We start from the raw sequence: 72,089 nt of genomic DNA, 5'->3' as shown, positions 1-72,089 counted from the left end.
GTTATGCAATATTATCCCTCTTAGTGGATTAGAAGAGGTTAAATGAGCAGCAAAAGTGGTAGATTGGTTACCATCAGGCCTGCCATCCATACTCTCTGAAAATGTTGAAGCAAACCTAGTGAAGCTTGCTTTTGTAGGGCACAACAGAGGTGGGAAAACAACCTTTACACTAGCCAAAACTTTTCTGCATTAGTTGGTATTAACCCTGTTGCTGGGATTTATAAATGTTGTGAAATTAATCTCAAAATCCTAAACCATGTCCCTTGTTCTTTCAATTTATCAATCCTAGTCACCCTCATTAGTACCGGCTTAGGTCTTGAGGCCAAGAATTACATGATGTTGTCTTGTGCTCCTAAAAGGGTGAACAATGAAGAGTTTTTCAACGAGTATAAGCCTCCATCACTCATTTTGTTGCCATAAACTATAGTCACATGGATGTCTTAGATGATGCTCCATCGAGAATCATTGAGAAAGTTTTTGATTACATGTGCGTGAATGGTAAAGGTCGAATAGATCCCATGAGGAGATGCGTTAGTGGTATTGTTATTGCATCTCTGAATTATTATTTTGAAAGGGAGAAAGTGGATTTTATGACCATTGTGAATGAACCTTATGTTGCTCTTGTGAAGCTTGATCAAGTTAAGTTCAAGACTAAAGGCTAATGTTGAAGTTAGTGGCTGACTTATGTTGTAGCGTTAGTTTTTTAAGCTCGAGTCTCATTTCTTTCTGCAATGTTAGACCTTTTAGTTTAAGTCTATGCTTTTGCAGTAATTTAATGCATTTCTTTATGATATGTTATTTGAGATATTATGTATTTATCATTAATTAAGATACAAGTTAAGGTAGTTAATAACTTTTGAACTCTACCTTGTATATATATTTTTGTTTTGGTAACGAAATCTGTCAACAAGTGTTTTGGTTTTTCCTACTGAGCTTTCTTTTCTTTTAGTTTTCTTTACATTTTTTTATTCTATTTCCAGTGATAGTGCAATTGCCTCTTCTTTTTCATCACACTTTCTCTACCTTTTAGTGTAGTGTGTTGAGCTAATGTGTCTTTATTACATTACTATCATAGGAATCATTTTAGTGCTTTGGAACTTAGCTTGGTGTGAGCACAGGGTAAGCTAGTTTTGTGCTCCCAAGTGTTTGTTCATTTTCTTTAATGGGATAGTGGTGTTATATTCTTTTTCTTAGTTTATGATTAATTTTGGATGACAATTTGTATTACAATAAGGTAGCTTACAAGGTTTGTGTAATTTGCTTTTGGCAAAATTTACAATTTAGCTCAACTTTTGTAGTATAGGTTAGCTTAACTTAGGCTAGTGATTCTTATATGTTTGACTTTTGTGACATGTGTTGGATATAAAATGATATCTCAAAAGGTTTTTATCCCACTTTATCTAAGTACAAAAAATGTTAGTACTTTATACAAGCAAACTAATTATCAACTAGTCGTAAGAAAGAAAAGAAAGTGGGTTCGTGTGCACATGAGATCAGGTCAAGTTTTGAGAAAATGCGGATTTTCCCTTTACGTACGAGTATACATGTGATTAAGCCTAAGTGATATTTTTTGTGCCCAAGTGATATTTTTTGTACCTAAGCCTTTTTATCAAGCTCTTTTACCAAAGTTTGATTTGGCCTTTAACTGCTTTTATTCTACCAATGTTGGAGTTGATTTGGTCCAAAGTTTATTACACAACATTTTATTTTGCCAACATAAAGATTTGGTCTTTGGTCCAAAGTTTGTTACACAACATTGATTTTTGATTCTTTAACATTATAAAATATTTTATTTTGATTTTTTTATTTCCTCAATTGCTCTTCCTTTATAAATATAAGCTTGCACTTCATTCTCAAAACACCAAGAAAAATTAAATCCACTTATCTGCTTTTTTCACTTCCTCTTCTTTGCTTTTGTTGGGTTTTTTCTTATTTATAATTTCCTGTTGTTCTTGTATCCTTTATAGTTTGTGCAAACTATTCAAAAAGAGTCTGTTGAATATTGCGGATAAACATTTTTGTCTTTTCGTATCGAGTTTCATACTCCAAAGAAGCAAAAATTATCATTAAGAACAGTGTAACACACTTTAAACTTGTTCTATTTGTTTTTTTGTTTCGATCTTTAGCCAACAATCTTAAAGATAATGGATTCTGACACTGATAATGTTGTTGCCTCTGTCATTACTTCCACCACTGTTGTCAATGGTTGTTCCCCAACAACAACTGTCACCGTTGTAAATACTATCAATCTAGTGCAAGACAAAATCTAGCATCATCAATAAAGGTACAATAACAACAACAACAACAACAACAACAACCCCATTTAGCATCATAGCTTAGTTGGTTGGTTGGTTGGAGTGTAGTTTGGTGAGTGGGTTGCATACAAACTATTTTAGTATAAAAAATGCATGAAATGTGATTTTTGAAAATGTGAAATTGTTGAGTGTTATATGCTGGTCCATATGTGAATATTTGTGTTATTTATGTGTGGATTGTGTATAGATTAAAAATATGTTTCAAAAGTTATGTCCTATTATATCTATATATTTATATACCATACTAGTTGTAATTGTATGGGAACAAGCTTCGGTATAAAAAGTTAGCCTTGTTTGGTGAGTCATTATGATTAAATGTGATACTAAATATATTGATATTTAGTTGGAAATATGATCATGAACATGCTTGAACTTGATAATTTGGTTATGTTGATAATGGTGACTAATATTTAGCAAAGTATGTCATGTAAGTGGAATTGGTTGGAAATTGTGTATTATTGAATTTGTATGATTAATTAGAATAAATATACCCCTGTAAACATGGATTATTAATTAATTTTAAGGTTGTGAGTATGTGTGAAGTCAAAGGAAAATAAGATGTGACCGTGCATGTCACCTAACGTTAGACGTAACATTATAATGGCAAAACTAGCTAGACAAGAATGATATGTGGATCTTGGATGATGGAATTATAGTTGTCATGACCGGGAACTCCCCTCAAGCCCGTGACAACCGTCGCGGTGCCCCGATGGGCAGTCATCTCTCGAAATGCCAACTGGAACTCCGCAAGGCTTAATATTAGTTTCTCATTTCTCCTAGTGAGTAATCGTTGCCAAATATTATGTTCCAAAAGATTTTGAGCTATTTTCAACTTAAAACAAATAAAATAAAAGTTTTCGTCTCATAGAGGCGTTTTGGTTATTTTTCACTGAAAATTTCGAAACCAGTTAAAAATGTAGTAAACAAGTACCAATCACATAATTTTCAATCAAAAATAAGTTTAAGCATCTAAACCTTTATTTAAAATGAAATTATAATTATTTGAATATAATGAGAAGATAAAACAAAATGTTCAATAAAATATTTTATTTTCTCATAAACAGTAATTTTAGAGTCATACGTATATACTTTTTGTAATGTAAAAGCAAAATAATTTCATTCATACTATGACACAGTAAACCAATGCATTTAAATTAATTTAATTTAATTTACAATATCAAGTAGGCCCACGAATGACTAGAAGTGAGAAAAACAGTGAACCTACAGTTCGGAGGACACAAGTCCAATGGAAGCCCTCGATGGAATCAGCTATCTACAACCTACTCTGAGCCTGAAATTGGTGAAAAGGAGGGTGGTGAGATTATAAAATCTCAATGAGTAAACAAACATCATTTAAATCAGCTAAAGTCGAGTAAAATGAGACAATTAAAATATCCCATCATTTTTAAGTATTTCACAATTTGAAAATTTATCCCAACCAATGCAAACGGTTGTATTTCATTCAATTTCTCATTAAGGCTTATGACTTCCATAAATATTTGGCTCATACCATCAAATAGTACTCAATAACACCTTGATCAGAGGCGTAAACTCGAGCCCGCCAAGGCTGTTAAAATTTCGTATGCACGTAAAACATATTTTTAGTTTGAAAAACACAGTCATTCCTTGATGTTAGCAGAGTTCATCATCACGAGGTAGTTCGGCGTGACGTGAACTCTGTCCATACCTCAGGAGATACCCTACGCGCCTCTCCGACCGAGGTACATATATATATCCGGATTCCGTGTCCCTCTAATAGGCTGGTCCACAGAATCCGCCTATTGCAGCAAGATAAACCCACCATACAATAAAATTCAATAACATGATATGACAATTATTGTAATTCACAGTCTTTCAAGGCTAAATATATATTTCATATATTTCAACACAAATATCAATTCAGTCATTCATGCAAATATTATCATAAGCCATTCGATTCAAATCATAAATTTTACAACATAATAAATGGTCTCCAATTACTCTATTTTTCAAAATCATTATTCAATTTCAAGATAATTTATAAAATCTGTTCATGTAAACACATTTTGTTCGTAAAACACAAAGATTTACCATTTAAACTCATTTTCATAAAATTTTAACAAAATCGATTAAAAACATACTTTAGATAATTAAAATGATGGTAAGGTTACTCACAGTACTAGGAGTTCGATATACCCCTATTCCCGATCTTCGGGAACAATCTCTTTACCCTTGTTATAGGGCTCACCACCTATACATCATACGTGACACGAATTTCAATAAATTGTATCAATTTATTATAAACTATTTTTGGCTCTCTAAATCTAAATGAATGCATGCGATGGGATGCAAAATATTTGATTGATCACTTAAATGTGATATTCGACCTAAGTCACACTATACTCACCTAATTGGCTAAAATCTCCAATTTAACTCCAAATTAATTCTTCTCACTTTCTACACTCCAATTGTACCTAAATTACCTCAGTGACTGTGAATGAGATTCAATTTATCAGTCCTGGGTTAATAATCACATATGTCTATACATTAGGTAAAAATTCGAATTTTCACACCAAAATTTCTTATTTAATTTCTAGCCTCACCAAACATCAAATATCACCTAAATATCATGAAATATCATCAATTTCAGCCATAATATCCTCCCTAGAAACTTCGGCCAATGATGGTGATAGGGGAAAATGAATTCTTTTCTTATTATTTTGTTTCTAAATATGCTAAACTAACTAAAAACACTAACATAACTTAAAATCAAATCAATCCAACATCTTTCTCTCTTCATACCCATTTTGACCAGCCATGAATTCATCATGAAAACATGTAATTTAAGCATGGAAAATAAGGAGAAATGCTTAAGGAAAATAGATTTCAAATTTAAATTGAAAAATCCTACTTTTTTCACTTATTTTTCTTGATTTTCCACACTTTTTCTCTTGAAATCCTCCACCAAGATTTTGTTCTTGTTTTTCCTTTCTTTCTTTTTGTCTTGGCCGAATATGGAGAAGAAGAATGGGATAAATATGGGCTGATTTTAATGAAAAATAATAAAATATTCTTGCTTGACACGTGGCGTGTTTCCATTGGTCTATTTTTAAAACTTTAAAAATTTTAAACTTTTTATCTCCACCACATGATTAGTCAAAGGTCAAAATGAGGATAAAGGAAGACCATAGGCTGGACAAGTATCTTGGTGGTGAAAAATTATTGTTTTGCCCCTGGGGTGGCAAAATTATCATTTTGCCCCTATGGTCCAAAAATACCGAAATTACAACTTTTTCACTTATTAACCTCAAATTATACTCCAATGAGTCAAATGTGATCAATCTTGATCAAAAACTTCTTCCAATATTTCAATTTTATCCTCAGGTGGCAAAATTACCATTTTACCATTAGATAGTGAAATTTTCGGTTTGACTCTAAATAGATCCTCGAATTCCAAGTCACCATATTAAACCATTCTGGAACTTTAATATTCTTAATTTCATCTTAAATTCTCTATTTGATCTAGTTCAAGGCTTAAATCGACTTTGTTGTATCTCTAGGTACAAAACCAACTTTTGTAAATTTTTTGGGACTCTCATAGCATGCATACATGCTATTTATCACATGTATGTCATGACAAGTATTTTATAGAGTCAGGATTGACATCTTCTTCCTTACTTGGATCAACCATATGATCCTTCTTCATGGCTGATTTTGACATCCGACTAAATATTAATATTTTAATATTATTTTTATTAATAAAATATTATTTTATTCTAAAATTTTATCTTGTCTCTTTGGTTTCCAAAGTTCCTTATTATGTCTCAATTCGCATCCAACCAACTTTATTTATCACCATATCAAAGTATGGGGCATTTCAATAGTGCTGGTCATGTAATCCATAAATTGAATATATGTTTATTATATATATTTTTAGATGTGATGTGATGATGGATAATGGTTATGTATGATACTGCTCAACGTTTGGTTTTGGTGAAAGTATGATGTTATTCAACCAATGATCTAGATAGAGGGATTATACCTCTCTACAAGATATGTCCTAGATGGAGGGGATTATACCTCTGTCCGCATGTTATATTTATTGTAATTATGATACTGGAAGTAGTGAACGTTATCTAAATGTATTAAATCTATGAGTTTGAAATTCTTGCTGTGCCTTTAAGCATAATGTCATGAGTTAATCATGATGTTGTACATAAATGGTGTTTGACAAATGACGATTGTAGATTTAAATACTTACATTAATGATTTGTGAATTGTTGTTAGTAAATACATTTTAGAAATAAATATGGATTTTAATTATATCATACATCTGTTTTAAGTTCTTAAGAACCATCACCCTTTTTAACATGATTTGAACTCTAATCTAATGATTTAATTGCCAATTGAGATTGCGTGAGTTGGTAGCTATAAGCATGATTTTACTATCACTAAATTTAAATGAGTTAATATGTTTTGAGCTTGGTTGATCGAGTTTGGTTTAAACTATAAAACTGTCATATGAGGAAGCATGGCTTTGATGATTTTATTTGCGGTTAAGTATGGTTGTTAAAACTAATTTAAACCATATTAAAAAAGATATCATTATATATATATATATATATATATAAATACTACTATATACAGTAATTTACAAAGTTGGGAAACAAGCCCTTTAAATTTTATCCTCAATATTTATTTCAAAACAGAATCCTTATTTCTAAGCCCATAAAATGGCCATCTTATGAGATTTCTACTCTGTTTTGGAAATATGCAAATGGTATATGAAATGTGCTTGCTAATTGTGCATAAATGGCATAAAATATTGAGCTTGACATTACTGTTTTGAATGCTTAGTAGCATCAATGTTTATAAATGTCATGGCATGCTTTGGAAATTCGTTTTGATTTGAAATACTTAGTTTTGAACCATATTAGAAACCCCTTAATTTAATGACAATATTTTTAAAACCATCTCGATTTTAGGTCCTATATTTATGGCAGTAAATGTGACCTTTGTGCATAAAAGTATCTTTTAGCAAGAAATGTGATGTTGATGTTGGGAGTCCCATGAGATTTAGACCTACACGAGACTTGGTATGCTTATTATTATATTGATGTTTTGAATATTAATGGGTACATGCATTGATGTGGTTAATAAAGCAAAATGATTTTTAACTTCTAAATTTGATATAAAAGATTTTGGAGAAGTCAATATTATATTTGGTATTAAACGATTTTGGAGTAATCAATATTATTTTTTGTATTAAAATCATAAGATGTGATAGTGGCATAATGCTAACACAAGAGTATTATGTTGAGAGGCTACTTAAGGAGGTTGGACATCCTAATGTCACATGTGAGTACTCCTTATTAGGCTAATGCCAAATTAAAGAAAAATAAATGTAATACTGTGACTCAGTCTGAGTATGCTCAGATTATTGAGAGTCTGATGCCTTTGATAAATTATACTAGATCTGATATAGCTTATGTTGTCTGTAAACTGAACAAATATATACAAAGTCTTAATCGAGATCATTGAACTACCTTGAGCAAAGTAATGAAATATTTAAGAGGTACTATAAACTATAGTTTTTTATATAATGGATTTTCCACTGTATTAGAAGGATACAATATTGCTAACTAGATCTCAAATTCAGATGAAACAAAATCCATAAATAAATATGTATTCACCCTTGGTATTGGTGATATAACTTGGAAATCAACCAAACAAACAATAATTGCTAAATCAGAATTTTTTATCTTTTAACAAAATAATTTTTTTAATTTTAATAAAGAGTATTTATTTCTCATCATAGTTTTTTTGTCTTTTAATTAAAAAATCTTTAAATTTTAATAAAGGGTATTTTTATCATTTACCCATTATTCCTTAACCATTCTTAAAATTATTCATGCCAACCAAATAATGGAATAAATAATAATAGCAATTTCTATCCTATTCTATTCCCATGAATCAATCTACATAATAGTTATTCTTTCTCTATTCTATTCCCTCGGAATGGCTATTCTATTCCCATCCTATTCTTTCCAGTGAACCAAGCATGCTATTAATGTATTTCATGTTCTTTTATGGATGGTGTATTAAATTATAGTATACACTTGATGGAATCACTTATATAAATGTGGAGTGGGGTCACCCTTATGAGAATTGTAGCAAATTCTAATAACCAAGCATACGCATGGCTTTTTCGCATAAAATCGTGATGAACATCAGTAATTGTAGGGGTATAATCTAATTGATGAAAATCATATTTTACATAAAGAATTTTTTGTGCATATAAGTTATAAACTTCACAAAAATTCTGTGATTTATATTTTATTCTTTCTAGGCCTGGTTCATAGCTTAAAAAGCATTAGTCTTGATGCATTACACTCAAGCGAGATTAGACCTAGTAAAAACTTCATATTATGAAACCTTATTATATATGTGGGGGATTGTTGGATACATAGTGATATCTTATAAGGTTTCTATCCCACATTGCCTAGGTACAAAAAATGTTAGTGCTCTATATAAGCAAACTCATTATGGGCTTGCTGTAAGTGAGAAAAGAAAGTGAGTTAGCGCGTATACAAGATCAGGCCAAGCTTTGAGAAAAGAGAGATTTCCCCCCTATGCTCAAGTATGCACGTGGGTTAGGCCCATGTGATATTTTGTGTACCTAAGCCTTCTTATCAAGCCCTTTTACCAAAGTTTGATTTTATCTTTAACTATTTTTATTCTGCCAACGTTAGAGTTGATTTGGTCTTTAACTATTTTATTCTACAAATGTTGAATTGATTTGATCCAAAGTTTGTTACACAACGTTTTATTCTGCCAACGTAAGATTTCGTCTTTGATTCTTTAACGTTACAGAATATTTTATTTTGCTTTTTTTGATTCTCTAAGTTGTTCCTCCCTGTAAATGCTAGCGTCCACTTCATTCTCAAAGCACCAAGAAAAATTAAATCCTCTTTTCTACTTTCTTCTCTTCGTCTTCTCTACTTTTGCTGGATTCTTTTTTATTCATAATTTCTTACTATTCCTGTATCCTTGATAGTTTGTGTACACTATTCAGGAAGAATATGTTGAATCTTGAGGGATAACCCCTTTTATCTTTTACACCGAATTTCATATTCCAAAGAGGTAAAAAATTATCCTTAAGGACAGTGTATCATGCCTTAGACTTGTTCGAGTTGTTTTTCTACTTCGATCTTTAGCCAATAACATGTACTTAAATATACTTTGTAATGATAGTTTAGACATCTTTAGTTGAGATAGTTTTAAATAAAATTAGAAGTAATCATGTATCAGGCTTAGTGAGAGCATGAAAATTGTTGCGAATTCCTTATTTGTTAAATAATTTTGGGTTAGTAAGTCAGGTCCATAGAATCAATCAGTGTAGTCTTTGAATGAAAAACAAGCAAAGACTACAAAACAAATCATAAGCTTAAAAGATGCACAATGATTTACAAACTTCAAATGAGATGGAAATTAGAAGTTTATAGAACACAAAGGCGGACTCAGAGATTTTTTTGAGTGGTGTCATAGCTAAAGTGAAATTTGTCTAGATGAGTTGTTTTGAGAAAGTGAAAAACACAACCAAGGATCAAGAAGAGAAACCATCGTGCGGGTTTCAAGAGTATGACTTGAATTTTTGAAAAGGGAGAGTGTTTGTTTTTTGACTTTTTTAATAAAATCTTAAATTATAGAAGAAAATTTTTTTGTTTTTCCATGTAGTATTTAAATATTAGTATATAAATTACTTTTTTGATTAATTTATTTTGACTTAGAGTCCTTGACCCCACTTCCTAAAAAATTATAAAAATATTAGTAAATTCATTAGTATCATTAACTACATAAAATTCTAGTATAAGTAAAATGACAAGAAGAAAATGGTCAAAAGACCTATCCAGTTCATATATTCTTCAATTTTGCTCAATTTAGTCATTTTACTCAAAATCAAAGCAATTTAGTCCCTTGATTTTGAGAATTGCGTCAATTTAGTACCTACCCCTAACGACGTCAAATTTTATCGTTAAAAGATGATGTCAGTACTGACATCATTGCTGATGTCAGTATTGACGTGTCATATTTTGATGGCGTGGTGTTGAGATGATGACGTGGCATGCCACGTTGCACCGACTGATGACATGGCAATGCCACATGTCACTATTTGATGACATGGTAATGCTGACGTGGCACTAACATGTTGACATGTTAATGCCACGAGTTAGATAAAAAAAAATTTTTAAAAAAATTCTGTTACGTTTTAGGGACTAAATTGAACAAAAATATATAGTACAAGGATTAAATTAAACAAAATTGAGATGTTAAGGGTCTAAATTAAAAAAAATATTTCAAAAATACAAATCTTTAAGTAAATTATTGATATGCTTATTAATAAGCCAAATATTTAAGTATAAAAGATTTATGGTGTTAAAAAATATATAAAAATATTTTCTTACTTGATTATTTGATTCTAGAATATGTAAATTAATTTATCTTTTTTACAAAAATTAAGTTTGAATTCTCCTTTTATAAAAAATTTTTGAAAAAGCTTCATACATGAAATCAAATTTAGATAAATAACTTGTATTACTTTAAAATAAAATAATATAAAATGACTAAATAAATTCTTTTTTCTTCTATTTATAATAGTATAAAAATTTGAAATTTATTTAACCTAGTTTTTAACTTGAGCTAAAGTCAAATTAGAAAAATATGTTGATTTAGTTTTTTCTTTTAAAAAAATAAAGAACTGAGATATGGAGTTAGCGATAATTATAAAAATAATTCCTCATTCTGACTCGCTTAATTTAGAAATGACAAACCTCTTATTATAACCATAGAATCTAAGGTCCACACATTTAATTTTTTATTTATTTTTTATGTTTTTATTTTGTTTAATATTTCAAGTTATATATTTTAAGTTGAAATTTTCTAGATTAAAAACTGCATTTATGGTTGATAAAGTTAAATATAACTATAAATATTTTTTCTATTTTATTTTATTAATAAATTTTTGTAAATCCAAATTAATAATTTAAATTTAAATTTAGCCGAATTTGATTGTGGTATTTGAATTTAAATAAAATTGTTTTATACGAAATTTTAAGTACATTTAAATAGCAAATTTAAATAAAAAGTAAATTAGATAAGAGTTGAATAATTTCAAAAGAATGTGTATTTGTAAATTGTGAAAGTTGCAACTAAATCAACATATTTAGTAATTTTATATTATTTTATTTTAACGTAATGCAAGTTATTTATCTAAATTTGACTTTAGGTATGAAATTTTTTGAAATTTTTTTTTATAGAAAGAGAATTCAAACTTAATTTTTGTAAAAAAGATAAATTAATTTACATATTCTAGAATTAAATAATCAAATAAGAAAATATTTGTATATATTTTTTAACACCATAAATCTTTTACAGTTAAATATTTGGCTTATTAATAAGCATATCAATAATTTACCTCAAGATTTGTATTTTTTAAATATTTTTTTCAATTTAGTCCCTCAACATCTCAATTTTGTTCAATTTAGTCGTTATACTATATATTTTTATTCAATTTAATTCTATGACATGGCAGAATTTTTTTTGAAAATTTTTTTAACTTGCCACGTGGCACTAACATGTTGTTAGTGCCACATTAGTACTGCAACGTCATCATATAGTGCCATGTGGAATTGCCATGTCATCGCTCATTGCCACGTGGCATGCCACGTCATCATCTCAACAACACTTAATCAAAATGTGACATGTCAATAGTGACATCATCCTTTAACGATAAAATTGGATGTCGTTTAGGGGAGGACTAAATTGACACAATTTTTAAAATCAAATGACTAAATTATTTCGATTTTTAGTACAAGTATTAAATTGAATAAAATTAAAGAATATAGAGACTAGATAAGTTTTTTGACCATAAGAAATTCTAGAATTTTAGCAAATGAGTGGTGTCATGTGACACCACTTCACTTCATATAGGCCCGCCCATGGTAGAACATCGATGCCATCTAATCATAGGATTGAGTGCTTTTGCATAAGTAGAGAGCTCATCTTCTTTGATGTCTAATGTACTGACTATCATGACTCTTTAATTTCATTTCTTTTGTTCTTATGGTATTAGTATGTAAGATCACCTTCTTAGCCGATTGAGAATATTTGGTCGATGGGGTATTCTATTTCTAAAGCTTATTTATCATATATATTAATCATATTCGATAATTTAACATATTTGATAAAAGAGCTTCGGAAATAGAATACTCCAACAGCCGAAGATTCTCAGCCGACTAAGGAGATGATCTTACATATTAATACAGTAAACATAAGGCGATGAAGTTGAAGGCTTTTGTCACTAGGTTAGGCGTCAATCCTCCACAAAATTTCAAGGCATATGAGGCATTTAAGGAAAATGTGCATCGGATGGAGAACTATTTAATGAACTACATGAAATGAGCATTATGAAGTGTCATTTAAACCAAAACAGTGGTTATTGAGCTCTTCAACGGCAGAAACTTTCTCTGCAATCTTTAGCTTTGCATTTGAGTGGTGTATGAGCTCCCATCAATCCAATAACGATGTCTAATAAAAGATCCTTACTTAAGGAATGTTAATTAAATAAAGAATTTGGAAAAAATGGTTAAAAATTTAAGAAAATTAACCTAGGGAGGCCAAGTAGGCATATAGAGAAGAGAAAGAATTGTATGGAAGGGAAAGTCAGGGAGGCCCACCGCCCATGGTCCTTGACTCCTTGCTGCCTGCCCCCCCTTAAAGCCCCCGTCGCTGCCTGCATGCTTTTGGTAAAATTTAAGGAATTATGCATTTGCTGAGCAGAATACGGCAAACGAATACAGGAAAAGAAGTTAATGTCTGACAAAGTATAACAGCGGGCCAAGGGAAGCATTCTACCCAACAGAAGTTTGATTATGCTTTACAGTTTATGCTTTCTTTACTTGTTACTATGCGTAATACCTTGCTTGTAAGTTGTAACTAGACGAGGCAGCTTCTTCCTCATTGATAATTTTGGGTTTAGGAGATCGAGGATGTTTAAAGCGTTAATTGATGTTGTACAATGACGGCTACCCTTGGCGGAACTTGAATATGTAGGCCTTGATTGCTGTTTCGTAATAATGGCGATATCACTTTAATAAAATCTGGCGAGGGGTTTAATAAATGTTTGAGTTTATTAATTTACTGTGAAATAATTGTTAATGTCATGGCAATTGCACAAAATATCAGTTTGTTCCCTGAACGCCGGACTGTTTGTTTCTTAATTGTCTCGTGTCTTCATGTGTATACATAGGGCATTAAGAATATATCACATAGTGGAGTTGGAGACTGATGCTTAAAAATTGCCATTCTGAAAAGCATGTGATTGCTGTCTTTTTTTTTTTTTTTTTTACCAATTTTGTTCTTCCTGAAGTCTCAGAATTATTCCTTTCTTGCAATTGGAAAAACCACGAGCATTCCTTTCTTTGGCTCTGGCATGTCCCCACTTTTCTTTTCCTTATTTTAACAAGCAATTGGTAGCAAAGTAACTTTCACAGATATTACCCAGAACATCAGTTCATAGTAGGTTATGAAAATGTTAAATATACGTTGTCAGTACTTCAGCTTCCACCGGGAAGAGGAAGAAAGAAATGGATTCCGGCATCAGTATAGAAAAACAATTGTTCAAATGTGCCATGAAGGGAGAGTGGGATGCTGCTCTAGAAATATACAAGAACAACCCAACGGTTCGTGTGGCCAGGATCATTAGATCAGGGGACACAGCATTGCACATTTCCGTCTCCAATGTCCAAGAAGGCGTTGTACAAACGCTGGTCGATTTGATTTCCGAGCAGAGTGAACCCAGGAAGGCTCTGGAAATTAGAAATGAGCAGGGGAATACCCCTCTGCATATTGCAGCTTCGCTAGGGAATGTGAAGATGTGCAAATGCATGGCTGAAGCAGACTCATGGTTATTGCAAGTTCGAAACAATGATGGAGAAACCCCTCTCTTCGTGGCCGCTCTTCATGGCAAAAAGGATGCCTTCCTATGCCTCAACTCTTGCCGTCAAGACAAAGAAGCAGGCTATTCTTATTGCAAAAGGAAGGATGGTGAAAATGTTCTACACTGTGCCATCTCCGGAGACTATTTCGGTGAGAATCTCCAACTCTTTTTTTGGAAACTTAACGTAGTTGTTTATGTGGTGTAGAATAGAATTTCAAACAGACTGGTTGTATAAATTAGTTTCTCTAGTTTCTGTCCTAATGATTGTTGTGCTCGGCAGATTTGGCATTTCAAATCGTTTACCTTTATGAAGATCTTGTCAACAACGTAAACGAGAATGGAATATCACCCCTGCATCTCCTGGCTACCAAGCCTGCTGCCTTCAGAAGTGGTAGCCATCTTGATCTTTGCAGTCGGCTCATATATCATTGTAAGTGCTATTGGTAACTATCAAGATATGAAAATAGTCCATCTTTTCCTGGTCAAAAAAGCATAATAAATTCATAGTTTCATTTGCATTTAATTGCTCTTATGTTCTCCCATTGCCTCTTTTTTTTTTTTTGTGTTCTTTTTTCCATTAATCTTCAAAAATTTCTTTCTAGCAACGAAATGAAGCTTAACTGGTACTGGATTTTATTTTGAAGGTATATTTGTGGATGAGCTTAAGGTGGATCCGTCGTTTTCACATTCTTCAAGGTATGATGAATCCAGGGGAGGGATGAAATCTAGTTATCCAGACAACTACGGCACATGCATGCACCTGTTTCACTTGCTAAAGCAGCTGGTTCAAGTCGGTACGTAAATAAATCATTTTTCTCTTTACTAGCAGACAAGTACAATCCATAGGTTGATTTTATCTTCCTATTACCTACTTATTTTGTCCTTTTGCCAAAATGTTTATTTAACACTTCGTCAAATTTATCACATTTTAGTCACAAAAAGTTCACAGAACAAAAGCCAACAAGGAGACGCAGTTGGAAACCTTGAAGCGCCTAAAGTTACCTCCGGAGCAGGATCAAAAGGTGAGTAAGCCTAATTATGCTCTTTTTCTGACGGACCTGTCTCTGATCAGTAAGTAAAGAAAGATAAGAAATACACAATGAATCCGATGCTAAAATAAAAGGGTAGAGGAAGGTGGATCATACGTTGCTTAGCTGCACTTACATATATAGCTATCCTGACTTTGAGACCTAATACTATGACGCAATTCGCTAAAACTTCAAATTATTTGTTTTGCCTGGCATGTTATCACTGGACATAATATTTCTACTTCAACTTTTTAGTGAAATATATAGAATTCAAATTAAGAAACCCGACAGCACTGAGCATCCTTAGAAATCATCTGCACATCTCAACACAAGCAAAAGTTCAGCATCATTTCGTGGTACTCTTGCCCAAAACATGTTTAACAGTACAATGACCATAAGCCTGCAACGAAAGATAAGGCATAATGTTTAGTTTCATAAGTTTATCCCTACTGACATTCTAACTCATTCTAACATGCTCTGCAGGCATCTCATGGAAGTAATCTTGTTTTGTAATTTGTACAGGAGACAAAGAACTCCATAGACATGAAGGACATCAATTCTTTCCTCCCAATTATGGCACCTTCATTGATTTTCTGAAGTTGCTATCCAAAGCAATGTTAGTTATACTAGGATTAGGTAAGTCTCTTGATTAGCTTGATCGGAGTTGGGTCTCTTTAATTGGCTCATAATAGCTATTTATATGCATAATATAGCTCCTTGATAGTATTTCAATGCTGGCTGTTTGCAAGGATCGGGAAGAATAAGGAAGCTAAGGGAGAAGAAAGAGAAGAATACTTGGGCTGTCCAGATCATGAATGAACTTCTCCAACATGCTTCTATGTACCAGTCTGAAGACAATGACACCAGACTCCAGCTATCGTTGTATGATCACGATGAGACAAAGCCTTATGAACTTACTGACTGTGGCGATATTAAGATGCTTACCCCAACCGATGGTTCAGATTTAGCTAAACAACAAGAGCAAAGCAAGGAGAAAACGTTTGAAGGTAATTCTCTCGCTTCCCTCCAACACATTTATACACACATTCTCAGAAACAATTAAGCTAATGTTTCTCCCAAATTCTAAAATATTAGTTACACATCAATGTTATAACTTACAAAGTAATTTTTACAGTCAAATATGACCCTTTTTTTTTTTTTTTGTTATTATTGCCTTTCATACCAAAATTTATAACATAATAAAATAGTACTAAAATTTAAAACTAAAGAAACCTCTCGTTGGTTTGGTTTTAATTTGTTGAGCACTGCAAAAAAAAACTTCACTTACTAGCAGGAGAGAAGGAGAAACACAAAGGCGTAACAAAAGGAGAGACACCAATATTAATCGCAGCAAAGAGCGGAATCACTGAGATGGTGGAGAAGATCCTAGAACTTTTTCCTGTGGCACTACATGACATGAACTCTGAAAAGAAAAATATAGTATTATTGGCAGTGGAGAACAGGCAACCGCACGTTTACGAGCTGTTGCTAAAGAAAAATATCATGAAAGATAGCGCCTTCCGAGCGGTGGATCAGAAAGGAAATAGTGCATTGCACCTAGCAGCAATGCTGGGAGACCATAAGCCTTGGCTCATTCCAGGGGCTGCTCTACAAATGCAATGGGAAATCAAGTGGTATGAGGTATGATCAGATAAATCAGCATTGGGTAATAAACTTTATATTTAGTTTATTGTATCATCAATTACTATGAGTTTGACACCGTGAGCATTCTTTGTTAAATGCAGTTTGTCAAGAAGTCCATGCCTGTCCACTTCTTCGCTCGTTACAACAAGGACAACAAGACCCCAAGGGACATCTTCACCGAGACACACAAAAACCTCCTCCAAAAAGGTGGTGATTGGCTAACCAACACTTCCGAATCATGCTCCGTCGTGGCTGCATTGATCGCAACTGTGGCCTTCGCCGCATCAACCACCGTGCCAGGCGGGGTCAAGTCAGAAAATGGTAAACCCATTTTCGAAAATCATCCAGCGTTCGAAGCCTTCGCGATCTCATCTCTCATTGCTCTCTGCTTCTCCGTCACAGCCGTGGTGATGTTCCTGTCAATACTAACGTCTCGGTACGAAGAGAAAGATTTTGGCAAAGATTTGCCCAGAAAGCTTTTGCTTGGGTTAACGTCGCTGTTTGTGTCGATAGCTTCGGTGTTGGTGTCTTTTTGTGCGGGGCATTTCTTTAATTTGAAAGATAAGTTGAAAGATGCTGCGTTTCCAGTGTATACGGTGACTTGCCTGCCCGTCACGCTTTTTGCTATGGCGCAGTTTCCACTTTACATTGATCTGGCTTGGGCTCTCTTCAAGAAGGTGCCACAGCGAAGCGACAGAGCTATTGCTCTTTGATGTCTTGCAATTTTCTTCCCTGTTCTTTGTTCTTTTATTCTGCTTCTTTTTTACTTTTTTTTATCATGTTGAACATGTTCCTACTGGCCCACTAGTTAATTTGGGGACAGGGACTGGAGTGACATATACATGTAGCATGTTTTCCTATTCATGATGATGCTGTTGGAAAAATTCTATGAGCTGTTTATTCATTTTTTGAGAAAAAAAAAACACGAATTTGATGTACTTGAATTAGAAATGTATAATCATTTTATGACATAACAAATAAAATATGGGATAAGCGATCTTGTGTACTTTCTATCATCATTTAAAAGTGATATCTTAAACTTTCCATGTAAATTAGTTTAGTTAATTTTTATTTTTTTAATAATTAAAAAAATAAACTTCACTTATATTTCTTGTTTTTCTTTTTTTACATAACACTATATAATTTTTTTTTCAAATAGCACCTTATGGATATCTTTTTTCCATTAACATTTTGTGAATAACTTTTGTTCTTAGATTATTAATTTTACTTAGTAAAATTATAAAAATATCCTTTAAGTGTGAACAAATAAACTAACTTTAAATTAGTATCAAAGTATTTGACTCATTAGTTAGTGCATGATTTTCTTACTTAAATAGTAGAGTTCGAATCTCTCTTCCTCAAATTTAAAAAAAAAAAATACTAACTTTGAAATTTTTTTTTTTGAATGGCAAGAGAATGATATTAAATCAAAGCTGTAGAAGGCAATTACAAGAAGGAACTGAGAGAGGCGGTCCCATGAAGAAAAGCTTACAAAAAACCCAAAAAAAATTTAACCCCGAAAAAAGGAAATAACATGCCATCACAATCAAACACAATAAATCCAACCATCAGAAATAAACCACAAAGTTAAAAAGAGCACTTAACATGGCCAAAGTGAAAAGGGATAACAAAAAACCATAATCACAGCAAGCTTAATTTTCAGCAGAGGAGTACACGCCACATCAACATAACAAAGTTGAGAAACAATTAAACTTGATAGTCCTAGCTGTGGCAAGTCCATCGGCTAAACTATGGCCTCTCTGTTGATGTGTTTAAAAGTGAACTCCCTGGTCGTTGCTTTACAAGCTTCGAAGCAGTTGGAAAGATTCTTTATACGCCAAGGGACAATGATGTGGTCAAATGCTTAGGAGATGGCGTTTTTAGAATCGTTTTCAACCAAAATGGTGTAGGAGACCCAAGGTGAAGAAAAAAAGAAGGAAAGACCTCAATTGATAGCAAAGAATTCAACAAAATTGGAGTCTTCAATTCCGATGGGAAAGGAGAAAACTCCTTTGATGAAGCTATCATGGTCTCTGATAACACCACCAATTCCAATAGGGCCAAGTTTACCAAAGGTAGATCCATCCACATTAAGCTTGAAAGAGCCAAGAGGTGGCCTTGTCCACTTATTGACAGGTTTAGCTTTGCATTTCTTATTCTTAAAAGTGATTTTGCTAGGTTTATATAGGAAATGAGAAGCAAGTATGTCATTGAAAGGTCACTTGCCTTTACATCAGTAAGCTAACCTAACTATTTAAGATGATGTCTTGGAGTTGACTCACGTCAAAATGTTTACCTTGAAAAAGAATTTCGTTCATACAAAGCCACATAGACCATAAAGTAGAGAAAAAAAGCATGTACCAAATCTTAGGAGACCTTGTTGCAAGCTTGCTTTTCTACCATGAGTCAAAGAAAAAGGTAGCTTCACACGAGTGGACCCAACGTAGTCCCCAAAGGCTACAATTATACATCCAAATATTCCAAGCGACCAAACATGTGGAGAAAAGGTGGGAAGAGGTCTCAAGTTCTTTGTTACACATTATACATAAAGCAACATTACCATTAATCATACCCTATTTAAGAAATTCATACTTCACTGCAATTTTCCCAAGAATCACCTACCAAGTGAAGACTTCAACTTTTGGGGGTGCAAAACCTTTCTAAAGTTATTTCCAATGATTTTGAGAAACACATCTGTCCGTTTGATAAAGGCTAATAAAAGATGAAGACGTGTAATCACCACTAGTGGACTTCTTCCATATGGCTTTATCAGGGTTAGAATGGTGAAGTTGGATTTGTGTGATGATGTCCACGAAATTGGACCATTGCCCAAGCTCCCAACTAAACAGATTACGCCTAAGGAGGTTGGGCAATTCCAAAGATTTCCTTCCCATGAACCATAGTCAGCAATCACTCCTGTTTCGTTGGAAGCAAAGGCAAAAATCCTTGGAAACATGAGTTGAAGAGATTGATCACCTAGTTGAGGGTCGATCCAAAATGAATGGATTGTCCATTACTTAGGAAATATCCAAGTTTAGCAGTCACCGACTCATGAAAAGCATCATCAATTGTAAGAGGGTAAGAAATATTTCTCCATAGAGTAAACGCCTTACTATATGGAGCAGTGGGGAAGAGAACCCTAAGGTCAAGTTCACATTTTGCAGAAATTAACATGTATGTTTGGTGATTTTATTAGATAAAATTACCATGTAATCTCCTATAAGAATAGAAATGACTCAAAAAATATTAATTAAGAAAACATACCTTCAGACTACTATTTTAGATAACAAAATTCATATGAAAAAAATTGACAAAGTATATCCTTCAAAAAAATTTGAACATGTGAAATTAGTTGACTACAAGAATATAATTTTTTTTATTTTCTTTGATCCATGCAAATAAGGGAGGTTTTATTTTATCCCATTTACATATTATTTTTCAATTCTTTTGATTAATTTTCCATCATAGTTTGCTTCAATTATTCTCATGAATCAAATTAACATGGCCTTAAAAGTCTATATATTAGCTTTAGTGGATAGGGAAGAGGGTAGTTGGGGACGGTTACCTAAGTTGATTTAGGTTCAAGATCTTAATGATGTGGTGGTGGCAATTGGGAAGTGATTCGACTCAACTTCTCAATGTGCTTACTACGAATGCCAAATGGAAAATGCTTTGCTTCTGCTAATGATTTGATTAAAGTAGTGGTACGTCACTTGACAAAACAATTTATAACTTTGTGTTTTGTCATTTACTACAAGCCTCCGTTACATTAGTTTGTTGGGTTGAAGGCGTTTGTCCATTCGTTGCGAGAATATATTGTTTGGCTTGATAAGGATTAAAGGTCTAAAGGAGGTTCTTGACTTTATTAGTTCTATTTAACTAACTTGAAATATATATATATATATATATATATATATATATATATATATATACTGTATATCAGTTTTTGTGTTATTATTGATATTGATGATTGTATTACTATAAATATCTAACAATTTGAAATCATACTAAAATGATTATGATTGTATGATCATAGATTCAATTAGTCCACAAACCGTACCATGCTTTATTTAGAGAAAATTAAACAAGACAAGCTCATATCTTATCTAAAAGAAAATAATTAAAAAAAAATCACATGAGTATTGTTTCGGTATTTATAATCAAATAATGGGAATAACAAGAACAGCTCGCAAACAGCATCACTCAGGAACCCCAAGCACAATTTAAAACTCAAATACAAAGTAATGCAAGGAGAGGGAAGAGAAAAAAAAAAAAAGAGAAAATCACCATGCAGAAACCATCCATAGCCTCCTAAGACTTGCAAGTCTATCAATTTTCATTGATCTATTGTTCTCGTTTTGTGTTTACATTGAAACTTGTACAAATTAAGTTGAGTTTTATTTTATCATGTTTGAAATGACTATCATAGATGCGAGGATGATATTGAAGGCTTGAAGTTCCAAAAATATGGCCAGAGCAGGATTAAATAAAAGATAAGCCATGGTCGTTACTATTTTAGGTCAAGACTTGCAAGGAAGAACAATATTGTCCCTTATGGTTAAAAGGGTGCAACTTTTGTCCATACCTAGATGCTGAAATCTTTAAATCTTTCTGTGCCTAGAGAAGTAGCTAGGAATAATATGTTGCATCTCCAGTGTCCGCAATAGCGTGCCTCCCACTGAACTTTATTGCTATGGTGCAGTTTCCAGTTTCTTAATGATTGCATTATTCATGAATCTGATCCCACTAGGTTTTAGGTTTTACTATATAGGACGAAAATATCAATTTCTCTTTTTTTTATTTGGTTAAAGAGTGTAAGATGTGTATCGAAGATAAGACGATCGGAAGGAGAAAAAGTGTCTCTTCCTAAAATTCCACCTCCTAATAGCATGCACTAACAAAGAGGTGGATTTCTTGTTTTTAAGACACAAGAATAAAAGTGTTGACAGCAAGTTGTGGGTGACAGTTTAAGAGGGCAAAAAACTCACATGCAGAGTGATCATAAACATATTGCCAAGGGCCTTTGAAAAAAATGGAGTGTTGTAGAAAAATAAGGTTGTTCCTAGCTAGCCACATACCCCAAAGCAGAAAGGGATAGTGGAAAGCCTAAGAGATGCGAGGTGCGCAAATGAACTTATTCACAAAACAGTTTTGGTCAAGGTAGAAGGATGGACTAGTCCACTATTTTTTTTCAATCATGACACATATTAACAAAAGAAAGAATTAATCATTCCAAAAAAAAAAGAAAAAATAAATTAACAAAGAAAAATAGAAAGGAAAGGAAAGATTAGAAAAAAAGGGAAAGGGATAAAACTTGGGAGTGATGGTGGTGAGCTTGCCTTTAAATTTAATCTTCAAAAATTAAAATGAATGTAGGTAAAAATAAATAAATAAGAATCCAAATAAATATAGAGAAAGAGTTCAAATAAATAAGAGTAAGATAAAACATGTAATAAATTTTTCATTGTATTTTGTTTTTAAAAAGAACATATATCATGTAATTATTGGACAAAAAATAATAAAACTCACTTTTATCTTCTTCAATCATAATACTTGAAAAAATCTTTAAATTATTTTAAAAAATTTAAATAAATTTTTATTATATTATGTTCAAACAAATTTTTATATTTTTATTTTTAATTAAATAAATTTTATAACTAATGATTGACTAATTATTATTACTCAAAATGTTATTTATCATTTTATATCTATATGTCGTTAATGTGTACGGTGTGAAAGAAATAAAAAAATGTCACATAACTATGTCAATATGCCACATCAATATAACATGTCATCATTCATTATAACATAGGATTTAAAATGATAAATGATATTTTAACTAAATCAATAATTAGTTATAAGAGCTTATTTGCCTCAAAATAAAAATATAAAAATTTGATTAAACATAATAAAAAAATAAAAATATCCGAACATTTAACTAATTGATTGATGTATAAAGATATCGAATTTTCCTTTTTTCAATTACAAAAAATAATATAATAAAAAATAATTTAAGATTTTTTTTAATATTTTATTTTTTTATAATAAATACAGATTGACTAAAGATTCTAAAGACTTATTGAAATAGAACAATCTTTAAGAACATACACATGTCAGAAACTTATATTTTTTTTTAAATATAAGTTTGTGACATGTGTATGTTCTTAAAGATTGTTCTATTTCAAAAAGTCTTTAGAATCCAAATCCAAACCAAGTGGCTGTAGAGTAGAAAATTTCTATAAGATATTCCATCATGTCATATATCACTAATCATCTTTTCAGAAAAATATATATCATTATCATGATTCTGACCCAATTAATGGAATTCATGCCATAAAGGAAACGCATAGATAATAAGATATTAAAGTTGGTATTTTCTTGAGAAATTCAAAATTTTGCTAAAACTGGGGTTAGTTTTAATTAATTCTAAAAAAAGAAGAAGAAAGAAAGATAAATGTCTGTAATTCTGTAATTAAAAAAAACAATAAAAATTACCACTACTACTTGATTACAACCTAAAAGGCTATATTTTAGTGTATAAATAAAAAGAAAAAAACAAAAGTAAACAATGAAAGGTACCAATAAGGTGTGCTTGTCCAGGGAACGGCGGGCAAGAGCGGGGTCTGGAATGAAAGGAGACGAAACGCAGAGATAAAGTGAAACGTGGTCGTCTCTAAAACCGGATAAGTGGGGCCAGTGACACTACTTCGGCCAGGCCCGTAGCACCTAGTGCTAGTCCTAGTTGCCGAGGGGGCTCAAAAGATGTTTTCAACATGCAACGTGGTCCTCTCTTTTGGTTGCGGGGAGTGGAAGACACGTGGGTTGTTTGACAAGTGGCGGCAGAGGGCGGATCAAACCCCTCTAAATCATGGGTCTTGGGTCCCTCCACTTTGTAGTCCGTACCACGATTCTGCTGGCCATCACGTGATTCAACCCCCCCCCCCCCCCCCCCCCCCATCGCTTCATTTGCTTTCCCTGTCTCTTCCCCTCCCCTCCCCTCCCCCGCACTTTATTCTTTTTCCCTCTTTAATTCCCGCTAGCCCCTGCCCTCTCTTTAATCAACCTTCCACCGTCCCCCCTCTTCCACGTTGTTAATGTTTTTAAATTTGGTAGTGAGAATAAGAATTTCCGAGTCAAAATCAATTACTTATTATTACTAATACTCTTTTTTTATTCTCTACTACTAAACTTTATAGTTTTAATTTTGTAATTCAAATTACATTAAAATATTTAACTTATTAATTAATATATAATTTTCCATTTAAAAGATTACGCTCCAATCCCTTACTCTAAGTCTACAAAAAATTTGTAATTCAAATTCCTTTTTGTTCAGAAAATTGGTGCAACAGGCTTGATTCTACATGGAGGATCCGGACACATCCTAGTTTGCCGCTTTTAGAGTATTTTTCCTTCCAAAATGAAGTGGGTTAATACGGTAATTTGACGGAAAGCGAGCGATTACGTGGCGTCCCGGGGTGGCAATAACATTAAATAATGGAGAAAAATAAAAGAAAGCGGAAAAGGGGAAGGAAAATAGAAAAGGTTTGGAAAAAAGAGCTGAGACGCCGCGACCTTAGCTCCTCTCTCCCTCTCTCTTCATAACAAAAAGCCACTGAGCTACTTCGAATTTACGAAATCAGTAATCCTAGAAATCATTGGAGACTGTAAAAAAACCCTTTTCCCTTCCTCTCATCGATCGATCTCGCGGCGACTTGGAGAAGAAACTAAGAAATTAATGCTCCAAGGCAGCAGATTACTTAACCGGAAATTGGACGCCATGTCACCGGGAGAAACGGTCTCCCGGTCACCTCTAGACAAGCCTCTCAACCAACTCACTGAAGATGACATTTCTCAGGTCACTCGCGAAGATTGCCGCCGTTACCTCAAAGAAAAAGGTCTCTCTCTTTCTTTGCATCTTTTTGTGTTTCTTTTGCATATTTTCTTATGTAAAAGTGCGTACGCGTTGCATTTCTAGTTTTCTTTTTTGTTGTTCTTTGCGTGTAGGGATGCGGAGACCGTCGTGGAACAAATCGCAGGCTATTCAGCAGGTGATCTCGCTGAAAACGCTCCTTGAAACAACGTCGGATTCGGACGCCGTCGAAGCTTGCAAGAAACTCCACATTCCCTGCCCTGAAAATCCGCCTCGTGTGCGTGGATGTTTTTGCAATTAATAGATCTTATTTATTTTATTTTTCTTTTTTTTAAGGCATGAAAAATAGTACTAGTGGACATTTTTTATAAACTTTCCCTTTTCTTTGTTGTAGTCAAATAGTTTAATTAAATAAAATTTTCTCAGGTCGTTTCTGATTCAACGGTTCTAGTGAATGAAACGACACAGCATAACGGAAATTCGGCCCCAGTCAACGAATCTGTTCCTTGTCCCCGTCCAGATCCCTCTAAATCCGACTTTTCAGGCGATAATTCGGGCCGTAACGCCATCTCTGGAAATGACTCTGTTTCTCCAAGGTTATTCTTTAAATTTTGCACTCTATTGTTTTAATTTTCTAAGTAACCCTAGTTTTGCATGGAATAAAAGCATTTGAGCTAATTTCAATGAGTGTGAGGTCATTTGATTCTTCTGTTCTTTGGGAATTTTAATCCAATATTGTTGGTCAAGTTTGTTCATTGATTGAGGGTTGCTTGAGCCAACGGTTTAAATTAACGTTTCAATGTGAATGGAATTTGAATTGCACATGTGCGCGAGTGCCGTGTGTGTGATCTGTTATATTCCACGTCAAATTTATGCTTGCAGTTATTAGCAAATCTTTGGGTCAACAATGACGGCATGCCAATCATAAGGGTTTTTTTTCTTTTTTCTAGTATTAAACGTGCAATCTGGAGGATACTCTGGGGTCAATCCACCTAGTTATGTTCTAAAATTCCGACCATTTAAATTAGTGGATGATCAGGTGGTGGCAGATCAGCATATTTGTGTCATGAGTGTTGTGGGACGTGTGCGGGATCAGTGACGGTATTAAACATGTGATAAATGATGTGGCACCACCAAAACTGTTGATTAAATTAGTTTGTCAGATTCATAATAGAGTACCTCTATTGGGGTCTTGATAATTTAATTCTCTTTAACTCAAATAATGATGAATTTTTAGATGGATTAGTTCCAACGATGAAAGTGAATAGTTTACAACTCATTGGTCTTGCATTTAAAAGAAATGATGTTGAAGTTAGATATCAAAGAAATGTGTAGTAAGTTCCAAAAGAGTTTTTTCTGCTGCTTAGAGCACTTGACTAGCATCTCATACGGATATAAGAGCACTAGGTTGGGATAAAAGTTTCTCAGTTTTTATTAATGTCTCGTTTCTGTCTCAGGCTAGCTTGCATTGGATTGCTTCAAAATTTATGGTCCTACATCTTGATGAGAGAACCAGATTTATCTCCTATAGATAAATCAAGAGCTCATGATGGAAAAAGTAGGTGATGGAAATTTTGAACCAACAGAAGAAAATAGGGCTTTTGTAAAGGATGTTTGCTTAACAATTTAACTGAAATGTAAAGTAAGAAAGAAGGCTATGGTTAAATCTTATGATCTAATGCATGTTATACGGTATAGTACAGCACTTAGATTGGACATTTGCTATTTATGCTTGTCAAATGTGGTTTTGTTTTTGATGTTTTTCTGTGATCAATACCAACTGTAGAGGAACTAAATATTTCTTTATGAAAGATTCACAAATGAAGTAGTTAAAATCATGTAGTTCTGTAGTTAAAGTTTCTGGCCTGTCTTAGATCCTCTGTTTATAACTTGTATGACCACTGGTTAGAGGTTTATGAAGATATGTGAGGGCAATTAAAAAGTATTGTCTTTTACTAAATACCTGTTCTTAGTTGTCACAAGTTTGGCATGTAAGACCACATAACTAATCGAAGCTTTACCTCCTAGGTGTGCAGTTAATAATTCATTTGTAGTGCTGATTTTATGATCTTTTATTTATCTTTATAAAAGTCTCTAAAATGATTTTACCACCTTCCAAGTGTTAAGATACCAATTGATTATTTAAATGAGTGGGGATTTATAATTACATGGACATGGTGGTGGCTATGAGTGTTTTCTTTGTAACCTTCTGTAGTGAAGGATTTTTGAGATTACACTTCATGCTTTACTGGTTGAACTCCACGACTTTACTTTGATCGCCAGCCTTTTTTCATATTAGATTTTTCTTATTGAAATCTTGTATCTTATTAGTTTGGTTAAAAATTTGAGATTATTTGTGGTTTTTGTAAATATATATATTTTAAATATATCCATTGGTGTGACCAACTTATGAACAATTTAGATCAACTTGTTTTTGAGTGACAATTTTGAGCCTTGATCTAGACTGATCTTGAGCATGTCTAAGATATTACTAGTTTTTCCGTTGTATGTTAATAATTGAAGTTCTAAAACTGAAGAAATCTCAACTGTTCAGAACTGCAGGAGCTGCTAAAGAGCAAGCAGGACAGATGACAATTTTTTACTGTGGGGAAGTGAATGTCTATGATGATATGCCTGGTTGTAAGGTAATACACCTTCCTTTCTTCTTCAGAGTTCAGACATCATAAGGGGTATATCACTGTAAGCATGTGTTATAATTTTGATTTACGATGGTTATGCAGGCGCAAGCAATCTTGCAGCTTGCTGCAAGTCCACTTTCACTATCTCAGGAAACTGCAGCTGATCAAAGCAGAGCACCATGGTCTGTTCCATGCCAGTTACAAGCTGCAGGTGTCAAGATAAGCCCATGTTCACCAATGGTTATATTGCCATCACCGCAAACAGGTAGGCTTTTGGGTCGGGTTAGGTGTTAAAATGTTTTTACCTTGTAGACACACGATGTTGATCTCTTTCATTCTCTGCTAAGCACCATACGTAGTTTGCATGACCTAGAGAGGTAAAAAGGAGACATGAGCAGAGCTTAACTCTTTTCTTGGATGAACCTGTTTTAGTTCATAATGAACCTATAGTCCAATAGTATCTATGATTGGTAAATGTCATGTCTTGATTCAAGTTGCAGTGAAAATGGGTATGATACAGTGCCTAGATAGCAGATAATTCTCCACTGATTATTGACATGCCATTTTCATTTCCTTTGCAGTAAAGGTGGCAGAAAACTGTCAGTTTCCTTGGGAAGAGAGCAATATATCTCGTGAAGACAGCCTTGGTAATTGCTTCCTTCTAATTATCTTGTAAAATCCCATTTCCTTTAATGGGTAGTAGTGATTATGCATGCTTCTTAATAACTTCATATATCTGTTTTACATCTGTGCACAGCACCTCTCTTTGATTAATGGTTCGCAATGATGGATTTGCCCGTTGTCATCATGCTATGACCATAAATACTCAGTATTAACTGCATTTCGTTTTGGTTTTGGTTAAATTTTAACCAGCCTGTCTTTGCAGCATGAGGCTATCTCCATTGAATAATAAGTTCTATAGCTTTTAAGTAATGAACTACACCCAGGGTGCAAGTGTGATGCTAATTTTTTATTTAAATGAATTATGATTGGAATTTGCATCTCCCTTGTCCACAGTTCCCATGCTCATTAGCACTCTGTTGTCTGTACGTCTTATCATCTCAATAATGAAGTTGATATAGCAGAGCCTGCCTCCTTTTGCCCCCACAGCCCCACCCCCCTCCTTTTTTTCCTTGTTCTCGTCTTGTGGCAAGGAGTTTTGCATAAGGACTTGATTTTCTCTTTCATCCTTTCTGCTGGTTGTAACCTAGAATAACTTTCTTGGTCAATCCACTTTTTGTTGTTATACTGATTGCAGGTTAAGTAAAATAAATGAAACTCTAGAACTTGTGTTTTAATCAACTTGGTCGTGTTTGTGTTGGAACGGACATGATGCCATCCAACATGGTTTATTTGCTGGAGTAACCTGTATCCTGTATCATGGTCTATTTTAACAATATGAGAACAAAGGTTATAGATTTTAACCTCCACCCCCCCCTCCCCCATCCAACCAACCAACAATAAAGAGAAGGAAAAAGACAAGAAACAGTTGGTCTGTGCAGTGTATTAGAAGTTACTTTTCAATTTCTTGTCTGCTTGAGTAGATAATTCTGGTATTTTTGACATACAGATTTTGGGTCATGGCCTGCATGATTATTTCCTGCTTCTCATCTTTCTTTTTTCTTTTAATAGAAAAGAATTATAGATAAGCATGCTTTAAGAAAGGGTAAACTCCACCTACACTCTTTGTGGTCTCAATTTTTCTCACATAGCATTATGTGGTTTCTTTTTTCTCAATCAGCACTTTATGGATATCTTTTTTTTCTCAATTAGCACCCTATGGATCATTTTTGTTCTCATAAAAGGTTAAGTTGTTAAAGTTGCCCGGTAAAATTATCAAAATATTATCAATTCAAAGTAGCTTATTTGTTCACACTTAAGAGTATTTTTGTAATTTTACTAGGCAAAATTAACAGTCTAACCTGTTATGGAAACAGAAGTTGTCCATAGGGTGCTAATTGGAAAAAAGATATCCATAGCATGATAATTGGTAAAAAAGAAATTACAGGGTGTCATGTGGAAAAAATTGAAACCACAAGGGGTGTAGGTGGAGTTTACTCTTTAAGAAAAGGTATGAAATAGGTCATAATGTTTCTTAGGTGGTGCTGTACCAGGATGGCTTGACTGAGCCTTGAGGACCACTGCGGTGGACCTTGCTAAAATTTTAAGAGATGGATGTCTAATCTGAAAAGAGATGTAGCAAAAAAATTTGTCATTTTGCATGCATTTTCAGCTTTATATGTTGGTTTAGCTGGGTAAATACATTTGCCACAAGGATTGCAGGTTTATTACTGATTTGGCTTTTAGGCATTCTGAGTTTCACAATCTAGTACAAATTGGCCAATCTGCAGAAGCAGAGTTGTCCTTTCTTGTGTTTTTTCTTTATTTTGGGAACATATTTTTGGGGTCAGGTCAGGAAGGTTTTTTATTTTAACAGTCAAATAGGATTATAACTTTTGGTTTTTGGATGCTTGTTTTATATCTGTTTGTGTATAACCTTAATCTGATAACTATTACTGTCAATAAAACCCCATAAAGCTCAATCTCATGGCAGGAATAAGAAGATGTATGGTTTCTAGTCATTAATATAATCGTATGATCTACTGATTAATGAATGAAAAACCAATATACCATGGTTTTCATAAAACATACAAGACTGATGCATCTTTTACATGCTTTAAATACTCTTTATATAACTTGCTTCCAGAAGGTCCCAGTAGCAGAAAAGCATTGGTACAAAGATATCTTGAGAGGAAGAAAGACAGGTAACTTTCATGGCAAATGTGTCATACAGTAGAACCAAATAGGCCTACAATCTGGTTTGCTTTGCTTCTTTGTTTCTCATACCCTTGTTAGGTGAAGGTTTAAGAACAAGAGAAAGTTGGCAACGTCTTCATCTCCTACCTTAGACATCTACATAAATCAAGTGGGAGATCAGTTTGCAAATGAGCAGTTGAAGCCAAGTGAACCATATTCTTCTTCCCAAACACGACCGCCTTACACACCCCTTCGGTGCAACTCCATTGAGAATGTCCCAAAGATTGCCAGTCTTGCTACTCATCCTGATGCCAAAGGTGACAGTGACTCTTCTCGTGCACACTTTGTCTTGTCTTTATGTGATAATGTGGTTTGAACCTAGGAAATCCAGGACAAATTTAAGAAGTAAATGTTCCATGCTGTATGCCAATAACTGAATTTGAAAATTCCACCCCAGCCCAAATTTCATCACCATTCTGCGATTTTCATATGATATTACTTAGCAGTGATGTTAAGTATTTACCTAGCATGATGTATATCTTGTTTAGCTTCCAACAGCTGGAAAGGAAGCCTGGTTGTGGCTTCTCTTATCTGGACAATATTCCTGCGGCTTTATCATATGAAGTCTCAAACTAGTTACGCTAGTTTAGTCATAAAGTTCCCTGTCAGTTTCAACATATTTCAACTGCCTGTACTGATGACCAGCAAAAATGCATCATATTTATACAGTCAACAGGTGTCACTAGGTCAGCTGGTTATCTCCTTGCATTTCATCTTGTATAGCTTTTCACTTTTTCTTATTATTATATGAAATTATTATCATAACATGGAAATAAAAATAAATGAGATCTGATTGCCTTATTGCAGATGTATATGAAATATGAGCTTGGATCAGCCATGACGTGGTGGTTAAGGACTAAGCACGGAGTCCATATCAAGTATTCAGGTTAACAATGTTGACACGGATGGAGTATGCTCAGTGTAGCCCTCATTTTTAAGAGTTTGTAGCATAATATTAACCGGTTGTATTAGTTGCGGCCATTATTACTTAGATGAGGAACCTAGTTCAGGGTTACTGATCTTTTGTATGATTTCATTTAGTGATGTGCAGTAAGCTAAATGATCATGTAGGCAACTAAAAAGAGAAGATTTACTTCTGCTGTCCCATGGTCATTTTGAGCATCAAAGGCTTTTCTAGCTGTAGCATCCTTGATATGAAATTGAAATCAAATGTGCTATTTGAAGTTGTCGATTACAGAAGGAGCAAAGTTTAGGGTTCATCTCCAGCGAAAGCAACAATGATCCATCAAGCTTAAGATGGAGCTATTAATGGCCGAAGAGCTGGAAGGAATGGTTAGCAAGATTGTCCATGCTTGATTTGATTCAAAAACAATGATCCAAATGGAAGATGGCCCATGGCTGAAATAATTCAAAGTCGAAACTTGAGCATTACTATGTAGTAACTTGTGAAGTTCAATTTGATTATAAATGGAAAAGTATAAAAACAGTTTATTATAGGAAATCGGTGTTGAAAATCGAATTAGACTGGTTGGATTTATCATATTTAATATTCATCTAAATGATAAAATTTTATTTATTAAAAAAGCTGGGATTAAACCGACTGAATGAGCGGATCGAAATGAATTGGAGAACTAATGACATTGTCGGTTCAATCTTACAATCCCATTATTTAATATTTGTAGGAAAAAACTTGACCTTAAATCGATTGAATTAATTTAAAAATGTTATTTATTGTACTTGAATAATTTGAAATCTAAAATGAGTCGACATATCAAAAGAACCAAATTTGGAATGACCCTACTCAAATATCAGCCGACCAACTATTCCGACGTTTTACTATGATTTCTTTGACAATATTACAAATGCTTGCTGGTAAATAATGGGTTCTGTTATTATTATTATTATTATTGTCGTTTTTTTCTTATGATTTAGGGTGTTGTTAACATTTGATTGGAAAGGGGGAAGGAAAACCCCAAACCCACCAGCCACCACACGCTCGAGCGATGAATAATTTCTCAGTGATGTCCCACCACCAGGCACCAGGCACTAGCCAGCCTACCTCAAAGCTTTACCATCACCTGAATCCTGACTTTTATTATTATAAAATCTTATTCTTGTTGTCTTGTTGTGATTTAACCATGCTTTTCTGCTCACAGTAAAGTGGGTCCGCTATTGCTTCATGATGAACATGTTTTGCCTTTCAAACTAGTTGCATTTCATAAAGCTACCAAAGTCAGGCTTGCTTTTCTCTCTTCAAATTAGTTACGGGATTAGGGAACCCAAGAGGGGATGCGCGTGCCAAGCCAAGGGAAAGGAGAAAGGGTTTTTGTTGTCCCCTGGGAGCATAGGCTGTTGGCAATGTGATCGCGGCCCAGCAGGTCAACTTCAGGTTGGGGCTTGTCTTGTCATTGAATTTGGATATGATATGAGTAATGAGACTATGTCTTTGTAGTCTATGGAATGTCCAGCCGCACCGAAACAAATATCAGATCTAATTTATACCAATACCCCGACAATTATCAAGGTTTTTTTGATAATTGATATATTATAAAATTTTAAAAATTAATATTTAATGCATTAATAATATATAAATTACTAAATCATAACATCTCATTAATGAAGTTTTTAAATCATAGTATCTTATTATTTTGAGTGAAGTATCACGATTTGGTGAACTAATTATGCTATATACAATGTCGATGTATTAAATATTTTTTTCAAAATTTTAAGGTTAAGCTCGGTAAAAAGAGGAAGGAAGCAAACAAAGAGATTCTTTCTTTCTTTCCTTTGGTTAAAGGGAAAATATTTAGTGAAAGAATAATAAATGAATTTTTACTTTTTTCTTTTTTTTTTCAAAATCTAATCATTTTCAATTAAAAAGAATACACTTTTTTGCTTAAGTTAATCATTTAATTACAAAATTCACACATATTCTATTTTTCATCTTTCACACCAAAAATAAGAAAAAACAATAATTTTTCTTCCTAAATGATATAACCAATTAAGGATGTTAATGAGTACCTTTATTATAATCGGGTACCTTATATTACTTTACTCAATTAAATAAGATTAAAGTTTCTCATAATTGAATAGTAAAACTACTACTCATCACGAGTTCAAATAAAAATTCGATAAAAAAATTGAAACTTTTATTTTCAAAATGACTACATCCGACTTATTTAATGATAGCGACATATACTCTCAATAAAATCAAATTAAACAATGTTATGATCAATTTTGTATTTTTAAATTAACTTTTTCATTAATAATTTTACCATGAAATAGAATAGGCTCTCAATAAAATCAAGTTAATTAATATTACGCTCTATCTTATATTATAAAGTGTTTTTTAATGGATGATTTTATTACTAATTAACAATAAATTTATTTGTTTTACTAGTATTGTTTTTTTTTTTAATATTATTCTTTGCTTTTAACATAATTTAATTGAAAACTTTCGTATCGATTAAGACAATAATCCAAATTAACCAAATAATTTTCACAAAAAGCCGTGACGAAGCGTGGGCATAAAGAAAGATGGAGGGACGAATGTTAAGTAGTTACAAGTTTTGACTAAAATAATGGTGTAAATTCAATTAGCACGGGCAGGAGGTGAGAGGGATTATCACTTGATAGAGACAGTATGTGGTTAATGGGATGTGGGCTGGCTTCGGACCTGGGAGTCATCCCCCGCCTGACCAAAATGAGTTGGTTCCAGGCCAGGCTAGGCTCCCAGCAGCATTTGTCAAATACACTTGGGTCATTTCACATGGTATTTTCCCCCGAGATTTTAAAGGCGAAAACACCGCCACTTGCTGCTGTTGTGTATTTTCGTAAAAGAGGACCATGTGCATGTCCTAGTTTTTCATAATATTCTATTTTCTAAGCTCAAATGAGGGAAAGTCTTGGATGTAATCCACTCACACGTCTTCTTCACACTTTCTTCCAATCGCATGTTGAGCACGTGGATCCAGTGGGCCCTCAAATCATGACTCTAATGAACAAAATCTACCTCCCCCCCCCCCCCCTCGGTGTTCCATTTCTCAATATTATCTTTTTTATTTTAAAATTCTCCCCAACAAAAACACATAAAAAATCAAACTAAATATATTCATCTTTTTTGAACAAATAATGTTATTTTGTTCCAAATTTAGATAGACTAAGGTAGAATATTTTAGAAAAATCTCTAAATTATTTAAATATTTTTCAAATAAGTTTTTATTATTTTATTTTTATTTTGAGTCAAGTAAATTTATGTAACAAAGCATTGATTTTTTTTTTTTTTGAAAAGGGAGAAATGCTATTAATTTCTAATCATTCGTGGGAAAAAAACCTCCAACAAATCGTAAAACAACAAATTCATGATTTCTCTAGGAGGAGAGTCATAAGAAACAAAATTAACATCTACATGAAAACTAATATTAGCCATGCAATCCGTCACTACATTTCCTTCTCTATAGATATGGGAAATCTGCACTGACCATTCACCTCTATCATTCAACGTATAACTTCAATTAAGTTAGAATTAGCACAAGGATGGGGTAAGGTATTAAATATTGCTTAAGCAACTATTTTATTATCAACTTATAACTAAACCTTACGGAAGCCTTTGTCCCAGGCCAACTAGAGCCCTAGATATACCCCCCAAAGCTCAACTCTGTTGGACGAGGAAGTACCCAACTCGGTGACAAATCCACCTCTCCAATGTCCACAATGGTCTTTAATGATGCCACCAGTAGAAGCCAACCCTATATTGCCTACAAGCCCTATCTATATTCAAGGTCACCCATTTAGTAGTTAGGCATTGCCATTCTATCAGTGTCTCCTTCTTAAATGGCCTTTGTGAAGTAGTCAATTGAGTCAAGTTATAGATCATGCTTTACATACTTTTGATGAGATTTAACTTGCTGCCAATTGGAATTTGCTTGCTTTCAAAAACAATTAGGTTATACCACTTCCAAATGTACCAGCAAACAACACCAAACTAAGTCCACCATGACACCTCATAAACTCTGAGCCAGAACTTTTTCAAATTAAAGAGCAACCATTCCACTAAAGGGTAATCGAAGAACTTTCCTAAATCCTATTGAGGTAATATTCTCTTCCAAACTTCCTATGCTTGTGAGTAGTCAAGAAGCATATGTAAGCGTGATTCCTCCCCTCCATTACATAAAGGACAAGATGATGAGAAAGACAAGTGCCTCCTCAAGTGTTTAGCATTTGTTAGTACTTTCTTATGCATGCACTAAACTAGGAACATACGGATTCTTTGTGGACCAGATCACTTCCAAGCTTTATCCCATTCACAACTTGGTTGACCATAATAACTTCGCTTTCTATGTTACAGACTCGCAGCATATTATATGTTAAAGCCACTGTAAACTTACTTGAAATCGAAGGGGCCTAAGAAGGCAGATTCGACTTGACATGCAACATGGGAGGCATAACAATTGTGATTTTGTTCACCAACTCTTCTAGTAAAACTACAGCAAGCTTTGCCGCATTCCAACTTCTATCCGCTAACAAAAATTCCCTTATACAACATTTATCATCCGCAATTTTGTGAGAGGGAGGCATTGAATCCATAAGAGCAAAAATTTCAAACCAAATATCCTTCCAAAACCAAGCCAATAAACCATCACCTAAAGCCCATCAAATATTGCTCATAAAGAGAGCCATGCCTTACTCAATGAATACTACAAGGAAGAAGCACTAGGTTGCAATATTGAGTTAGGTCTCCTATCTATATTGAAACCATATTCTCTGTGGAGAATTCTAACCCATAATGCACGAGGTCGAGCAACCATTTGCCATAGTAATTTCATCATGAAAGCCTCATTCATCAGATGAAGTTTTTTCACTCCCAAACCTCTTTAATCTTTTGGCCTACAAACTATAATCCATTTGACTAAATGCACTTTTCTATTATTATGATCTCTACCCCAAAGAAAATTTCTATAAGGTTGTTTTATTCTATTATAACACTCAGTTGGAATTGTCGTCGTCTGTATCACATAATAAAGAATTGTGGATAACACTGACTTCGCCAAAGTAAGTCTCCTAGTAAAAGATAGCAAAGTTGCTTTCCAACCACTAAGTTTGCTACCAACTTTATCCTCCAAGTACTTAAAGGTAGCAACTCATTTCCTACCTATAAACAAGGGTACTCCAAGGTATTTGCCCATATTGTCAAGATACTGAAAACTAGAGCAAGCTTTGGGGGTCCTCAATAACAATCAAAGAGACATTATTTGTCAAGTCCGACCTTTATAAAATACTTTCCATGTCATTCATATGATTGACAATATGCTTGCATACTTGGAGAGCCCCGAAAGAAAAATCGTTAAAAGACGACAATGTACCAAATGGTACAATTAAGTCAATTTACGCCTCGAACTAGATCAAATAGAGAATTTAAAATGAAATTAAGAATATTAAAGTCCCAGAATGGTTTAATATGGTGATTTGGAGTTCGAGGATCAATTTGGAGTCAAATCAAAATTTTTACTGTCTAGGGGCAAAATGGTCATTTGCCACCTAGGGACACAATGGGAATTTTTAGAAAAGAATTTTTTTTGGCCCCATTTGACTTATTGGAGTATAATTTGAGGGTTTGGCAGTGAAAAAGTTTAATTTCGATGGTTTCTAGAGTGTAGGGGCAAAATCGTAATTTTGCCACCCGCGGACAAAATTTGAGATTTTGAGAGAATTTAGATCAAATTTGACAAATTGGAGAATGGTATGAGTATAAGGGATGAAAATATGTCTATGGGCAATTTTTCAAGTTTTGGGGTAAAAATGTAATTTTTGACTTTTATGGGGATAAAAGTGTAAATTTCAAAAATTACTCCACCAAGACTTTGGATAAGTCTGAGAATTTTATCTAAACTATGGATATATGGGACAAGTGTATGGTGAAAATTTTGAAACAAATGGATGGCTAGAATTTAAGGAATTAATAAAATATTAAAAAAATAAATAAAATAATATTATATTATTTTAGCCTTTAAAAAGGTAAAAATTCCAGAATTCTCATCTTCTTCAGCCGTCCAAACCAGGGGAGAAAAGGGGGAAAAAAAAAAATAAGAACCCTACCTGAAAATTTGAGAAAAATCAAGAGAAATCAAGAAATCAAGCATTAAAAAGGTAAATTTCATTGATTTTCCTTGTGTTTTCACTACCCATGCATTTTTTTCTCATTTCCATGCAAAATTAGAAAGTGGGTATGGACACCCATGCTGGCCAAACCTCCATGGATGAGTTTTGAGCTTGATTTTTGGTTGATTTTAATTGAATTAAGTGTTTTAGTTAAGTTATATTGAAATATAGCAAAAATAAGCTAGAGTTATAATTTTCTCCCATTGAAACCCATTATGCCGAATTTTTTAGGGGAATATTGGCTGCTGATCTTGATGTTTATTTGAGGAATTATGATGAATAATGATGAATTATGAGCCTAGAAAAATAATGAGAATTTTCGGAGTAAAAATATAAATTTTTACCCACTAGGGGTATTTTCGTAATTTGCTATCGGGACTGATAATTTGCACCACACTAAGGGACATTAAGTCAATTTGGGTGCAACTGAGGTATAGAAACTGAAAAAAATTAATTTGGAGTTTAAACGGACACGTATATCGATTTATCGGGTAAAATATCGAAATAGGCTAACACTGCGTTTAGGCAAAAATTTAGACATTTTTGCATTCCATATCAAGTATTAGTAGTCTAAATTAGTTTAATTTCAATTTAGTACCAATGTGGTGAATTTCTCGATTTTGTATTGTGTCAAGGTGGTGAGTCTTCCGATAAAGGTAAGGGAATTGCACCCGAGGACCAATAGTCTGAGTATTTCAAAAATCTCCACTCTAGACACAGTGAGTAACCTTACCATCATTTTAATTATCTAAAGTATGTTTTTATTTGATTTTGGTGAATTTTATGAAAATGAGTTCAAATGGTAAATTTTTATGTTTTGTCAACAAAATGAGTTTAAATGAAAATATTTTATAAATTGTCTTGAAACGAAATAACGATTTTGAAAATAGAGTAATTGGAGACCACTGATATGTTGTAAATTTAAAATTAAATTAATGGCTTATGTTATTGTATTGGCATGACTGGTTGGGCTGTGTTTTTTATGAATTGTATGAATTGCTTTATTTTACCTTTGCAGGTTGGGTAGTAATATATTAGCCCTGTCATGGTGTCAAAATTTTATTGTGTGGTGGGTTTGACCTGCTGCAGTGCGCTGAGTTCTGTGGACTAGCCTATTAGAGGGGCACAGAATCTTGTTATATTTTTACCTCAGTTGGAAAGGCGAGTAGGGTAACTCCCGAGGTATAACTTTAAAGTTCACTTCACGCCAAACCACCACGTGAAGGGGAACTCGGCCAACGCCAAGGAATGACTATGTTTTCAAAATAAAAACATGACTTTCTAATAGCCTTGGCGGACTCAGTTGGGATAGCCATCGGCCAAGGTATCCCAGATAACTGAGTATGATAATAATTTTTGGCATGAGCCAAGCTTTTTAAAAAATTCATAAGCCATACTGATTACTTGCTTTAAATAAATTGATTTCATTTGGTTGAAATAAGTTGAAAGATGATAAATCACAGTTTGGTGAAATATTTTAATAGTCTCCCTTTACTCAACTTTAGATATTTTGAGTGATGTTTGTTTACTCACTGGGATTTTATAATCTCACTACCCTCATTTTCACCCATTTCAGGCTCAGAATAGATTGTAGATAACTGATATCAGCGAGGATTACAGTTAAACTTGTCACATCCAAAGACTGTAGGTTCATTTCTTTTTATACTTTTGGTCATTCGTGGGCCCACGTGTCACTGTAAATTAAATTTTATACTTTGGTTATCTGTATTACGGTATGTAAGAATTTATTTTGCTTTTACGCTATAAAAATTATTTATGCAGTGTTCTTAAAATTTCGTTTTATGTGAAAATTAAATATTTTATTTAATATTTTAATTTTATTATAACAATCATAATTCCATTTTAAACGAATGTTTTAGACATCCAAAATTATTTTTGATTATGAAATATGTGTTTTCCACTTACATACTATATTTTTAGATGATTTTGAGATTTTTGGGATAAATGACCAAAATACCCCTGTGAGACGAAAATTATTATTTTATTTGTTTAAGTTGGAAATAGTTTAAAATCTTTTAGAATGTGGTATTTGGAAACGGTTACCCACAGGGGAAATGAGAAGCTGATATTAAAGCCTTGCGGGGTTTCGGTTGACATTCCGGGTAATGAATGTCGATCGAGACGTCGCGACGGTTGTCACGGGCTCGATGGGAGTTCCGGGTCGTGACATTATTTGAACAATAGAAAATAGATTTTGACACACTAACCTTTTTGCTTGAGCAAGCATAGAAATCGTCTAAAACTCCTCTGATAATCTCCATTTGTGAGATAAAAGCCTTCGCAAAACAGATAAGGTTATCAGCGAAAAATAAGTGGGACAAAAGAGGACATTGTCTATCCAACTTGATTGGTTTCCATAAACCTTGTTTTACAGCCCTGTTGATTGCGTGCGACAATCTTTCAATACATAGTACAAAGAGATATGGGGAGAGCGGGTCACCTTGCATTACTTCTTTAAAAAAATAAAATGCTTTTGATAGAGGGCTGTTCTAGAGGATTTGAGATTTGGTGCTTGCCTAGTTTTGAACCAGAATATTAATAAGCATATTTGGAATCCCTGCATTTATAAAGGTGTCATGAACAAACTCCCACTGAACCCTATCATATGCCTTCTCTAAATTAATTTTCAACATTATCCAACCCACCTTACCTTTCTTCCTTTAGAATGAGTGCAATGTTTTATAGGCTATTATAATATTATCAATAATTAACCTCCTTGGTATGAAACTAGCTTACGTATCAGAAAACAAAGGTGGCATCACTGGCTTTAACTTATTAGTTATTACCTTTATTAAAGTTTTAAAAATTACAAGTAATAGGCTAATAGGTCAGTATTGAGATATGAGTTTTAGAGAAGATACCTTAGGAATTAGAACAATTAAGAATCGACGTAGTTCATCCCCGATTCGTCCACCTTGGAAAACATCCTGCACATATCGTACTATACTTAGTCCACTGCACACCACTGATTCTAGAAAAATAAGTCATTTAATTCATCAATTCCTAGAGCTTTTAGCAACTACATCTCGAACAGTGCATCGTGAACCTTATTTTCACATACCAGCTTAACCAAGCAATCATAATCATCATGAGAAAGACTAGGAAATTGACCTTTAATTGGATATACTAGAAGGTGTTCCACATCTTTAGAATATAGATATTTAAAAAAGTCAATTGCATGATTCGTAATTGCATCCTGCCCATCAAGCCAGTTACCATTCCCATCTTTGAAGTATCTTCGCTTTATTCCTTCTTCGAATCATTCTAAGGTGGAAATTTTTGGTGTTTTTGTCCCTAAAATTGAGCCAATCCGATCTACTTTTCACTTCCAAAATATTTTTTCCTGTTGTTGCACCAACTTGTAATCCTTCCTCAGCTTTAACTTCAATTTGCTTAGATAATTCGAATGGCAAATCTCTAGTGCTTTTTCTATGCCCACAATTCTTGCAAGAATTCTTTTCTTTCTCTGAATTATACTTTCATAGACCTCCTTACTCCACCAATGAGCCTTCTAGTGAATTTAGTCAAAGTTGAATGAATGTCATGAGAAGAGTCCCAAGCTTGCTTAACAAAATTTCCAAACTTAAAGTGAGTGATTTAAGCTGCTTGAAATTGAAAATTGGGACTTGCGCTAACTATCCTGCAATCCTCAATAGAAATTAGTAAAGGTCTATGGTCAGATTTAACTCGAGGCAGGTGTTGAACAAAAGCCTAACGAAATTAAACCTTTCATGCTCTATTACAAATCATTCTGTCAATCCTTTCAGAGGCCAAACCTCTTTTTCATGTGTACTTAAGTCTTTTGAAGCCAAGATCGAGTAGCCCACATTTAGTAACAAAATTCTAGAACAAACGACAAGGTTTACTACCACTCTATGAGCCACCAACTTTCTCATGAGCAAAAAGAAAAGAGTTGAAATCTCCTGTCATATGCCACGACGATCAAATGAAACAGCAAATAATGATAGTTCAGCCCATAGAGCACGAGGAACTCTGTAATCTGGATGACCATAGATCGTTGTCAAAAACCAAACACATCCATTCTAATGCCTAACTACAAGATGAAGACACTGAGGATGATTACAGACCACCGAAATCTATATATTGTCCTTCCATAACCCTTAAATGCCTCTTGAAAATCTAGATGCCTCTACCTTATGTGATCTCTCGAACTTCAGTGAACTTATTTCCTTGTCCATCGTAATTCCACTTATTCTTGGTTCCACTAGAATCAAAATAGAAAAGCTATATATTTGACAAAAGTCATTCAATACACCTTTAAAGGCATAATCGCCAACACCCTGACAATTCCAAACTAGCAACTTCAAATCGATAAAAGTAATAGTAAAAAGAAAAAGCTCATGATGCCTTGTTATTACTCTCAAACACCATGTTGGCTGAACTTGAGGCATTAGACATAGGAGCCTAAACTAACATTGAGTTTTTATTCTCCAAAATTTGAGAAGCAATTCTCACTTGTTAGGAAAAGACATTGCTCTTTGATCGACCTTTTTCCTTGAGAAACGTCCTTTGTAAAGCCACTAAAACTTTTTTGTTTGAGATGTGAGTGTTAACCCTTGACAAAGAAATACCTACATTCATTTTAGCCGAGACTAGGTCCCTTACATGATAATAATCCTTACTATCCACATTATTAACAAGATATGTCTTATCTACTATTACCACCATAAAGTGCTTTGTCGTATCTAGAGTAATAGGTGTGATTGCTAATTTATCAACCTGCACGTCATTCAACTGATTTTGAAATAATTGCACATTTATAAAAGCTTTAGCCTTCATACCAGAGGTAGCGTCATGGTCACATAGAGATATTTCCTTTGCTAAAGCATCTGGTAGACGGGTCGCTATTGCCCTTAAGTCATTATCTTTCCTTTGAGGGACCATCTTTTGGCCTTTAAGTCCATCGTACCACACGTCCCTATTATTACCTTCTTTCACAAAGTACTCGGCATCTCTGTCAGATTTTATGGTTTACTTCTAGGCCACCATGAGATGTACCTTCACATTGCACAGTATCCCCACCATTGATCACACTACTATCTAAGACATTAAACCTTGAGCTTGAGCTTGTTGAACCGTTATCATTTATCATTTCCCGAGCTTTACCTCTAGCATCCGTCCCACATTGCTTTCTTCGAGTCACCAGCATCCAGGGTCCATAAGGGCTGTCTTCATCTTCCTCTTCTGACATCATATTATCAAATTGCTTTTTAGAATTAGACTTTTCCACTTGTTTTGTGTAGACTTCCTTGGTGTGTCCATACATCCCATATGAGAAACAAATTCATGGCAGCCATTTATAGTCGATTCTTTAAATAGTATCATTAAAGATGAATCGAGGTAGCAAAGGTTTTGGTAAGTCCAATTGTACTGCAACCCTTGCAAATTTGCCTTTTTTACCTACAGTGGTATTATAATATATTTTAATCATTATACCAATCAAAGAGATCATTTTTCTGAGGATTGCCTTATGATACATGTGCAAAGGCATCTCTAGAAATCTCACCCATGTAGCCATTATTGTAAGCTCGTGAATTTCCCAAATGTATGAAGAGGTCCATGAATGAACAATTAAGTAATACCCCATTATGAGCCAAAGGTCATCCAACAGCGCCCTCAGATAACCTTCCAACTTTTCAAATCTAACTAGATACTTGTTCTCATCTAGATCAACAATGGTATATCTACCAACCGGCTTCCATATAACAAGGACCTTTTCATTGAGAGTTTTGTATAACAGAGGATGACTAAGCATTCGCATAATGATCGACTCTCTTATTTCTTCGATGGTACTTTTTGAATACATTCAGAAACCCTAACATATGGGATACCTTTAATTGAACTCATCTGGATATGATCAGAGTTTGAAACATCCAAACCATTCAACCAGTCTACATCATCGTCATCCAAAAAATTGTTTTCCTGCTGATCATTAGTTTTAGACCCAAGCCCTTCACCATCTAAACTTAATAAAACATCCCTAAAGGAAGGATTGTTATGCATTATCATTAGATCTTTGTTAGGTGAAGACTGCCTAAATCTACCTTTTTTGTAGAACGATCATCAAGAATGGTCAGGTTAACGTTTTTTTGTTGAAAAGTTGTTGACACAAGAGCTGCCATTCCCAAACCCTACACCTTTTTAAACATTAATTAATTATTGTTAGTTAGATATCACTTGTCATTTATATCACATAGTGTTAACATGGTATGTTGACATGCCATAGTATATTCTAACATAACATATTGATGTGACATAACCACATAATTATATATCATTTTTACCATCTACATCAATGTCATGTTAACGTCACATAAATATAAAATGATAAATAACATTTTGTTTAATAATAATTAGTCAACCATTGGTTATAAAGATCTATTTGACATAAAATAGAAGTATATAAATTTGATTAAATGCAATAAAAGAATAATAACTTATTTAATTTTTTAAAAATATTTTAAATTTTTTTTAACATATTCTATCATAGATTAATTATTTACAAATAACACGAATATGTTACAAAATTATATACATTAATTTTGTAAGTAATAAGTTCTCCTATTGAATACTTTAATATTTACATTATAAAATAATTAAATCAAATAAAAAATATTAAAATGTTTCAATTGTTTCTGGTTAAGATAATAGTTATAATAAGTTTTTATAATGAATATTAATATTGTAAATTTGATATTAATAGCATATTAAATAAAAAATATTTTTCTAAAATAATTCAAATTAAATTTTTATAAACATACGTTAAGTAGAATTGGTAAAGAGAATTATGAATGATTGGTCCCATTAACCTACTTACAAGTTACGAGTTCACGAAAGAAGAAAAAGAATAAAAAAAATGATGTTGAGGATAAGGCAATTGAAAATGGCTGTTGTGTATTAAGGGCTTTTGACTATGTACCGCGTGGGCCCAAGTTATTAGTGGATCTGTCACAAAGAGAAAAGAAGTAAATAAATCAATTATTTATTGCTTCCGATATGAGCAATATATACAGGAAGTTCTCCTTTTTCATAAGTAATATACTTAAATCTCCACGGACTATAATTCAAAGGACCCCATCTGGCCAAGACAATTATTGATGCAAACAAGACAATTATTACTTTAATCACTATTTCCATAATTCTTCACCACACGATGTCGTATTAGCCACTTGTTTGACCCAAATCCTCATCAGTTCATCTACTTGTTCTTTTTTTTTTTTTTGTTATTATTAACTCATTTAATTATCTCTCTGAGATTCTGATTGGCCTCTCTCTCTTCTTCTCTATTTCTTTTCTTTGTTTTTATTTTATTGATTTATGGGTTTGAGGTTTTTTCTTGTTTGTACTTCCAACAAACAGTAGCTGCAATCTTTCTGGTCTCCAACGCAAGGAAAGTGAGCGAGAAAAGAAAAAGGGAAAAAAAAATAATCTTTCCCTTTTACCAAACAAAAGAAACGTTACAAAAAGCATAGGAACGTGGGAACTCAGGATTATTTTCCCATTTGGATTCCCTCTTCAAACTTTGATCTCCCTCTGCCTCAGCTCAGCTTTTCTTCAAAATTTCAAAAACCCAAAATCTAACTCTCTGTCTCTCTCTCCCACTTGCTCTCATACGAGTGTGTTTGGGAAGGTGTTTTGGCTTTATTGTGAACGCCTATAATGTGGGTTTGGTTGCCTTTGAGGTAAAGATCTTCGGTTACTGTTGGTGGGTAATTGGTAGTTTCTTATTTTATTTCTTTTTATTTTTATAATAATTTTCTTTTAAAGAGACCTTTTTTTTTTTTTGTGTTTGAAAACCAAGCACTAGTCCTAGTTGATATTTTTTTTTTTGTGGAATAGGATCCGCGAGGAAAATATGTTTTTTTTTTTTTACAGTGAAATGAACCCTTTTTTGTATTATATTGGTGTACATTCTAGGATGTACCAGCTTGTTGAGAGATGCCCATATTGAAAACATAGTGAACGATTGTTTGTTTCTGGTGTTTTGTTTGCTTGTATTAAATGTTTATAATAGAAATATTGTTGCTTGGTGAGGTTGGAAGGGATTCTTAGCTGAATAGGGTTAGTGTGATTATTGACAAGAAGGGAACCATTCTGCCTTGTGTTTTTGTGTTTCCCCTTTCTTTCTTTTTTTCAAAATTTTTTCTTGGTGTGTTTTTTGAGTTCGGGAAAGGGAGAGAGAGAGAAGACCCCATTAGGCTATTGTGGAGATCTGGGACTTGTTTAATCTGTTATGCCCAATGAGGACTTTCTTTCCCTCTGATTCATGTAAAGAATCACAGCTCAATGCTATCAATCCTCAGTCTTGGCTTCAAGTTGAAAGAGGGAAGCTTTCCAAATTTTCTTCTTCTCACACTACCTCTTCATCCATGTAAGTTTTTTTTTTTTTTCAATTTCTGAGTTTTTGCTAGTCTTCTTTTTCCTTTTTAATTGAATTGAGATTATTTTGGTATGATTGCTGTAGAGAATCATTTATCAAGGTTCCTGAGCCACCAGTAGTGCCATTCTTTAAGCCTATTGATTATGTCGAGGTTTTAGCTCAAATTCATGAAGAACTCGAGTCATGTTCTCCACAAGAGAGGTCGAATCTTTATTTATTACAATTTCAGATCTTTAGGGGCCTTGGGGAAACCAAATTGATGCGGAGAAGCCTCCGCTCTGCTTGGCAGAAGGCTGGCACTGTCCATGAGAGGCTTGTATTTGGGGCATGGTTAAAGTATGAGAAGCAAGGGGAAGAACTTATTGCTGACTTACTTGCGACTTGCAATAGATGTGCCCAAGAGTTTGGGCCAATAGATGTTGTTTCTCAGCATCCAATCAAGGTGAATGGGAGTTCCCAGGAGACTGCTGTGATGAATGGGGACCAGAGCCTGAAAAACGTGAACTTTAGAATTGGAGATGAGAAAATAGTTTGTGATAGGCAGAAAATTGCTTCCCTTTCAGCCCCATTTCATGCTATGCTTAATGGGTACTTCACTGAATCACTCTGTGAGGACATAGATCTATCTGAAAACAATATCTCTCCACTGGGTATGAGGACAATTGGTGAGTTCAGCATGACAGGCACTTTGAGTGAAGTCCCTCCTGATCTTTTGTTGGAAATATTAGTTTTTGCAAACAAGTTTTGTTGTGAAAGACTCAAAGATGATTGTGATAGGAAACTTGCATCTTTGGTTTGCACCAAAGATGATGCTGTGGAGCTCATGGAATATGCCATTGAAGAAAATTCCCCTGTCCTTGCTGCATCATGTTTGCAAGTTTTTCTGCATGAACTGCCTGATTGTTTGAATGATGAACAGGTGGCAGAAATATTTAGCCATGCTGATAGACAACAGAGATCAATCATTGTTGGGCAGGCCTCATTTTCACTGTATTGTTTATTAAGTGAAGTGGCTATGAACCTTGATCCTCGATCTGATAAAACTGTTTGTTTCTTGGAACAATTGATTGAATCTGCTGAAACTGACAGGCAGAGACTGTTAGCTTTTCATCAGTTGGGATGTGTAAGGCTTCTGAGGAAAGAGTATGATGAAGCTGAAAGGCTTTTTGAGGCAGCTGTAAGTTTAGGTCATGTTTATTCTATTGCAGGTTTGGCTAGACTGAGCTACATTAAGGGTCATAAACTTTGGTCTTATGAGAAGCTCAGCTCTGTGATTTCTTCTGTTAACCCACTGGGATGGATGTATCAGGAAAGGTCACTATACTGTGAAGGTGATAAGAGGTGGGAAGACCTTGAGAAAGCAACTGAGCTGGACCCTACTCTTACCTATCCCTACATGTATCGGGCTGCTTCCCTAATGATGAAACAGAACGTTCAAGTTGCTCTTGCTGAGATCAACCGGGTTCTTGGGTTTAAACTTGCTTTAGAATGCTTGGAACTCCGGTTTTGTCTTTATTTGGCTATTGAGGATTACAAAGCAGCCATACGTGATGTTCAGGCAATTCTAACACTTTCCCCAGATTACAGAATGTTTGAGGGACGGGTGGCAGCATCCCAGCTCCGTACACTTGTGCGTGAGCATGTTGACAATTGGACAACAGCAGATTGTTGGATGCAGTTATATGATCGGTGGTCGTCTGTTGACGATATCGGATCTCTCTCTGTAATCTACCAGATGCTTGAATCTGGTGGGGCAAAAGGTGTTTTATACTTCAGACAGTCATTGCTTCTCCTCAGGTATGCACAGACTTCGAATCTTTTATGGGCCTTCTGACATAAGTTCTGAAGTTTTAAAGGGGTCAACCTGCACCCTTTTACCCCTTTTAAGCATTTGAAACCAAGTTTATAGTTTTTAATTCACATAAATGCGTGCTTATTTTATGTATGTCAGAACCTTGTAGTGTTTATACCATGCTGAGTAATTTCAGAACAGATGAATTGACAAATGGGTCTGCTCTCATATTTCTTTTATAGCATCCATTGTCTTCCCCATCTACCCCACAACCATGTATACTTACCCCCCCCCCCCCCCCCCCCCCCCTCCCTTGCTTTGTTTTCCCCCTCTTTTATAGTTAATTCTCTCTTTTATATGACTTTTAAGAATTTTGTGCCATCACTTGATCAGATTAAATTGTCCTGATGCGGCTATGCGAAGTTTGGAATTAGCTCGTCAACATGCATCCAGTGAACATGAACGCCTGGTTTATGAGGGATGGATCTTATATGATACTGGTCACTGTGAGGAAGGGCTTCGAAAAGCAGAAGAGTCTATCAAAATTAAGAGATCCTTTGAGGCCTTCTTCCTTAAAGCCTACGCATTGGCTGACTCTAGTCTAGATCTATCTTGTTCTTCAACAGTTATTTCACTGCTTGAAAATGCCTTGAAATGCCCCTCAGATAATCTCCGGAAAGGTCAGGTAAGGTTTCCTTTGCCCGACCTTTTTTATTAGAAAATCTTCTCTATGTCACTGCAGTTTCTTCCAGAGTGTACAACCATAACTTTTGTGTGTCCCCCGTCAAGTAGTTGCATCACTTCCAAAAAGCATTTCATAATTTTTACTTTGAAATGGAGAGATTCTCATAAGTCTACTCTCCTTTGTACTTGGCTTTTTGAACTTCATTTATTTGTTTGTTTGCTTCTTGGGTCATAGGTTTGCTTAGACTCAGTGATTCAACATTTGAAGAGCGTGAAGACTCTTTGTTTACTATTGCAGACTGGTTCTAAATTATGCAGAATATTTTTGAGTGAATGCTTTTGCTTAGGCTGGATTGGTCATATAATTAGATTCAGTCTTCAATTATTCCTAAAAGGGCCAATTTGGAAAATGCAAAAAATTCTAAATGGCACAATATGAATCTGGTCAAATCCTAGGCTGATGTTTACTGTTTGTGCATTACAATATAGTGCGGTAAATATCATATCTAATTTCTGGCAGTTTTTAAAGGGAAGTACTACTTTTGAATTTGGTTGTGTTTGCTCTAGTGATGCAACATGGCTACCAAATCTCTGAAGATACTATACTTGTGCTTCCATGATTTTAATTTTGGTGTTAGAAAACATAGAAGGCAGGACATTTGGGCTTTCAGCATTATCTGATCTTTGTTTGAGCTCCGTATTTTCCAGGCTCTTAACAATCTTGGAAGTGTGTATGTTGATTGTGGGAAATTAGACTCAGCAGCTGATTGCTACATTAATGCCCTTAAGATCCGACACACTAGAGCCCATCAAGGCCTTGCACGTGTCCATTTTCTCAGAAACGATAAGGCTGCAGCATACGAGGAAATGACTAAACTGATTGAAAAGGCTAAAAATAATGCATCCGCCTATGAGAAGAGGTCTGAGTACTGTGACCGTGACCTTACAAAGGCAGATCTGGAGATGGTCACTCGATTGGATCCACTTCGGGTGTATCCTTACCGTTATCGGGCTGCAGGTCAGATCATATTTTGTTTTTGTTAATATAGTGCTAATTAAAATTTTCACTTAGCTGAAAGCAAAGGCTGTGTTGGAACAGTGTTAATGGATAGTTACAAGGAGAAGGAAGCCATCGCTGAACTGTCAAAGGCTATAGCATTTAAAGCAGATCTTCACCTCCTACACCTACGGGCGGCCTTCCATGAGCATGTTGGTGATGTCTTGGGTGCGCTCCGAGATTGTCGAGCTGCTCTCTCCGTAGACCCAAACCATCAAGAAATGTTGGAACTACACAGCCGTGTAAACAGCCATGAACCTTAAAAACTTACTTTTTTTCTATTTTGGGTTAAAAATGTAAAAGAAAGAAAAAAAGAAGAAGGAAATTATAACTTAAAAAAAACAAGGAAAGAGATTTTGAATTGTATCATCACCGTGTATACTAGCGAGTGTGTGCTTGTAGCATCCGTGTTTCCTTTGTAATTTATATCCTGTAAGAATTTTGTTAATGAAATTTGTTCAAGGCTTACTTCCTCTTGCCCTCCCACATTGGCACTTTCTTTTTTCGTTTTCCTTCTTTGAAAGAAACAACTGCTGCCGGCATCGTCTTGTAGTTATCGTAACCTCTTCAATAAAATTTCATTCAGTGGGCAAAGGCCAAATGCGCAATATCCGAATTTAGGAATTTGTTTGCAATGATTTCTCCTCGAATGGCAACGGCAACTCCAAAGTGGTGTAATGAAACCCCCATTCTATTTGCTTTGCTGACTGCAATGATGTGCTGACAGTTGTCGGTCATACAAACGGACTGATATCCAGGTAATATCTCTATTCTTCACTCACCTAGCTCGTCTCTTCCAAAACAGAAATTCCCATAAACTAGCTTTGATATAACAATGCATAATTTTAATAATTTTTATATAAACAACAATAGCAAATACTATAATTTATGTGCATTTTTTTTACATTCATTTATTTTTACTTTATATAACAACTTTCTAAAATACCAAACACCAAAAACAGCGTTTAGCAATACAAGCAACGTAATTTAGACAATGCAGCGTTAATCTTCCATCATAAAAAGGAAACTGTACACACATACAAACAAACAAACAAATATTAAAAATAGCTAAAAGGTTTTTATAAGAAACAATAGCGACGAGGATTGGATTTCTCTGATTTCGGTTTGACATAGAGACTAGAATCCGCCTATAACGGTGATTTTAAATATAGTAATAACCAGTTACGGCAGGATGCACATCAAACTACAATAGCTAGGGCCTAGAGGGGCCAAATAGGAGAAATTAAATAAATAACGGGGGTAGAATTGTCCCCCAGGTGCGATTGGATTGAGCCCAATCGCAGTGTTAGTGCTTTGCCCAAGGGACTAGGCCGAAAGCAGGGTTAAAGCACCGTACGTACTGTTGGTACCGAACGGGGCCATCACAAAGCGTGTGGATACCACGCGTTACCTCAAGGGTGAAGTGAAGAAGCTTTTTTATTACCTCAGACCCGCATTGACCGCAGCCCTCTGTTTTGTTTCGGGGCGGCGATATGGACGGCACATACCTGAGTCACCGGTCTCTAGAGAGAGAGAACCCCACCTTGGCCAACATCCACAAAGAACAAATGTCATGGCATATTCCGCAGTAGAGAGGAAAGGATAGTGTCCAGATAAATACTTTTAATATCATAATAAAGCAAACAGCCCAGGAAGCAATCTGCCTTTCTAACAACTAATGGTACGTTTGGTTGGCGGAATAGACGGGAATGAAATAGAATAGTTATTATGTGAGAATAAAATGAGGTAGGAATAGAATAGAATAATTATTACTTAGTTTGGTATGACAAAGGGAATAGAACAGGAATAATTATTATGACTTATTGTAGTGTTTGGTTGGTAACAATAATTTTGGAATAAGAAATGAATATAAAATAAAAAGACAAAAACACCCTTTATTATTTATGTGACATTTTATTTTTATTAGATTTTTTAAATATTAATAATCTAGAATTTAATTAAAATATTAATAATAAATCATTTAAATATTAACATTTATTTAATTTAAATATTATTATGATTAATTTTTATTTTATTTTATTTTTAAAATATTCATAATTGATAATTTATTTAAAATATTAATAATTGATAATTTCAATATTAATATTTATTTATTTTTTAAAATATTAATATTTTATTTAATTTAAATATTATGATGATCAATTATTTTATTTTATTTTATTTTTGAAAATTAATAATTGATTATTTATTTAAAATATTAATAATAGATAATTTAAATATTAATATTTTATTTAATTTAAATTTTATTATGATTAATTTTTTATTTTATTTTTTAAATATTAATAATTGGTAATTTATTTAAATATTAATAATTGATGATTTAATTATTAATATTGTTTATCTAATTTAAATGATATTATGTTTATTTATTTTTAATTTATTTTGTTTTTAAATAGGAATAATTTATAATTTATTTTATTAATAATTGATAATTTAAATATTAATATTTTATTTATAATTTAATATTAATATTTTATTAAAAATTGGAATCAAGTGAGAGAAAGAGGAGAGAGAGAAAAATAATATTTTATACTAATAAAGTTGTAAATTTTCAAACTTGTAAGGGGTATTTTTGTCTTTATTAATTTTTAAATTTATTCCTCAACCATGGAATAGCTAATACCATGGGGGAGGGTGGTATTAGCTATTCCTTGGTTTTAAAGGATTTTGAAGAATAGCCATTCCATAGGAATGGCTATTCCTTAAATCATTTTCCAACCAAACAAAGGAATAAAAATTCCTTGAGAATAAAAGGGGAATGGCTTAGCCATTCCCCCAACCAAACATGCTATAAGAGTCCAATATATGATGTCTGCTAACCCACCTAGTGTCGTATGAACTTTCAATTTTTTATTTGACAAAACAAAACACAAAAACAATAACTTTTATCAAAGCCAATCACAAAACTTATCCACTTTTCACAACAATTTGATCTGACTATTAAAGCCTATGAAGACCAGGCAAGACTATCACAAATCTAGAATAAGCAACCCCGAATATAAAATACTCCCAGCACAAGGCCCTCTCCTCTCTCTACATGCCTCCCCAATCACTGTCAATATATACAAACTATATACAGTTGCAGAACAATATGGATTACTAGTGTCAATCCACACACACACATATGATGAGGAACCGCTTAAGAGCAAACCACAAGTAATTGCACATGCCATGAGACACAGCCACCACCTGAGTTCAAAATGCCTGTGTAGAAGATGCAAGTCTAGACCTCATACTAAGTTAACCCACTATTACTAGGCTAAATCTGAGATGTTTCAGCCAGTATTTGACATATTTTACCCAAGAACATTTATATCACAAGATAACCGGCATACCTTGTGGTCATCACTTCGGCAATGACATAGGATCCTTTACTGGGTGCCACAATAGCATCCAACTTGATCTAATGGCACTGGAACTCAAGCATTCTGTGTTGCAAGGAACTTGGCGACTGAAACTTCAGGATAAATCCACCTTCCATCTATTTCATCACTTTGATCTTCAAAATGGATCAAATTTTCAATTTTCTTGGATCAAACATAACTAAATGCATGTCTTCCATGTTTAGACATTAGTGACAAACGTACTTCCCAAGGAAAATGGTTAACTTCAGAAAAAAATGGTTGACCTGTGTACTTCTGTCAACTTTTGCGAGGTTGGAAATAAGGATGCCTCAAAGCATCATCAACACTTAACCGATCATCCTACAAAATACAAAATGCATTTCAAACCCAAAAACATCACATTTACAAAAACTACTAGTAAAAGACAAGTAGAAAGATAAATTGCACTAGAACTTCTATTTTATAAGGATTGCTGCTTCATTTGTCATCTAGAGCCCATTCACCATTAAACATCCTACCAGTTCAAGGAAGAGATATAAATGCATATGATGCTCAGAAACCACTGTCACTATGGAAAGACATATTTCTCTAAAGACAGTTGAAAGCACACCTCAACTACTACCTTTCATTGCTAAAAATAACCATATGCCATTATATATAATGTAAAAGAACTGCACAAGTATGTTAAAAATAAATTATATGCATTTACAGTTAAATTATAGTTTTCGAGAATATTTTTTATAAATCTCAACTATTTTTATCATGTTTTTTCATTAACAAATGAATCATAACTCCTTGCTATTCTCAAGCCAACAAACAGAAATAGCAAACCTAAAAGCTATTTCTTTTGCTCTTAACTACTTCAAAGAACATTGAAAAGTGTAAGTAGTTATTCTCTTTAAAAGCAATTTGAGCCTATGAATATTATGAAGAAAACATATGATCTGCAGTCCACCACAAAGTTCTTGCTAAAATGCAAAATTAAAACACATTTGTAAAGTCCCCACCATATGCGTTTATATATGAAAGCACTGTAACAGCACAAGAAAGGTAACAAATTAAAGTTTTATTCATTTTATCTTAATATACTGTGTCACAAAATTTTAAAAAGAAAATGCATCAATCATTTTCCATTGAAGTTATAAATCTGAAAGCTTACAGGGTCCCAGAGCAACAGGTCACGCACTAACCGCAAAGCCCAAACATTTGGAAATCTGCAGATAATTTTGAACAAAAATATAACAAGTGGGGGGGGAATATAACAAGCGAATAACACCAAGAAACATCACAAAATCAGATAATCATGTGCACTTCAAATATTATAGAGAGCAAGAAACTTACCCAAGCTTAAGAGGGTCTCTACTCCTTATTTGATGGGAGAAAAACTCTTCAGAGCATTTCCAGGAAGCAGGTGAAATGCCACCCTATATCCATCGATGTGGTTAACCACTAAACATAGAAAATCAACCTCATTGCAGGGAAAACAAAGACTAATAAAGGCATCGACAGAGCACCATCCCTTCTAACACACAGTATTTGTCTTTAACTATGACTTAAAATTTGATCACAAGGCCTTCATTAACCGTCACCAGAAGAAATAGAATGGTGGCATTCCAACTGAAGTAACATTAAGCATGGAAAAGAATAGAAAATAAAATTCTGTATGATTCATTATTTAACAATTTTAACCATTCAATACACAATCTGAGCCACTATTCAACGATATAAAATATTCGATATTTGAATTAATTTTCCGCAGATTGATAGACTAATTTTATGCATCACTAACTTCCCTTGTAATGCTGTGAACTATCGCCTTGATTTTATTTACTGTTTTATCACATGACAACATTTGGACCTAAGTACATGCTTCACATATTCATATTTACTAGCTTACACAGGTCATATCACCAATATCTAGTGGTAGTATCACATAATTCATCACCTACACTAAAAACATCAAACAGAGCAAGAGGGATTCTACTTAAATGGTTTAGTTGCTGGTCAGATGACAAAAAGTAAATATAGTGATCGAAAAAGAGGTGATTTAATATTCACAAAGAAAATTATAAACATCAGCAATCAGCACGTCAATTTAACCAAATTGTCAATCATAGAAACTGCCTTCTACTTGATTAATAGCCTAAGCAACATGAAAATTTCAAACAAATAAGAGAACGGGAATTGAAGACAAAATATCAAATAATATATTACCATGCGATAGTACTTAAGTAGCATTAAGCATGTAAAAGAGTAAAATAATGTTCAGGACGATTCATTATTTAATAATTTTAATTGTTCATTATGCAATCTGTGCCACTATTATATGGTATAAATATTTGATATTTGGATTAATTTCTGCAGAGTGACAGACTAAATTTATGCATTACTAAGCATCACAATTAAATTCTTCACCTGCACCAGAGCATTTGTCTCATTGGTTGGTGCATAATCCCCCTGCCTAAAGAGCAGGGTTCGAATCCCCCCTTCCCCAATTATAAAAAAAAAAAAAAAACAATTAAATTCTTCACCTACATTGAAAACATCAAACCAGAGCAAGAGGGATTCTACTGATAAATGGTTTAATTGCTGGTCAGATGACAAAAAGCCAATATAATGCTGAAAAAGGTTGAATTCATATTGAAAAAGAAAATATAAACATCAGTAATCAGCACATCGATTTAACCAATTTGTCAATCATAGAAACTGACTTATACTTGATTAATAGCCTAACCAATGTGAAAATTTCAAATAAATGAGAATGGGAATTGTACACAAAATATCAAATAATATATTACCATGCAATATTACTAACAACATGTTCTTGCAATAGGATACACAGGGAACCTATATAACAAAGAGGACGGAACTCACTCGGTTCATTGCACGATGATGTTTTGAGGAACTTCCGGTGATTAGGATGCACAATTCCATGAATGATCTAAGCCTGAAACCACAACTCCGGGGTTAGAAGTATACTACACACCAATTCTTTCAAGTAGAAAATACTCTCTTGGCATATGTGATCACAAACATAAAAATAACAGTAGATTGACAGCTTTCAGAATAAAACTTCTTGGTTGTTTCAAATAAACAATTTAGTTAGACATATCCAAGCCTATTTGCTATACAAGTTATCAGAAACACAGGAGAACATATACATAAGATTCATAGGTGCTTAGAACACATAGTTCACATTATCCTATCTTCCACCTCCAGAGTGAACCCAAAATTAACTGATCAACAAAAAATTATTAAAGTGGTCAAAAAAGTAAAGGACAAGAAAAATGCAACAACAAAAAGAAGAACAAAGGGAAGAATGTTTTAAGACAGTATGGTGTATGCAGAGAACTGAATTTCTTCAATCTTTTTGTTATTTTCTTTCCAGTAAAGTTCTCACCCAAAACTTACCTATGCATCACGTCAAACCAACTTCTGCAGAATTCTTCTAAGACACCAACATAGCCAGCATTAACATCCCCAAGCCCAAGAATTTGCCAGCTTTCATTAGTTACCCTTCTAACACCCTCACTTTTGTCACCGACAGAGCTACAACTAAGCTTTAACCCTCCATTTGAAGCTTAAACTGAAGAGAAGCTCAAATTACAGCATAACTTCATAAAACCTTTTTAAGAAACTAATTTCTTCCGCTGATACTACAGGGCCTATAAAACAAGCCTATGTCCAAAATAACTTGGCCACAATATTTCTTTTTTTTTTTTCTAACTCAACAATTATGATTATAGAAAAAGATAAAGGATCAAAAACTGAAAAAGGATCATTGTCAACCTTGTTCAACAAAAGAAAAAAAGGAAGATTCAGAAATTAGCATGTAGTTCATATCTTTCAAATTCATCCTACAGAAGAGATGCAATTTAAGCTACTTGATATTCATGATTGTACGCATTAAAGAGTAGGTTAGTAGACTAATCGGCTTATCCATGTAGAGAGAGTCCTGCTCTCAGAATACCTTTAAAGTGTCAAAGGTACCTTGCTAGAGACACATCATATTCAAGGAAAGCCATTTCTAAATCATTGTCTAAGAGAAGACATGGAGTTGAACTTACTTATAAGCAAGCTCCTTCAAGCCTTCATTCCAACCCTCAAGATGATGATCTAGCAGAGTACGTGTTACAGCACTTATCTGAAATACATTTGGTGACCCTAAGATCATCTCTAAGACCACAACACCCACACTCCACATATCATATCTGTCAAAATAACAATTATTACAATGTCAACATAATTCAAAAAATCACAATACTAGTTCAATAAACAAAAGTCACAAAACTTAAATCAAGAATTTTGAGACAGATTTCATAGTGTGGATGAAGAACTTTGGATAGAGACAAATGATGAAAGGGCATCTTGACATACTTCAAAGTAGTGCTTGTCGCCCCCTGATACCAACTAGCATTAAGAAGAGCTTCAGGTGGACTATAATCATGAGTTTGCTCAGATCTGGAAAGACTAGAGTAGATATTACGTTCTTTTCTCTTTTTGGAAACAAGACCATGGATAAGGAAAAAGACAAAGATCATAAACAGGAACACACCTAGAAGGGCCAGTTGATCCATATAAATGCTTCATTGTAAACCCATCTATTGCACTTCCAAAGTCAATGATGCGCCTAAATAATTGGTGAAAAAGGCATTATTAACAATTTGTAACTCGGATGGTTTTCAAAGCACCTGATTATAACAAGACCTAACAACACACCACACACTATAGTGGGACATAAACTTTGCCACAACTGCAAATGCTAACCATTTTATAAAACCATTCTTTCCTATTAACAACAAAATACCCATAATTCATATTCTAAAGTCCTAAATGCTAAAATTGAAAACAAAGAGTAATGAATTAGGGTCTCCAATGGCTGCATCACCTTTTGAAATTCATATGCTATTATTCATTGAAAAAGGTTCACTTGTAGTATTCAAAAGATAAGCTCATGCGAGCCAAACACACACACACTCATACAAACAAAGGGCTAAAACCTGACTTCAAGTTTCATTCATTGATTGATATGCAAATCACTAGAACTTGAGTGGTCAACAAATCTTAAAGAAGAGAGCACTTTTGACCATAAGTGTAGTAACAGAGAAATTGTGAAACACGTATGTACTGTGCAACTGAAAATGGCAGCATAATGCACCTTAACTAGAATATCAAAGCAATGAATTATTGCTCAATCAATTTTGAGAATTCGAGGTCACACAGAAGGTCTCATGAAGGTTAAAGTCTTCAGGAAATAAAAGAAATGAGGAGAGTGCTTTCTTATTATTCCAATATGGAGCAACCACTTACTATATGCATTAAACACACCGTAAGGCTAAGAAATGAGACCTTGGAGAACTACAAACATATGCTTCAACTATTTAAATACAATGCAATGAGTAACAGCGTAAAGCATGCACACCAACTTCAAAAGAGAAGCAAATTGAGCATTAAAGCAGTATTAATGAGATATGAACAACAATACATTCTAGTGGTAAAATTCTTATCTCCACTTGGAATTCCTCTCAAGCATCTCCCAGTCTCCTGGTCCTCAAAGCATATAACCATGTTCTCTTCCAGTAAGCAATATGAAAAGCATACAATTTAGCACAAAGTCAATAGAATAATTTTCCCAAAAGGTGATAGGAAAATTGAAGAAACAAAGGGATCATTATATATCATTTTATCCTGATCATTTATCACTGCAGATATGAATGCAGAACATTGGACAAGGGAACTCCTAAAAGTTTTTGACAGTAGATGGCAATATTTAACTATGAGTCCAGCATTTATATGCTTTGCAAAGATACACGGATAGTGGAAAGTATTAAGCACAAGACAACATATACTAGTTTATTAACATAAAACCATAGCATCCTCAAAAGTAGACAAGAGCAATGCCATTGAGATGCACAGCTCTCATCCCAGCCCTATCCCCTTAACAGTCAGCGCATGCTATAGAAGCATACACTCCTAACTGTACACCTCCAAGCACAAATAATAATGGTCAATCCTAACATAATAGACTAGTTAAAAACAATGCACCGAATGTAAGGTATAATTTATACTTATGTAATATGTGTCATTAGTGTGTCAACAGGAAATCCAAGAGGTATAATATTTACCCAAATACAAATCTTTTAAGCCAATGGGACCAAAAACTAAAGCTTGGACCTAGCAATGGCAGTTGATAGATATCTTCACAAGATCCTAAGTCTTACTTTTAAATATATAATACATGATAAACAACATAGTAAACAAGGCATTGCCATCCTCACCAGGTTTGATATCCCTGTGGGTGATATTGCGATCATGACAGGACTTCAGTGCTACCAACTGTGCAAATCAAAACAGAAGGCATAGATGACGACAGCAGTTAAAACAAACAAAAGTAAATATAGGATAGTGGAGGGAGAATGTATATTGGTACACGAAAAACTTCTCATAGAAAACAATATAAGCCACATTTTGTACTAAGTTGAGATTTGAACTAGTTATGTTTTACAGAGCACTGCTCACTAAGTCGAGCTAGAATTTAAGGATATAGCCAAGAGTGCTCAAACTGAGTCAAAGGCTTGTAGTACTATATGACTTGACCAAAGTTTGTTGCAAAAACAAAAGAATAGAAATAAATTTAACCTCCATGTCATTAAATGAAAGAAAAAGAAACAGAAAGAAGATGAGAGCTGCAAAAGGAAAAATAGGGACGAGAATGGATTATATCTTTTGAAAAGGTAAGGGAAAAGGGGACAGCTGAAATCTAGAGGTTAAAATGAATATTCCTTTATCGCTTAACATTAATTCATTTCAGGGAAATTTTTGAAGGAATTTGAATGAATGATAACAATTTTAAATCAGTGGGTTACCAATAAAATCATGACAGTTTAAACTTAAATCTGAAATTCATAAGTAGATGTACCAACTGTCGAATAAGATTGCGCATTTCCTCATGTCCCTCTTCTGTTGTCTTCAACCAATGCCACCATTTTGATGGACGCAATACCTGAACTTGTTTTACTTCTTCAACCTTTTCTTCAGTTGCATTTTTTTCTGCTTCTTCCACAGTATACATAAGCTTCGATAGTGACATGCCCTCATAATGAAATACAAGCCATATTTCATTAGATCGCGATTCAAATGACTCTACATATCTTGCAATATGGTTCAAACCTTCTTCATAGGCAGCCTTGTGCCATCCAATTTTTTCAGAACTCCAAGTGATTCCTAATTCTGGATTCATATCTAATGGGTCATTGAAAACAGATTGTGATTCCTCCAAGAAAGGTTCCAACACTTCAGCTGAAGGAAAACTTCCAAGATTTCTAGAGGCATTTAAGAAGACTTCACCAAAGTACTTCTCCCGTAGACCACTTAAGTAAACTGAAGCCCCTCTCTCCACCTGTAATAGGGAAACCGACTACATTAAATCAAAATCATTTTCCATTTTCCTTTTCTGGATTAATGTCAAAATCATTTTCAAAATTTTATCCTCCAAAATAAAAACACATTAAAAATCAGTAGACAGAAATTTCCTTAATTCAAAATGTGTTTAGACGAAAGGTCAGAAACATGAAAAAGCAACAAATTCGTTAAACAACCCAACCAAAATAACACCTCTTTCAATAGTCTAACTCAAGGCAACATAGGTAACCTTAAAGGCAACAACTCTAAACCATAAGATGTATTAAGACAAAACAGTCATAAACAAGGTAGAAACAAACACTCCTTCAAGGAAGATAAATGGCATTGCACAAGATGGGTTCAACAAACATAAAAACCTCCAGAATGGCTTACCATTATGCGTTTCAGAATAAACAAGTTGCCATCAGGAAAACCAGCATTACTATCATGGCTAGATGTATTACTACATGAACTACTGCCACCAAAAATGGTGTTCTGGTTTTCTTCACTCCAGCTTGAAGCATTACTGCCTTGATGGCAATTCCAACTGAATGACAACCACACCTCACCATAAGAACCACGACCAAATCTTTTCTTTAGTACATACCTAATAAAAGTAAAAGTACAAGTGTCATAATGGTGAAATGACAATAAAGAACAATCAATTGTCTTTTTTTTTTAACCCTTTGTATGCTGATTGGAGGAAACCCAATCACTTTAAACATACAAAATAGCACATGATCAAACTTTATCCATTGTTTGGATTAAAGAGAATAACATTTGATATTGGGAATTTGAGGGAAAAATCAAAGGGTCCTTTGAGCAAATATGCCAACAAGAGATACTTTAATTTCCTCCAATTCTGTTCTCCAAAACTTTTAGGGATCCATTGTCCTTGCAAATGGAGAATACAGTGATCCTATCCATGGTGATTTTCTATCACCTTATTAGAAACAAAATGGTAGGATCAGAATATTATCCTTGCAAAAGTAGTCCATGTCTTTTTTAATAAAAAAAAATCTCTAATTTGATGTAAACCCATATGTACATAGATTGAAGAAAAATAAATAAATCAATAAATGACAATACTACGAATATAAATATATAAATATCTGTTTATTTGTTTTACATATATTTGCATCAATTAGGGCAATTTTGTGTAAAGATCACTGCCAAGGAGGCGATCCAACATTATTAAGATTTTGGAGGGTAATTAAGGCCTTTAAATTCAGTGAGGGAGGATCAATGCCATGGAAGATCACCAAGGTAACGCCAAAGGGGGAGGAAAGCATTAAGTAAGGAAAAGAATATACCTCGAATCTGGCATTGGATACTCTTCTGACCCATAACTTGAACTAGTATCATGGAAGGGTATGGATTCAAGCAAACCAAGGAAACTAGCAAAGCTCTCTGGATTCACACATTGATCATTAGCTCCATCAACAGTCATCCCAAAGTTTAAGCATAAACTCCGATCACTGTACACATTTAGAGGTCCACCTAACAAAAAGTTGAAAGAATAAAAATTTTTTTGCCCATGTATTGTGACATTGCACTATCGGTTTCAGGAACATTAAGGAAGTCAATATGCTTCAGACCAACCAAATAAATCAAACAGGCAATGGATCAAAGGGTTAGCCAACCCAGCCCAATATCCAATATAAAAAAGAGAGAAAGAAAACTTTACATACCACAGGGTTGTTCAAAGGCATTAGGTAAAGCATGGCGTACACCAATCACATAATCTTCCTGATCTTCCTTTCGAGTTTGAATTGTATCATCCACATCATTGTCAAGCTTCTCAAATAAATAAAAACAGCCATAACTGCCACGTTTTCCTTCAACCTAGATAGCAAAAAACAAACAAAATCATATACACAAGCATTTACTACACCATGGTGCAAGCTCCTACAATAGTGATTCCATCGTCTCAATCAACTCCAATGACTCAACCAGTATGAAGGTCAAATTTCCTTAACACCAAAGGCATACTACACCTAAATGTCTTAAAAGGGTAATAATGACAACTAAATCGAAATTTGTTTAAGCTCCAATTAAAACATGTAAGAGATTAATATTGTCACAAAGCAAAGGAAAATGACAGTCAGGGTCATCAAATATAGACTTTGAAGGGAAAAACAGGGAGAACCTAACTCATAGGTGGGTACAATTTGAGATTTTGATAAATTGATAAATTCTTTCTGTCAAACCCAACAAGAAAATAAGATCCGGGAGCCTCTCAGAAGAGAAGGAAAGAAGCAAGATAAAACAAAAAGGCACACTTATATCAAAGTAGAGTTTCCCTACTTTCTATTTAGTTTTATTTTCTTCTCATGCAACATATTTCTTTTAAAATGGAACAGCACCAGTTCTTGCCAATATGGATAGTGAATGCCAATTTCAGAGCTCATAGACACCTAAAAAATTTGCCAGCTCAATATTTAACAGCAGTTTAGGGTCTTTACATGACTTGAAAAGCTATTCAACTGGAGGAGGAATAAAGTAGAACTGAGTCTTTAACCAGACAATATCTCTTAAAAGTTCAACACCCCCTAGATATCTCTCTCAGAATGGAAACAAAAAATGGAAATGTATCTCCTAATCAAAAAAAAAAAGAAAATAGCAAGAAAAAATGAAACACATTAGCTTCTCAGCCTTACCAATAACCTGCTAAACTTGGTTCTGATTGGATGAGTATGTTCCAACTGCAGTAGATCAGCAATAATACCATTACCTGATCATGATGGCAAAAGGAAACAAGCCCATTAACAAGTGGAAAATAATTATTAGTCATAGTAGCAAACTTCTTAAATAAATAAAATTTAAAAAACTAAGATGCATCTTGGAACTACAGTTCAAAACCATACAGCTAAAGAAGCCAAAGAATATAGCATGTAAACAAGATTCTTCAAGAGAACTGAGAAGATAAATGACTAATGCAATTAAATGGGAAGCATGCCCATTACACAGATGCAAGGAAACCTTACCTAAACAAGACAGAAAATAAATAAGCCTGCACCTTGAGAAGAACATAGTTTAACAACGAATGCAAGGAAGGATGACACTGTTGCAGTGGTATTTTCTCTACCAATGAAGATGGCTATTTCAAACAAACATGCTAGCTAAATGGCTCTGAGCTTAAACTGATTTGTGTATGCATAAAACTGAAAGAGCATATACTTAAAACAACTAGTTCTCTCCTGAACCAGGTAGTGAAGGTCAAATTCATTAAACTTCCTTTAGTTCTCATTAAACTTTCTTTACATAAAATTTCTTTAAATTACAAATAAATTCAGTCAGTTCCCATTCCTTTCAAAAAAAATCCACAAGAAAGTTTACCACAAGATGCTTGCCTGATCGCTCATAAATGAACTCTTGTAGTCCATTAGATGGGAATTCCTTCTGCCCTTTTCTTCCACACCTCTCATTCAGCAAGCTTTGAGAATGATAAGCAGATCCCAATGGAACCACAGTAGCTGCCATATTGTCCATGCTGCCCTTTTCAAAGGCAGTATTGACTAAGCAATCAGCTAGTGAAAGTGAGCATGAAGAAGATAGCCCTGATCCCATAGTTCCGTGAGCCTTTACTTCCCAAAGCAAATCGCAAACATCCTGCAAGCTCAACTTTTCAAATACGCCATCAGAGCCAACCACCAGATAACTATCATTAGCAGTCAGAGATTGCCAATCTGTCACCTCAGGTGCAGCAGTAACACCATAACTGGAGAAAATGCACAGAAAAATTTTAATACATTTTTTGAGAATAAAGAGCTTTTCTTAAAATATAAAAACTAAGATGTTAAAAGAAAACTGTTGATTTGCAAAACAAACAGAATGTAAAAGTAAATTAGAAAGCACAGACACACATAACTATGTACTATTTTAATAATATATAGCAAAAGATTAATCTTTGCATACATCAAATCAGGATATTTTCCACTTTTTAGTAATATGTCAATTTTAACAGATTTTTTAAAAATAAAGCAAATCATTTTATATTATGTAAAAACAGTACAACAATCTGCCAAGGAAGAGGGTATGGCTCCTGTCTTCATCTGCCCCCATATGAAGCAGTGCAAGATCCAATCACAACTATAAGATGACATTAAAGCAGAACCTGCTGCTTGACATGCTTCATCAGGAATTCACAATTGTACACTTCAGGAAGGAAATACCAAATCTATACATTTCTAGCAGGAAAAAGCTACCATGGGAGCACCCTTGTGAAGCCTATACAGCCTTCTTCCTTTCACTTTCATTTTTACACTATTACACTGCACATGCTTTATCATATAAAAAAGAACCTTTTAAGAAACCTATATATGCACAATAAAACACCTTTTTATGAACATGGAGCCATGCACCGACATAAGAAAATAACTCTCTCTTCATAAAAAAATTACCAAGATGTCCGTCGACTTTGACCAGCAAGTTTAGTTTTATTCTAAGCATTTTCAGCTGAATTATGCCATGCCATAATCTCAAAATTTTCATGAGGTTAATGTCAAAAAGAAGATAAATGAAGGTAAGCTAGATGAAATCTCACAGAAACTGACTCTTCCAATTTAGAACATCACCTTTTAAATAATACATCACCAATAGCACGGGAAATCGCCAGCTGACCATTCACACGTGGCACACCACCCCAATCAACAACATAGCCACCAGCAGCTTCTACTCGAGACCTTTCATCATCTCGATCAGGATGATGATCTCTAGTTAGTTCCTTGACAATATAACGTAGTAGTCCATTGGATGCAGTCAATTTAAAGTTGAAATTTCTTAAAGGTGAAACAACACCATTGCGCCTCTGTTCCCTGTACAATTGTAATAAAGATGCTGCAATATGCAAGCTCCATGAAATGAATAACCATTACCATGTTCTTGTAAATATAGAAAAACAAAATCTAACTGCAATATATCATACTCTACAATCTGACATGCAATGATGTAATTTCATAAACATAACTCAATCAGCAACTTTTTTAAAGGGAAGGAGGAGGGACAAAAATATTCTAATCATGCTACAGAAAATATATGTGAGCCTAGGGATATTTTAATCAATTCAAGTGTCAACCAAAGATTCATCTAACCTTTAGCCTCAACAGGAGAAAGAAATTTTTCAGAACACAGAATGGCTTTTGAATCTCCAATGTTAGCAACTAAAATCTGACCATCTGCTAGCAGTATAACTGTCGCTGTTGAACCTGAACCAAGGTTCTTTCTAGATGCTTCCTTCACAGATTGAAATCACATCAATATAAAAGCTTAATGCCACAGTCCAGAAGAAGTGAAAGAGAAAACTAATTGAACTTACCTTGGAAAATACCACATCTATATCATGGACTGCCCTCAACAAAGCTTCCTTCAATATGTCCAAGTGGAAAGAATCATCAAGATTTTCTGGGACTGAAAACTTAAATCTGTGCAAGCATTCATACCTGGGATTAGAAATCACCAACAATAATAAAACAGCTATATCCATTTTTGTGAAACAAGGAATTGAAACATGCAGATTTCTGCGTGCACACATGAAAGCACCTCTCAAAGTTCAATTCATGCCCTCCAAGTTCTTCATCCCAATTAAGGACTTGAAAAACAATATCCCGTTCTCCCATATTTGGCAATCTACCAGAGGGTCTCTTCAATATAACAGAAAATGTTGCATCCAAAAGGAAATATGTATGCAAAGCAAAATAATCCAGTAAAAGTTTTGAAGCCATCTCACTAGCTTCAGCACCATTATGACCATCAAAAACTGCCACAATTCCGACTGTAACTTGCTTGACACCCATTTTGCCTGCTGCAATATAGCAAAATATTAAAACAACTAATAGAATGAGACTTAAGACAGGTAATGAAATCATTGATATGTACAAACTTCTTCAACCATCACAAAATCAGCAAAAGTATAGAATCATTCATCATTTAATAAGATCATTCTTAAAAAAATTGTCCCAACAAGAGCACTAAGTCAGTAGTAAACTTTGAAGTTAATCTATGTCTAGTTTAGCAAAATTTCTCCCCTATTTTACAATTCAACCTTCTTTGAGTTAAGCTAATATCATCGCTATACTGATTAGGGTCACTAGAATCAAACTCAGCATTTAATTAGAAGTCAAAACTTCATAACCTTAATCTTAAAAAAAGTTCCATTTTTTTCCCCAAAGTAATAAAGCTTTAACAAAAGAACCGCTATAGGCAAATTCATTCTCATTCTGAACCATAGCATATGAACTGTTAATTAATTGCATTATAAATTTCTCCTTTTCTTTTCTTAAACACTGCAGAGTTACTAGTAAAAGAAAATTCTCCGATAACACATTGTTAAACCCAAAAAAACCCTAACACGACGTAATTAAGCGTAAAGACACGTAAATAGAAACAGAGAGGAAGATCGAGAGATACTTGGGAAGGGAATGTGGAGATCAAGCATGCAGAGAGTGCGATCCTCCATGTGCTTTCTTCGACCCCGGAGCAAGGCCGATTGGCAACGGGCCGTCGTGGAGGTGGCGGCACTTTTACCGGAATCGTGATTCGGAAGCTTCCAGAGAGGGCATTTTGGGGATTGAAACACCGCGGGTGCACCGCCTTCTTTGTACACCATCAAACAGGTCGACGATTCTGCGTAAGAGGGTGTCGTGAAGCACACCAGAAACCCTAAAACAACGAGCACTAATTTGAACGACATCGTGGCCGCATCGTTAACCAACTCTTGATTCTCATTGATGGTATGTAACCACCAAGGTGAACAGTGGAGAGAGTTTGTGAAGGGAGAAAGCAGGGAGCTGCCCGGCTCTAACGGCAAGTTCGTTTGCCAGGTCAGCATCTGTAACCAGGGGAGAGCATTGGTCAAGGAAATCGACCAATATCTAAGCCCTTTACTTGTTTCATACTAAATTTTTTACAACTTATAGTAATTTTTTGTTATTGTATGGAAGTAATTTTAAGGAATACTAAATACTTTATATTTGCTTGAATTTATCATAGTGATGTAAGGTTGAACTTATTTTGAATAAAAATGTGAAAATGAATAGTTTTTTTTATATTACTAAAAATTATTGAAAAAAATTGATTAAATACTTAAATAACTCTCTCAACTATATCAAAAAAGTCAACTTAACCCTTATCTTTTTATTACGTTTAAATAAATCCTTAAAGTTTTATTTTAGATCAAATAAACTCTTCTTACTAATTATCGACTAACTTCCGTTAATCAATTGTATAGTTAGTAATTTTTATGTCACATCATTTGTCACATTATATGTTGACGTGTCATCTTGATGACATTAATATCACGTGACAAATGACACGGTATAAAAAATTATTAATTTGGAGTTAAGTTTTTTTCTTTTCAAATATCCAAAAATTATTGATTAAAGATTTAAAATAAAAAATTAAAAAAAAAACTAATTACTTCAAGTTGATTACCATCATTTCTTAACATTACATGCCTTTGCTAGTTTCAATATTATAAATGTTGCATATCCTACCCTAACTTTTCCTGTTTATGGATGTTCCCATATTTTTCTACACTAATTTTCAATCGAACAACAATAGCTTCGATCAAAATGGAAAGGGTGGATTAATTTTTTTTTTTTTATGAAGGATGGATGGTATTCAGTTAAGAAATAATGATAATCAATTTGAAGCAATTAGTTTTTTTTTTAATTTTTTGTTTCAAATCCTTAACCATTAATTTTTAGATATTTGGATAAGTAAAAAGAAAAAAACCTAATTCTTAATTAATAATTTTTTATGTCACATCATCTATCACATGATATCAACATCATCAAGATAATAAGTCAACATGTCACATGAAAAATGACGTGACATCATTAGTCAACAGTTAGTGTGTAGGGTTTATTTGACTCGAAATAAAAATTTAGAAGCTTATTGGAACGTAATAAAATAATTAATAAAAACTAAATTGACTTTTTTGATATATTCCGAAAGCTTATTTGTATATTTAGTTAAAAATTTTGAAAAAAAAAACTTATCAAACTAATCGAATATTAATTAATTTCGATAATTTGATTCTAATGGTGTTGTTCAATCAATTCGATTATATTTTAAAGAAATTTAGTTTTTTATTTTTGATTTTTTTTATTAAACCAATGGATTACTTTCTTCTAATTGTAACGCCCCTTTTGGTTCCTTTTTCTATTGGGCTTTGCCTTTTAATCTTGTTGACAAGATTTTGAAACGATTATACAGGGACCATCTGTATTTAGGGTGGCTGCCTATCTCATAAATTTGAAATTAGGCTTAATATCGATCTTGGGAACAAGAAAAATCAAAATAATCTTTCTAATTCTGTAAAAGTGTTTTTAAGATGATAGTTAACCTAAGAAATTTTCATTTTTTTAATGTCAAAAACCTGCCAAGCTACTCCAACACACACAAAGAGGAAGATTTACTTCTTGGAAGTATGAAGACATAAGAAGCTTATTATAAAAGTTAACTATGTTTATGGTTATCTACTAAAAGTATATTTTAAAATTGTACTACTTCCAAAAATGCACCTTTTCCAATTTTTATACCTAAATGTATGTTTTATTAGGCATAATACGTAAAAAGCTCATAAATTATTTTAAAAAAATTAAAAAAGTTATTATTCTTCATTTACGTTCAATTAAACCTTTATATTTTTATTTAGATCAAATAGACTCTTATAACAATTGACTAATTATAGTTTGTCAAAACGTCACTTATAGGGCCGACCCTTAGATAAAGCCACCCAAGTAAGGGCTTTAGGCCCTCAATTTAGGAAGGTCTTATAATTTTATAATATAATTTATTATATTAAAAATATATAAAAATAAAAAATAATTAATAAAATTACCTATTTTCTCACTTTCTTAATTATGTGTCTAATAAATCTTAATTTTCTATCACTTTTTAATTTCTAGAATACTATATTATTTTCAATCAACTAACGGTCATATGTATTTAATCATCTCTAACAATTATTTTTTTCTCACTTATTTCTCCTATTTCCAATCAACATACTTAATGATTTCTAACAACTATTTTTTCTCATATATATAAAACTAATTATTTCTTTTTCAATGTATAATATCTATTTTTGAATTCTTCTTTTTTTATTTACTCTTTCTTCTTTCTTTTTTTAACTTCAATTTTCCTCCAAAAAATACACAAAAAGTCCGTTATGTTATTATTTTCAAAAAGCCGTGAACTTCATTTGCGGTTTGCAATAAGCATTCAACAATTAAGTAGTATTGTTATAATATTTACAGATTTTTTTACTTTAATTTTTAATTTATATTATATTGTTATATTGCCTTTATTTTATGTGATAATTGATTTATTTGAATTAAAAATTTTGATTGTTGATTTTGTATTAGCCATTTAAAAAATATAAAAATTTTGCATCTCAAAAAGCTAGAAGAATAAAAATTTAATAATTTTTTTATTTTCAATAAAAGAATACCTCATTGAATATTTCACTTTAAGCATTTGAACTTATTGAGTCGCCCCTGGTCACTTATCTTTTTTATGTCAAATAGAAGATGGTGACATGGTATGATAATATAACCATTTGTACTCATTTTTTACCTTCCACGTCAATATCATAAGGTGTCACAACCCTTTCTCGGAGGTCTATGACCGACACATAGACCTAGACGAGTATAGCTAGTTAGACCCAAACAAACCTCTTACATTCATATATAAACTAAACGATCATATAAATCATTAAGCATTCATTCATATATTGTATAAACTATAGAAAAGCATCATTACATCGTTTTGGAATGCTGCCTCATAACGTGTGGAAACGCTTTCATGCATATATCATGTCATTTCAAAACATAATTTAAAATCATCACATTAAACATGTACTTGCCCTCAATGCTCAACTAGGCCCTTGTCCATGAAAACATAAACCAATAAAATATGCACAATGCCATGTAAAGTTAAAACTCCATAACATATTCAACATTCATAACATAACATAAATAAAAATTGACTCGTCAGCAAAACATGACACGACCTCTAGGTTGCAAAAGGCTACTAGATCACCTACCAAAAGAAGAGGAACAAATTAGATCTCCATGACACTGAATGCAGTGAGAAAGTTATCACTAATTTGTAACAAAAATATGAGAAATTAATATATGAGTCACAAAAACTCCGTGAATGAATACGATAAGGAAAAAAGTCAAGGGGTTAGAGTTTTTGCACGTATATAATATTTAAATAATCATTTATCTATGATCTTTAAATACTCATTCATCAACTCTTTGAAAATGAGTAAAAATCACATCTTTGAGTACACTTTAAAAATTATTTGAAAATGAACACACAATCTTTAAATCTTCGAATATAAAACTTAATCAAGCTTTTGAAATACTTTCCAAACACATTTGGAATCGTATAAACCTTTGGAAACAAGTTTTGAATGTAAAACCATTTAGAACACATCAAAAGGGCTAATTTACCATTCTGTATTTGAGGTCTTGATACCTTCACAGGAGGTGTTGAGACTTTTGGGTAAGGTCTTAATACCTCTTCTAAGGGTATTGAGACTTCCTTCACAAAAATGTTTTTCCAGCATACTGTTTTATAGGTATTGAGACTTCCTTTTCATGTCACGATTCTTCCTTCATAAAAACCTACAACTTAGACTGTTTCCAACTTTTATCCATCCCATTTGATGATCTAGACTTAATATCAATCTTGCGTCATACCTTTCATCCATACTTGGCTAAGAAACCTCGTTCTAAGCATTTCTAACATAACACGCATTAGAAAAACTAAGCAACTCACACATTACCCAAGTCAACAAATAAGCTAAGGTCTAATTATTGACTATGAAAATATCCATCTTTTATGGGTCATGTTATTGGTAATGGCATGTCCCCCATTATCTTGAGATTACTAATGGTATAACCTCTATTAATTTGGATAAAGTGTGGCACACTTGGGAATGGATTTACTGCCTCACTCCCATTCTCATAAAGAGATGATAATGGTATAACTCCTATTACCTTGGCACTCATAGTTGTAAATGGTATAACCTAAATTAACCTAGGTAGCCTATCAATCTATTCTAATATATCATCATTAACATACTCATCATATAGTTCATCATTTGCATTCAACATTGTCATGTATATGGTATCTTAGACATGTTCTCATACTTACATCATATGGTATATGGAAATAACATTACATACGTATCATAATTGAGCATACATCATGTGCTTAATCCCATGTAGTGTACATTTATGCCATCTCATAAACTCATGGGTGGGAATATTATCCTCCACCATAACATCATATAGCATCTGAAGCATAGATTCATGCCTATCTCATGCAATATATGGAAACAGCCTCACATACATATCACAAATTAACATGCTTCATGCAATCTATACATATCTCATTAAAGTAGTGGCTCGGTTCAAAACAATTGAAACAACTTGTTTTTCCTTGTTGAAAACTAATACATAATGTGTGTGTGTGTGTGTGTATATAAATTTGAAAACTTTTTCAAAACTTGGGTTTAGTCACAAACATATTTTCACCTTTAAGAATAGAAACAAAAATCATGTCAACCAAATAACTCATCAAATCATGTTTTTAGCTTTACATATTAAAATAATTTAAAAGTGATGTATCCACTCACCTTTTTAGAGCATATCGAACCTTTTCTCAGCTTTCGACAAGTATTTAGTTTTTTAAAAAATACCAACTTTCTCTATCGTGCTTAGAAACATTTAAATGAGTATCAATGATGTTCCTAGCATCGTAAATCATATTTTAAGCATAATCTTGAGCATGAATCATCATCTAATTTAATTAGATCTTTATTTAAACTTATTGCTTATATGCCAACCATAGTCTAGTCTTAAGAACTTATTTTTGTTAAAGAAAAGTCTACCTTGGTAAGCTCCCTAAGCTAGAAAATTATTAAAACCTAACAACAAAGGTT

General features: G+C 33.6%; 5 protein-coding genes and 1 long non-coding RNA gene across 22 annotated transcripts in view; 5 read left to right on the top strand and 1 right to left on the bottom strand.

Moving 5' to 3' along the window:
• LOC148764762 (chlorophyllase-1, chloroplastic-like) overlaps positions 1-662 on the top strand; it is a 12,999-nt gene extending 12,337 nt beyond the window's left edge. The window contains 3 exon segments of the mRNA XM_088810208.1: positions 51-173; positions 176-391; positions 394-662. Coding sequence (XP_088666334.1) covers positions 51-173; positions 176-391; positions 394-662 — 608 coding nt within the window.
• Positions 663-13,909: 13,247 nt separating this feature from the next.
• On the top strand, positions 13,910-17,848 carry LOC18613286 (uncharacterized). Of its 2 annotated transcripts, none has more exons than XM_007050452.3 (8): positions 13,910-14,441; positions 14,573-14,722; positions 14,937-15,086; positions 15,225-15,314; positions 15,843-15,956; positions 16,070-16,327; positions 16,615-16,961; positions 17,066-17,848. In XM_007050452.3, the coding sequence occupies exons 1-8, from the start codon at positions 13,940-13,942 to the stop codon at positions 17,675-17,677; spliced, it is 2,223 nt and encodes a 740-aa protein (XP_007050514.3). In that variant the 5' UTR covers positions 13,910-13,939; the 3' UTR covers positions 17,678-17,848. The 2 variants fall into 2 exon arrangements, with proteins under 2 accessions (XP_007050514.3, XP_017971919.2); XM_018116430.2 differs by having other exon boundaries at positions 16,612-16,961.
• Positions 17,849-24,474: 6,626 nt separating this feature from the next.
• LOC18613283 (protein TIFY 4B) lies at positions 24,475-31,450 on the top strand. Of its 4 annotated transcripts, XM_007050444.3 has the most exons (10): positions 24,475-24,859; positions 24,969-25,111; positions 25,261-25,430; positions 27,389-27,479; positions 27,576-27,738; positions 28,055-28,120; positions 30,181-30,238; positions 30,336-30,547; positions 30,779-30,976; positions 31,098-31,450. In XM_007050444.3, the coding sequence occupies exons 1-10, from the start codon at positions 24,700-24,702 to the stop codon at positions 31,112-31,114; spliced, it is 1,278 nt and encodes a 425-aa protein (XP_007050506.1). In that variant the 5' UTR covers positions 24,475-24,699; the 3' UTR covers positions 31,115-31,450. The 4 variants fall into 4 exon arrangements, with proteins under 4 accessions (XP_007050506.1, XP_017969322.1, XP_007050508.1 ...); XM_018113833.2 differs by having other exon boundaries at positions 24,475-25,111; positions 30,184-30,238; XM_007050446.3 differs by having other exon boundaries at positions 24,475-25,111.
• Positions 31,451-37,272: 5,822 nt separating this feature from the next.
• LOC148764761 (uncharacterized) lies at positions 37,273-39,184 on the top strand. Its single transcript, XR_016024150.1, has 3 exons — positions 37,273-37,397; positions 38,045-38,128; positions 38,986-39,184. It is a non-coding gene; the product is annotated as an uncharacterized LOC148764761 (long non-coding RNA).
• A 5,509-nt stretch (positions 39,185-44,693) lies between these two features.
• Positions 44,694-49,832, top strand: EOL1 (ETO1-like 1). The gene is made up of 5 exons (XM_018123866.2): positions 44,694-45,822; positions 45,916-47,628; positions 48,017-48,308; positions 49,016-49,325; positions 49,407-49,832. The coding sequence occupies exons 1-5, from the start codon at positions 45,692-45,694 to the stop codon at positions 49,625-49,627; spliced, it is 2,667 nt and encodes an 888-aa protein (XP_017979355.2). The 5' UTR covers positions 44,694-45,691; the 3' UTR covers positions 49,628-49,832.
• A 570-nt stretch (positions 49,833-50,402) lies between these two features.
• Positions 50,403-66,995, bottom strand: LOC18613280 (kinase superfamily protein). Of its 13 annotated transcripts, XM_088802916.1 has the most exons (22): positions 66,539-66,995; positions 65,672-65,933; positions 65,448-65,553; positions 65,224-65,365; positions 64,708-64,969; positions 63,484-63,851; positions 62,791-62,864; positions 61,822-61,975; positions 61,444-61,630; positions 60,524-60,737; positions 59,649-60,128; positions 59,008-59,065; positions 58,215-58,302; positions 57,285-57,359; positions 57,107-57,199; positions 56,797-56,940; positions 55,604-55,676; positions 54,071-54,153; positions 53,889-53,943; positions 53,014-53,089; positions 52,721-52,884; positions 50,403-50,907 (listed from the first exon to the last, which is right to left on the bottom strand). In XM_088802916.1, exons 1-20 carry the CDS (start codon positions 66,957-66,959, stop codon positions 53,027-53,029), a joined length of 3,402 nt encoding a protein of 1,133 aa, XP_088659042.1. In that variant the 5' UTR covers positions 66,960-66,995; the 3' UTR covers positions 50,403-50,907; positions 52,721-52,884; positions 53,014-53,026. The 13 variants fall into 13 exon arrangements, with proteins under 13 accessions (XP_088659042.1, XP_088659041.1, XP_017979330.2 ...); XM_088802915.1 differs by having other exon boundaries at positions 52,721-53,089; XM_018123841.2 differs by having other exon boundaries at positions 52,721-53,089; positions 57,107-57,190.
• Between the last annotated feature and the right edge of the window lie 5,094 nt (positions 66,996-72,089).

This window comes from Theobroma cacao, chromosome 1 (assembly GCF_053813885.1).
Source record: "Theobroma cacao isolate CCN51 chromosome 1, ASM5381388v1, whole genome shotgun sequence".
NCBI lineage: Eukaryota > Viridiplantae > Streptophyta > Magnoliopsida > Malvales > Malvaceae > Theobroma > Theobroma cacao.
Note: the sequence above shows the minus strand (reverse complement) of the source record. Positions and strands in the feature narration are given on the sequence as shown.

Coding starts and splice junctions, on each gene's coding strand:
- EOL1 (XM_018123866.2), top strand. CDS start 45,692: ATGAGGACTTTCTTTCCCTCTGATTCATGTAAAGAATCACAGCTCAAT. Junction 48,309..49,015: donor ATAATCTCCGGAAAGGTCAG/GTAAGGTTTCCT, acceptor CGTATTTTCCAG/GCTCTTAACAATCTTGGAAG. Junction 49,326..49,406: donor TTACCGTTATCGGGCTGCAG/GTCAGATCATAT, acceptor GTGTTGGAACAG/TGTTAATGGATAGTTACAAG.
- LOC18613286 (XM_018116430.2), top strand. CDS start 13,940: ATGGATTCCGGCATCAGTATAGAAAAACAATTGTTCAAATGTGCCATG. Junction 15,087..15,224: donor AAAGCAGCTGGTTCAAGTCG/GTACGTAAATAA, acceptor ATCACATTTTAG/TCACAAAAAGTTCACAGAAC. Junction 15,957..16,069: donor GTTAGTTATACTAGGATTAG/GTAAGTCTCTTG, acceptor GCTGTTTGCAAG/GATCGGGAAGAATAAGGAAG.
- LOC18613280 (XM_088802915.1), bottom strand. CDS start 66,959: ATGCTGACCTGGCAAACGAACTTGCCGTTAGAGCCGGGCAGCTCCCTG. Junction 55,677..56,796: donor TTGAAGGAGCTTGCTTATAA/GTAAGTTCAACT, acceptor TTGTGGTTTCAG/GCTTAGATCATTCATGGAAT. Junction 54,154..55,603: donor ATCATCGTGCAATGAACCGA/GTGAGTTCCGTC, acceptor CGATGGATATAG/GGTGGCATTTCACCTGCTTC.
- LOC18613283 (XM_007050446.3), top strand. CDS start 24,806: ATGACATTTCTCAGGTCACTCGCGAAGATTGCCGCCGTTACCTCAAAG. Junction 30,239..30,335: donor CTTGAGAGGAAGAAAGACAG/GTAACTTTCATG, acceptor TGTTAGGTGAAG/GTTTAAGAACAAGAGAAAGT. Junction 30,548..30,778: donor TACTCATCCTGATGCCAAAG/GTGACAGTGACT, acceptor TATCTTGTTTAG/CTTCCAACAGCTGGAAAGGA.